Source organism: Artemia franciscana, chromosome 20 (genome assembly GCF_032884065.1).
Source record: "Artemia franciscana chromosome 20, ASM3288406v1, whole genome shotgun sequence".
Lineage (NCBI taxonomy): Eukaryota > Metazoa > Arthropoda > Branchiopoda > Anostraca > Artemiidae > Artemia > Artemia franciscana.
In genome coordinates this window covers 28,380,411-28,441,358 of record NC_088882.1, presented here as the reverse complement: position 1 = coordinate 28,441,358, position 60,948 = coordinate 28,380,411, and the positions used below count along the sequence as shown (strand labels likewise).

Below are 60,948 nucleotides of genomic sequence, written 5' to 3'. Positions count from 1 at the left end.
TACATAAAGTGCGTGTGGAGAGTGGCAGGTTGATCGTTCAATTCTGATTATCTTTGCTGGGAATAATTTGACTGGAGGTCGATCTATTTCTTACAAGTTGTCTTATATTATCACTCTAATGATTATGTTTAAGAGCTCAGGTCTCACGGGGTACCTTACGAATTCTAAATAATTGGGTTTTGACAAATAGGCAATATAGAAGGTTAAAAAATGTGACAACTGAAATACGGGGAATAACTGATAAAATTTTGACAATAATTTATTCAGAGAAATACAATTAATAAACAAATATGTAAATAATGAAAAAAAAACGAAATAAACACATTTAAAATCTGACACCCAGTCATAAACTGAAACAAAATAAACAGCAACTCAAGTATTTTGGTGCATTTACAATGAGAGCAATCCTAGGTCAGGCTAAGTCCCCTAAGTGGGTCCATAGAAAGACTATGTTGTTGTTGAATAAGTACATAAAGAGTTGTAATCTGCATAACATTCTCTGATTTTTTTTATCTATTTTTTATTTTATTTTATTTTTTTTTAAGTTATAATGTTATGACTTTTATATTCATTGTATTGACCTTTCTATTTCGTATTTATGTTTCCTTTTATAGGTGCTTTAATTGTAGTAACTGCATTAACTTCTATTTTTATTGTATTGACCTTTTTATCTATTTATTTCTTCTTGCATTCTAGCCTTATTTAAATCTGAGTATATTTCTTTTTACAGATATTTTAAGCAATATTAGCAGAATAGAGGTGTGATGTACATACTAGTGCCATTGATTTAAGCAAGAACACTCTGTACAACCTCTTAGTAATTTCCCAAGATATCTTAAGTGTTGATGTGGACTGTGCCAATTTTTATTTTTTTTTTTCAAAGTGTCGTGGCTTCATAAGCCGAAGTTTTAAAAGAGGATCGCACGTATACGAGCGGTTGATTCGCTCAAAAGTCAACTAAACAACAACAACAACAACAGCAACTCTGTAGTTGCAGAGGGTAACAGTTACGTTTTGTTCTGGACAAATTTCAAACAAAGATATATACACAAAAAAATAATATAGACAAATCTATCGATAAACACAAAATTTCTTAAAGATTAAAAAATAATTTTTTATTATATAATCTATATGGTAAAAGTGGGATTTAGCATATATTTAATAATTTAAAAGACCGTACTTTACAAAAAATAAATTTTTACACAAGTCTGGTCACTCAAAAGAGCAAATCTGTACAGGATTATTTTAAACGAGGATTTCGCATATACTTCATAATTCAAAAGACAGTATTTAACAAAAATAAATTTTACGCAAACATAGTCACCCAAAAGAGAAATCTGGGGAAGCACCACAAACATATCGGTTTTTCCCATAGACCGACGGTTTTGGGGTTAGGAATTTTTTCCTGTTTCTCTTTGGTATCAATCGTTCTTTCTGTGTGTTGTCAAGTAAAAATGAGCAAGCATTTTTGAAAGTGAAACGCATGTCAATTATTAAGCACGCCAAAATTTGAGGTTCGGTCGTTTTTATCCAGGACCTTCAGTTTTTATCCAACACAAGCAATGCTTTTTATAAAACTAAGACAAAGGACGAAGATTCTTTGTAAGAATATATTTGGCACGAACAAATGTAAAAAATTTTGCACCTATCGTTTGAACACTTTTCCCCTCGTAACAAACGGTTTTTCTCATCGGTTTTTCCATGCGTCTAAATGGACCGTGAATCTGTAAAGCGGATCCTCAAAAAACTAGATTTACATACAGCAACAGTAAAAATTTCATAGGAGAGTAAAACCCTGAAAAACGTATTTTGGTGTTTCGACTACTATTGGAAGGCAGTGTTGCGTAAGAACAATATTCTGTTTAGGATACTGAAATAAAAACTTGATCCCAGGTTTTATTGTGATGTTCAATAAGATTTAACATTGAATTCAAGGTTAAAAAGGCACTCCAGCCTAACCAAAAATTCCGAACCTAATCTTTTTTTGAAAAAAGCAAAATTAGGAGGATATTTCAAACTCCAACACTCCTTTTTTTTCAGTGCACCTTTTCTAGAAATAATGTTTGAATCAATCAGTTAAAAACATCAGCTATATTCTTTAATGGTTTGTTTTATTGATAAATGGAAATTGGCATTGATGATAGCAAAGTAAATATATGCATAAGAAGGATACTATAAGTGATCCAATTTATTTACATATTTTACTATCATCTCTGCTTTTTTAACCAATTCAATACGGTTTGTTCCTGCATTGATTTTATCTTGAGCTGATGGTATCAAAAATTTCAAAGAAGAATGGATTCTAGTCGAAACTCTTGGGCGAGGGAGGGAAGGGGGCGGGTTGGACTGCATGTTAAGAGCACCAAACGTTAGATGGCGCTGGTGGTTCTTTTGCTTACACTAGCGCGAGTTTCCACTCTTATAAGTTACTTTATTCTTTTTCTGTTGTAAACATAGAAACTAGTTATCATGCTTTGCAGGATAACTAGTTTTGAGTATAATAACTAGTTTGGATAACTAGTTTGAGCAGAACTAGTTTGTAACTAGGATAACTAGTTCGAGCAGAATTTTATCTAGTTTTGAGTATGTGTTTGAAATTTTTCTAACAGTTTTCTCAAAGAATGATTTGATTTGCTAGAGAAGTTCTCTAAAAATATTCAAAACAATCGAACTTTTTAACAGTTTTTGCTCGGACTGTGGAAAAAACCGCTGTAATCTTAAAAAGGCAGGTAGCGTGAGTAGTTTCTACCATTAGCAGAGTGCAGATGGCGTTTTAAATAAAAGACAGAGTGGAGAATAGCGACGGGCATGAGGGACTTTTAAAGTGGACACTGGTGTCAATGCCAATAAGAAACGATTACCAACATAAGAAGCATTTGGAGACTATGACTGACCCAAAACTGCCAATAATTTATCTTTTTAGGCAAACTAAAATTCAGGGGAGGCTAGAGAAATAGAGAAATTCAGAGGAGACTAAAGAGAAAATCTGCAGCCTTAGCACACAGAATTCCCGTTGAGACTCATAACCACACTGCTCTTCCAGATGAAAAACGATTAAAATCCCTTTTCAGATTCTGGAGTGTAAAATCAAGGATATTCACCTTTAAAAAAGAGACCTCCCACTATTTGTATCAATGAAAATTTTCAACTGCTATAGCAGCATAACTCCAAGATTCTCATCAAGAACTTGCGCTAATTTTAAGTCAATTTCTGTATCTATGTCAATGCTCAGCTCTTCCGGAACAATGACCATTTCTGCCCTAGAAATAAGAAAACTAACCTTAAAGGAAATAAACAGCCACAAGGTCATTACAGCTACCTCCCAATTTAACTCGAATTACCTATTTGAAGATCTTGTTCCTGCACTTGCAAGGTTAAATACTTGGTCATTAGAAGCGGAAAATAAAAGCTTAGGACAGAATTGTCTTTCCCCTCTAATGTGTCCTAGGGCTAGAGTTTACTTTCCCCAATCCCCTCTCGAATTTTAGTAACAAAAATTCCCAGAGTTAAAATTCTATTAGTAATATATTTGAGCTGGTAAATTGTGTTCGAAAAAGGCTGATTTTTTTAGTCTTAGAATCTTCAGAAAAACATTTTGAGTGTCTTTGTATTACGTAGCCCTTTTCCTGGGAAAAAAGAGACTTTTTTTAACAGCAAAAAAGTGAAAGAAATGAACATTGAAGGGAAATTAGAAAAAAAGTGTAAGAATCAGTTAGAATACTGCAATTTAGAGACCGAGTGCTTGCTGCACTGTCTGAATTTCTCATTGATTCTCATTAAAACGATTTTAGAAAGCCCAAAGCAGAGTCTGGCCTGGATATCCACCATTGTATATGTGCTTGCACCAGGACCTGGCGTTTTCGTGCCTCAGCTGGTATTTGAAATTCAAATTTTATATGCGAATTTGTCTATCCACAAGCTCCACACAATCAGAGCAGCTGAACTTAGGGAGTCAAATCTCCCATCCAAAGTGAAATGAATGACACCGGGATTCGAACCCCCGTCTCGAATGAAATAGAATTCCCGGTCAAGTGTACCAATCACTTGGCTAAGACTGCTTGGCTTAAAACAAAAAAGGGGCAAATACTTTGCTTTTATTTCAATGGTTTAAAATTTACTTTATTTATGTCATTTGTCTCAGAAACGGAAACCATTACTAGTATTCTGTGTTTTCGTCTTCAATTGGATACCTTCCATGTCAGGGAAAATTGCAAATTAATTTTAGGAGATACAATTGGTCAAGACGTAGGGCCTACGAATTCTGTATATCTTTTGCAGAACCTCCAAAAGTTCATTCATTTTGTTCAAACCTTCATCTAGGATGTTTGAATCATTAGCATAATCTAAGTCAAGAAAGGTTTTTCCTCTGAATTTTCCTCTGAGTCCATAATTCCATGGTTCTGATTCCATGTTCTCCTATTGCCTTTCCTGTCCTTCTTAGGACAAAGTCCATCAAAAGAGTTATATATATGAAGATGACTTAATACGAAACCAGGTACTAACCTCATTTCCAACCTTAATCGCAGCATTGCTATCATCGCATATAGCACTAACCAATTTGATATATTTGTCTGTTATACCATATAAGGAAAGACCCTTGCTAATGCTCTTCAATCAGCTGGATCGAGCACTTACTCATGATTAACTGGGAACTAAGGGTGTTTAATAGCTCAGGCACTTCTCAACTATTAACCTAAGAGTAAAATCTAAGGTCGATACATCCCCTACCCTTCTATAACCGTACTTTTCTTCTTTTGAAACTTTGTCTACAGCATTTCTAAGTCTAAAAAGTATCATCATACTAAGTAATTTGCTACCTAGATAAACCAGGCTAATGTCTCTATAATTACCACACTCGCTCTTGTCATTCTTCTTATACAAGGGCTTAACTAGGTTTCCCTAAAATCACTAGGTACTTCCCCTTTTTCAAAAATCATATTCATAATCTTCATTAACTTATTTCTAACCTCATAGGCACAACATTTAACCAACTTGTTAAATAACGTTTTTTAAATGAAAATAAGGAGCGACATTAAAACTTAAAACGAACAGAAATTACTACGTACATGAAAAGGTCTTTTCCTCCTCAACGCCCCGCTCTTTACGCTAAAGTTTGACTCTTTCTCTTAACTCTACTTCTTAAAACAGTAGAAAACTTTAGCGGAAAGAGCGGGGCGTTGAGGAGGAAAAGCCCCTTTCATATACGGAGTAATTCCTGTTGTTTTAAGTTTTAATTTCGCTCCTTACTTTAATTTAAAAAACTTGTTTTTTTTATTTAATTTCTGGACGTTTTTTAATTAATGCATGTTTTGATCTTGACTCTCCGCACATAAATAATTAAAACGAAATTTGCACATTAATTTTTTTGTTGGCTAAAGGGCTTTCTCATAGTCGGAAGATTTTGAGAAAAAAGGAGAGAGGGAGGAAGCCTAGTTGCCCTCCAATTTTTTGATTACTTAAAAAGGCAACAAGAACTTTTAATTTTTTTACGAACATTTTCATTAGTAAAAAATATACGTAATTTACGAATTAACTTACGTAACGAACTTCCATATTCGTATGTTTTTATTGCGTATATGAGGGAGTTCACCCCTCGTCCATACCTCGCTATTTACACTAAAGCTTCAATTCTGTCCCAATTCCTTAAGAATGACCCTTGAATCGTAAAGGCCGTAGAATAAATAGTTGAAATTACTAAAAATACTTTAGCGTAAAGAGCGAGGTATTACGAGGAGGTAAACCTCTCATATGCGCAATAATTTTTGCTCGTTTTAAGTTTTAATGCTGCTCCTCACTTTCAGTAGAAAAAACTTTTCATATTTATTTTTTCATTGTTTTTTTAAATAATGCTAAAAACTCCTGCGCCCCCTTCATTGAAATTCTCTTCCCCCATGAGAAGTTTTTCCATGGAAAGATCCTCCCACGTAACCCCCCACCTCAACTCTCCCTCCCAAACCAAAAAAATCCCTCTGAAAACGTCTGTACACTTCCCAGTAACCATTACTATATGTAAACCAGGTCAAAGTTTGTAACTTGCAACCCCTCCCACGGGGACTGCGAGGGAGTAAGTAGTCCCCAAAGACATAGCTATTAGGTTTTTCGACTATGATGAATAAATGGCTATCTCAGAATTTTGATCCGATAACTTTGGGGAAAAAATGAGAGTGGGAGGGGGCCTAGGTGCCCTCCAATTTTTTGGTCACTTAAATAGGACACTAGAACTTTTATTTTCCGTTAGAATTAGCCCTCTCACGACATTCTAGGACCACTGGGTCGATCCGATCACCCCTGAAAAAAAAAACAAAAAACAAATGAACACGCATCCGTGATTTGTCTTCTGGCGAAAAATGCGGAATTCCACATTTTTGTAGATAGGAGCTTGAAACTTCAACAATAAGGTTCTCTGATATGCTAAATCTGATGGTGCGATTTTTGTTAAGATTGTATGGCTTTTAGGGGGTGTTTTCCCCTATTTTCCAAAATGAGGCAAATTTTCTCAGGCTCGTAACTTTTGATAGGTAAGACTAATCTTGATGAAAGTTATATATTTAAAATCAGCATTAAAATGCGATTTTTTGATGTAACTATTGGTATCAAAATTCCATTTTTTAGAGTTTCGGTTACTATTGAGCCGGGTCACTCCTTACTACAGTTCGTTACCTCGAACTGTTTGATACATTGAACCTTGCTCCGAAAAAAGATAAAGATAGCCGGCAATGTTGTTCATATAGACCTATAACAGTTTCTTCTATTCTATGTAAATTAATGGAGTTATTTGTGATTAAAGAAGTAAATAAGACTAGTTCAACTGCGGACAACCAGTTTGAATTTAAGGAAGGCTATAGTCGGGAACACGTGCATTATATACTTGCCAACGTTCTCATAGATATAGAGAATAGTGGCGAGTTGCTCATCCTTGCGGATCATGATCTCGTACTTTCGATTCTAGTGTGCATTCCCGTTTGCTGTATAGTGCGAAACAGTCAGGTCTCGATCGTTCAGTTGTGCGGGTATTTAAAAACCTGCATGCAAGATTATGTGTTGTCATGAAAGTACCTACTCGTCATGGTTAAGTAATGAGTAAAGCCGTAATTCGGGTTTAAAAGGAATCCGCTAGGGTGGGGTAACTTCGCCACCATTGTATAATAATAGTGTGGTTGCACACCAGAAAAAGGTTAGAGTTATTTTTGTTTTTATAGGTTTGGAACTTTCCATACTCGATTGCGCTGACAACATCCTGAATTTAAGTAGAACTGTATCGTCTGTGGAGGAAAATTTCTCTATGCTTAGTAGGGATTATGCCGAAATTGGTATCAATTTTGATGCTTCGAAGAGCAAGGTCCTTTGCTTTCAGCACATCTGTCGGTGATGTTGGATGCACACAGTTAGCTGATTGTCAGCTGATTCTGGAATCAGAATCTGGAATATTTATTATCATTTTTAGTCTTAATAGTAGATATTAACTAAAAAAAAGTTTGTGGGAATTTTGAAAGATAGTCTAAAACTCAAAAAACATAGCCTCGAATCGAAACAAAAAGTACACCATCAGGTGTACTTCAAAAGCAGCCTTTGCTCTTTACAGTACCTCACTACTCTTAGCGACTAGCTATAAGTGACTCTTAGAATCCTCTCTTCTAGAAAATTCTTTAAATCATCACTTGAAAATAATTATAAGAGAATATCCATTTTTTTTTTACTTTATTCTAAACAAAATTGAAATATGTGCTTCTTCGCAATGACGGTGATTTCGAAGACGTCTTATTATTTTGAAAAAAAAGTACTAGGATGGTCAAAAACCCAGGAAACTTATATTCCCCTGTCTTGAACACACACAAAAATCAGTTTTTGTGCGTGTACATACTGATGTGCCTCTTTTTTCTCCTTTTTCCCTCCACTGCTACCGGGGCACAGGTACTTCTTAGAGAGCTATTTAAGGGCTCATAGAAAAGTAAATTGTTATTTCCTGTTACTACGCCCATTTTACTCACAATAGTTTGCTGTGCAGTTCACTGCTAGGAATATTATCTTTTGTCAAGTATCTTGTTGAAAATCCTATTTTTTTTTTATATATTTCGGTTACTATGGGTTTTAATTCGTTCTTCACTATAAGTGTTTTAGGTAAACTTTAATTAAACACCTCTATAAGAAAAAAAAGGCAGACTTATTAGTATCAATAAAATACTCAATAGCTGGATCCAGCATGATCATACACATGTAAAAATACATATGTTTAATGCTCAACATAAAAAATCTAGCCTATGTACAGGATACGGTTTATTCTGGCTTTAAAACATAGATTAACATGACGCATGAGAACATGATCCCAAATCTGCAACTTTTATTGAAATCATTGTCAAATACAAATCATAGAATAATTAGTAAAAATAAAATTAGCATAGATTATTCGTACCATACATAAAGGGAGTTTTATCAGATAAGAAAAAAAATAAAGCAAAACAACAACAGCAATATATATATATATATATATATATATATATATATATATATATATATATATATATATATATATATATATATATATATATATATATATTGTACCGAAAAATATTTATAAATTTAAACATATTCTGCATTTTTTTTTATTTACTTATTTCTTTGGTTGTTTTTATCTGTACAAAACGAGCTTGTCTCTCTACCAGATATTTTTATATTTAGTATATTATGCATAAATGATTGTAAAATAAATGAACCTGAACCTATTATATTATACAAAATTTGGTATTATATCATATTAATTTTTTATCTATATTATATACGTTTTATGTATATATGTAATCCTAATATGAATAAATATATGACTCTTATTATATTAATTTATTAATCTAATTTATCTAGTAGATATTGATTTAGTGTAATAATATGAGACCTAAAACATACAAATATATTTATAAATAGAACTTCAATACCTCGGTCCTTGAAGCAGATTTCTTTCAGTCAGATAAGTTCGAAAAAAGTAAAATCCTCCCGTTTCGACAAACTCTGCCTCCATATCTTGGCTCCGTGGTCTTTGAGCTGGATTGAAATTAACAGGCTGACTTATACCTTAAAAACACTAATGTTCTGTAATACCTTCAGAAAACAAAAATAATAATTCACAGTTTATTGATGACTAACTATATGACAAAAGAGGTGGAGCAAAAAAAAGCAGTTAAAAGGAAAAACAAGTAAACGCAAATCAAAACAAACCATACGAGGATGAAAAGAACATAGCCACAGGAAAGCCTCTTCACTTAACTTCGAGTCAGAGGCACCAACTGGGAAGGGGATGGGGACGACCCCAGTCCCCTCTTTTTTGTATCTTCATAAAAAAAACAAGCATTTCCACCCTTACAGATTTCGTGAACTTACGCACCTACTTTCAATAAGAGTTCTTGTATAGTAAGGATGTCAATATACCTGTCGCACTAATCTTTCAAAATTTTTTAAAGTTCCTGTCATGGTTGTGACCAGGTGAAAAACACTGAATTTTAGTGATTTTATGGTTGATTTACCGGTTTTCTTCAATACTCTAGTGATTTACATGCTATAGTGATAAGTTACTAGGGGTGGCAACTCCGCTTCCTATATCAACCAGACACAGACACAAACTATTTAAGCTATCACCTGATTTACATTACCGTGCTAAGTCTTCGAAGATAATTTCTTAAACCAAATTGACCTGCCATAATATAAAGAACAAACAATCAAATACGAGGTTCATTTAGCAGTATCCTTCGAGAATAGTCCAAAGATAATCGTGGATATTGGGAGTCATTCGCCTTTGGTTGTTAGGTATTAGGTTTTAATTCCTCTAATTTTAACTTTTATTTAATTTTATTCACCATTTAATTTTGCTTTTTTACTATTTTTTTTTTCAAGTTGACTCTCTGCATTATTTTGTTTATCTTTGTCTTTTCACATTTTTGTGGCTTTCTCCTACATCGTGGCTGCTGAAAAAGAGAGGCGGTTGTCCTCCCGAAACATTCGCTTTTTTCAGTATTTTCGTTTGGCCCTAAAAAACCCAATTTTTGATCGTTTTTCTTTATATTTTTGCTAAAACCTCAACAGCTTACCAAACGGTTTGCGGCACTTATCTCATAAGTGTAAAAATGACAAAAACGATCTTTAAAAGTGTCAGCTATGGTGAGATTGAACAAAAAGACATTCTTACAGAAGCATTACATTTTTTTTAAATAACAAAAAGTTTTTAGCTTCAGCGTGTTTTCAGTCTTACATGTGAGAGAGCTGGTGCTGGGACTATGCCTTCCCCCTCACAAGAATAAAACAAAATACTCCTTTTGTGTCCTGCTCAATTTTTTAATGGAAGGGGGGAAGGCATTCTTACAGAGGCGTCATATGGTTTTTCAAATAATAAGAGGTCTGTAGCTCAGGTGTGTTTTCGTTTTTACAAGTGAAATGGCTGATTCTGGGTTTATGTCTTCCCCCTCGTAAGAATGGAAGGGGATGATAATGCAAGATAGAATGATGCAAGAAAGTACACAGTAGCGGAATGTGGCTCACTGGTTTTGAAAAACAACTTTAAATTTTGGCCGACTGACAAAAACATAAAAAAATGAAAAAAAAATTAAAGTTTTTTTCTGTACCCTCTCCCCGAACAAAAATCCGGGATTTGCCCCTTCCACTGCAATATTCAATAAACGCAGATAACTGTAACTTTTACAGCGTCAGCTACTTACTTTTTAGTCCATACAAAAATAACTGTGAATAAAAAGACACTAATACTTAACAATTGCTTCGGTATCAATAATCATATCAGAAGTACGGCATTTTTTACAATATATCCCAGGAATTTCAACACTTAAATGCTAACTCTTCACTGTTCAATGGTTGGCTTTTGCTTCAGAGACGCAGATTAAACTTTTGAGAATGTGTTCATTCAAGTGACACAATCAGTGGCGGTTCTGTCCTCTCTTACGCCACGAACAAAACATCGATTGGCGAGCCATTCCTCCACCCCCCTGCCTCTTATGATTTTTTTGAACAAGTTTTAACAAAATTTTCATCTATCAACATAAGGAACACAAAATATCGCAAAAAAAACGGTAAAACTAACTAAATTCGGCAACTTACTTATATTTTCATGATTTGGTGATGAAGATATGGGTAAAAATGAAAATTTTCTGAGTTAAGTTGCTTATATTCACTGCCAACTGAGCCCTCTACCTCACTTTAATAAAGATAAAATTTCAAAAATTACAAAATGATTATAACAGTCAGATTATTTATTTGAAATTTACATACCTGGAATGTCTGCACCCGGGACAAGGACCCGTCTGTTGCCCCCCTCCCCTAAAACGGCCTCTGTATACAATGGAAACTAGAAGTAGAAATTCTGGAAGTCAAAATTCTGATTGTATATAATAATATACAATGATTATATATAATGATATATAGAGTTTATACAACCATCCCTTCCACAAAAACCTATTATACACTGGGGACATAACTAACAACACTTGCCCCCGTGTTCTGGGGGGCTGTGTTATTCTATGGTCATCAATTATGATTTTTGGTCTATTTAAAAAAAATGGCTATATAAAAAGTTTTATGATTTCTTAGACCACACTGCTTCTCCATTTGTGAAAAATTAAGCAAAAGAAAACGGGTTTTAATTTCAACAAAGCAGTTAACAAAAAATAAAAACAAAACTTAATTAAAAATATTCCGAATATTTCGGCCCCACGTACAGGAGCCTTTCTCAACAGAAAGAAAAGAAAAGAACAATAAAAAGAAAGAAAAAAGTTTTCAAAACATAACACACAAAAAAAAAACCGACAACTAAACACACGATAAAGGAGAAAAAATAATAACAATAAATAAATAAGAACAATTCATATTATAAACAGACTTCCAGCACTGATGTTACAACATATGGAAAAGACCAAAGCGAATGTCTATAGTAAAACAATGGGTCACTCTCCTTTCAACAATCAGTGTATAAATGGGAATCTATCAAAAGTGAAGACTATATTTACTTGAACAAGCAAAAGAAGGTCACCAAACCCCGGGTCCATCTCACCGGTTAATCAACAAATTCATGAATTATAAATTAAATGGATTTTTGTTTGCTAGTTTAGTTGCAGTCCGTTGACATTTCCCAGCTTTTACCTCATTCTGAGTTTTGTTCGCACATATTGGCAGAAAAAATATTTAATTTTCCTCATCATAGTATTTTATTTGATCAGACAAAAATTAAAGATACGTGTATAGGATTTTTGCAAAAGTTCAGAGATACTATAGAAATAAAAAGACTATCTATGGGGTATTAATAGAGATGAAGGGGATTTTAGGCTAAACTCAATTTATAATAGTTTAATTAAGGAGCAGGTAAAAAATTCAACCAGTAGTAATTAATATTGATTTTCCTAAAACAAGTGATAACCTTGCAAACGAAAGACAGAATGAGGTTAAAGCTGGGAAAAGTCAACGGACTGCAGCTAAACTAGAGAAAAAAAATCCATTTAATTTATAATCCATGAATATGTTAATTGGCCAGTGAGATTTAGTTAGAGGTGATGGACCTGGGGCTCGGTGACCTTCTTTTGTTTATTCAAGTAAATGTGGTCTTCACTTTTAATAGATTCCCATTTATACACTGATAGTTGAGAGGATAGTGACCCATGATTTCACTAGAGATATTCGCTTTGGCTTTTTCCTTGTGTTGTAGCATCATTGCTGGAAGTTTGTTTGTAATGTGAGTTGTTCTTATTTGTTTATTGTTATTATTTTGTTCTTTTTCTTCTTCGTGTGGTTAGTTGTCGTGTTTTTTTTTGTGTGTAATGTTAAAAACACTTTTTTCGTTCTCTCCCTTTTTTGTCCGCTGAGAAAGGCTCCAGGACTGGGGCCGAAACATTTGGAATATTTTTTTAATTCAAGTACAGTTTTGTTTTCATTTTTTGTTCACTGTTTTGTTAGAAGACAAAATGGAAATACAATACACTTATTCCCCCTCGAAAGGCTCCATGGCCAGGAACACAAGGGGGATTAAAACCCGTTTTCTCTTGTTTAATGTTCCGTAAAAAGTTTTATTGGACACATAAAAGGAAAAGGGAATGGTGGGGAGGAGGGGGCTAGTGCTATCGGATCACTTTTGACTCTTAAAAATGGAACTAGAACTTTGAATTTCTAATCATCTGAGTCCCAGCTGAAGCGACCATCTCTTCCATAAAATTTCGAATGCCCAGGGACAAAATTACAATCCTTTCCCGCTTTATGGAAGAGGGGATTTTGATCAAAAAGATTTTGTTTTCTGATCATTGGAATATTTCAAAGAAAGTTCCTATCCCAAATTTTTCGGATGTATTTAAGGAAAAGAGGGTGTGTGTGAACGTGGGTGGGATTAGATGCCCTCCGATCACTTTTGACCCTTGAAAATAAAAATGAAAATTTTAATTTCCAATCAAATGAGCTATCTCTGAAGTTTATAATAACATCCCTTACATAAAAACCTTATATGCTCCCGGGGCATAGCATAAAACACTTGCCACTGGGCTCTGGGCTCTGGGGGTTGTGTCGACCCCAGAGTTTTTTGTTATCATACAATCAAACTATTTTCAATAAAATGGCTATATAAAAAAAAATTATCGGGTGGGTTTTGGGAAAAATTATCCAGCATTATCCATTACGCAGCAGTTTGAAAGGCATAATTTGCCCCTGATTCGGATATTTCTGGACTTCATTTCCCCTTTCGATTCAATCACTCGCCAAAAATTTGGAAAATTCTTGAAAATAATAAAATGCCCCTTAAATTTGTAGAACTGCTTAAAGCATACTACAAGGGTTCTTTGAGTCGAGTTCGAGTTTAGGGAAAAGAGACTGAAAAATTTCCGGTTGAATTTAGAGTAAAGCAAGGCTTCAGGCTGGTAGGAGGAGGCTGCTTGCCATCTGGTTACTTTCAAATCTTACAAAGGGAACTAGAACTTTCAATTTCTAACCATTTGAGTCCCCTTAGAAGTTTATACGACTTATTCCTTCCATAAATACCTTATACGCCCCGGGCCATAAGTAACAGCCCTTCCCTTTTTCTTGGGGGAGGGGGTATGCTGACCCCAAAGTTTTTGTCATTTGATCGTTCGACGTTTTCAAACAAAATGGCTATCTCAAAATTTTGATCGGATGTATGTGGGGAAAAGAAGGTCACTTTTGATGACTCTTAAAAAGGTAACTAGAACTTTCAATTGCCTATAAAATGAGCCACTTCCGATGTTTATACAACCATCCCTTACACAAACCTTATCTGCACCTTGGGTATAATTTACAACATTTCCCCCTGGACCTTGGGGATTGTGTCGACCCCTGAGTTTTTTTTTGCTTGATGTTCAAACTATTTTGAATAAAATGGCTATCTCAAAATTTGATGTAATGCATTTGGAGAATAAAGGGCCCTGGAGCGTTAGTTGTCCTCCAATCACTCTTGACCCTAAAAATTAACTCTATAAATTCCAATTTACAATCAAATGAGCCCCTCTGTGGTTTATACGACCATTCCTTTCATAAAAACATTATATGCCCCCGGGGCACAATTTAAAACACTTGCCTCCATAGTTTGGGGGGGGGGATGTGTTATCTCTGGAGTTTCTGTTATACGATCTTTGGTCGATCGTTTTGAGCAAAATGTGTCGATATTTGTGTCTTTCAGTAACAGTAAGGGGACATTCTAGCATGTACCAAGGATTTTTTTTTGCGAAGGGCGTGCTTTGTTTGGTGGAGGAGGGGACAGTCAAAAAGCACATTTAAATTGATTATTTACAAAAAGTGCCTAGGTATTCAAGAAAATTTAGGATTTCATGGGGAGGGGCACTAAGTATATGTAGGTCATTCTTGAATAAAAAAGGTGTGTCACCAAAGGCCTTCTTGACAGTTATACCTACTCCAGCCCAAGGAAGGATTACAGACATACATTCTACAGGTGATTAGAGAAATCAAGAAATTTAATTTGGTTGCCTTAATTGATATTAAGTACCAATTATATCTGCAGTCAAGTGAAGAGGGAATCACAACGCATTGTAACCAAGATTAAGGAACGCTTTAAAAAATGTCTAGTGAGAAACATTTTTCAGCGGTTTGGAATTGGAAATTTTATCCAATATTATCATACGAAATAGAAAACTCATTATGAGAAGAAATTTAAAGAATTCCGAATAAAATCTTGAAACCCCTAAAACATGACTTAAGTAGGGAAACATCCAAGGACTCTAAGATGGAGGTTTACAGTCTCTCGCCTTGAAAAACATGGATATTATATTCTAGCATGGGTCGAACTGGTGTAACCTTGTTTTTTCCTTTCCCAAGAGCGGTGATTTGAAAAGAAGCTAAGATTTCTAGACTATTTTTTTTAATTCATGAAATCAATAAGTCGTCTGAAGCAAATAGAAGACTTATGCAGAAGGTTCTCAATAGTCTTTTACTACCAGTGATAATGGTAGCTTTTAGCGTACAATTATAATTTTCTGAAAAACTCAAGCAAGCTCAGTTTTTTGTAAAGGGCTATTTTTTTCCAATTCTTCAAATAAGGAAAACATCAGGGGCTAGTCCATCTTCATTAAAATTCGCTTATTTTGCCAAAAGTTCAGGGTAGATGAGAATGGGGATTTTCATTCATTCATATTGAAGATTCCCCGCTGCAGCAAGGTTGGGCAACAAGCTTGCTACTTGTCCCTGTAAAAAAAGACCGAGCAACTGAAAAGTCAACGCCCTAAGCGTTGACTTTTGGCGACAGGCTTGCTACTTGTCCCTGTAAAAAAAGACCGAGCAACTGACAAGTCAACACCCTAAGCGTTGACTTTTGGCGACAGGCTTGCTACTTGTCCCTGTAAAAAAAAGACCGTGCAACTGAAAAGTCGACGCCCTATGCACCTGCAATGGCACTTGAGGTTCTTCATCCTTTTTTCCTATTGAAGATATTTGCATGATTTGTGATCTTTTACTGAGCTGAAGTCTAAACCCTACATTACGGTAGTCATTGAATATAGGCGCATCTTATTCCATTATTTAATCAAAGAATCAAAATGGTTTAGCTAAATTGTTAATAGAAAGAATTTATTGAACGAATCTTTTCAGGTTCTGTTTTGTAACAGTTAAAGTGTTTAAACAAATATGTATTTATCAAAACAAGTTTCTATATTAAGATGAAAAATTGAATAATTGCAGAAATATCAATCGAGAAAAGATTTTGTGGGTATTGGGGGGAGGGATGGATGGGTGAAGGGTTGGTTTTCTGTTTTTTTAATTGTGATAATAGAGATAGGGTAGTAAAATAAACTAATAGGTTTTACTTCACCAGCTTCTCTTACCATCTTTTGTCTTCCAACGTAATGCTTTGTCTGTTTTAACCGAGAAAACTGAATCACATGCTGGACAAGACATCTTTAAGCACGCCTCATCCAAGTCGCATATTCTAAGGAAGGGTGATGTACACTGCACGAGAGCGAGTGTAGTGATACCTAAAAATTTAGAATTACAAGCACATATTGTTGTTAGTTCTGTACGCATGCACAAAGAAGCCCTGTTCTTCATAGATATCTCCACCCAAGCAACCAGGGTTGCCACCACGGTCAGTTCCTAAAGTGCTACAATTGCCCAAATTTACGTGCTACACACCGATTTTCTGTGCTAAATTAAAAAATCCCGTTAAAGTGCTAAAATAGCACTTTTGTAATTCCAGTAGCCCTGAGCAGGTGCTACAGTGCTATAAATAATAATAGTGCTAAAATGGTACTTTGGTGCTACAGGTGGCAACCCTGCAAGTGACATAAGTAAGGATTTTTATCAAAACAAATTTTTATCAGAAACTACCCTGTTCCCGATATTGGCTGCAAGTACCCACTGAATGTCAAAACCCTTTTAAATCTTTGACATATATTTTTAAAGGAATATTTCTTTTTTCTTCAGAAATTTATTTTAAAGCGCTTAAAGTATAACTTTCAAATTTTTAGTTCTACATAGTTTTGGCAAAGTACATACTAGGATTATATACTGGTAGCGATCCCTGTTGGACAACTGCCATAAATTTAAGAAACATTCGTAGGTCATACTATTTTGTGAGGACCACAAACAAAATACTTTGCCCCTTACCCCAAAAAATAATCGACGCAATTTTCGATCAATTCGTGCTCGTTGGGAACGAAGATTTTGAGAATTGTATACTAACTTGTCTTAGGCTTCACCTACTTTGCGTATTATACAGACGGTAAATCAGTTATAAACAGGGTCGTATCCAGGATTTGTTTTTTCGAGGGGAGGGAGCTTTACAAAAGGAATTTTTTCGGGGGTGGGGGTGTAAAGAACTTAAAAAAATTGATATTTTTGTTTATATTCATCTTTGTTACGTTTTTACGAATCAGACAAACATTTCAGGGGGGGGGGACTTTTTGCGGCCTTAATTATAAACACATGTAAATCATAAACTACTATATTGTTTATCCTTCTTATATTGCTTTGTATCAAGTAATCCAAGGTACCGAACTGTACATAAGAAGTGACTCGACTCAATAGAAACAAACCCTAAAAAATGGAATTTTTGTATCAATAGACACACCAAAAGAATAATATTTTTAAGCTGATTACAAATATATAGGATTCACATGAAAAAAGCTTAAAACGTGATTTTTTTTTACAATGTATGGCGTCATTAGAATGCAATCATGTATCTTTTTTCTCTTTAACTGCATAATGAGTGAAACATCATTCATATGAATTTTTTTTTTAAATTAAGGCTCTAAAGTATAGTCAGTCGAAGGGTACACGTCCTGCCCCTGATCCACCAGAACATTGCTATGCCCAAACGTTGAGGCCTGAATTGGGAATCATGGTACTAAAGTTTGACTTTTTCTCTCAATTTTTTATGAGCCTGAACCACAAGGATCGTTTAATTAGAACAAGATGCTTTATAAAACTACCGAAAAAAGTTTTACAAGGGAAACAGGGGCGTAATTTCGTTAAAATTCTGGGGGGGGGGACACAGTTAGAGCTAATTTTCCCAAGTTATACGAGAACGTTCCACTCTTGCATAAAGGGAACTATCACTTGGAAGAATCCAAGATTCGACATCTTTTAAAATGAAATTACAATTTAATTGATTTGATACTATTTTCTAATTTCTGTATATTCATATTTGGTTGTACAATCATCAATAATAGAGAAACGATATCTTTTAGAGATTTTACATCATTTAGCTCTATTTGATTATAATCTATCCAATCTTTTCCATATTCAAACACTCTATTTTTAAATAACTCTAGCCGAGGGTTAATCATAATGCTATAAATGGAACGATCACCATCTTTTATATTTTTTATGGACATCCTGAATAATTGAACATTGGCGGTATTTTTAAAGAAACTACCAATCCCGCTACCACACTGTTTTGTATACAATAATTGTTTCTTAGTGATCAAAATTCATTACAAATATATTTTATTAAATAATTTCATTAAACGTTGTTCAAGTCCATAACATATTCAGTATTCTCTCCATTCAAATCATTTAATCTTCCTAATTGATCAGTTATAGTCATTTTTAGCGCGTTGATATATTCGTTTCGGTTGATTGGAATATATTGCCTTTCCATAGGAATCTCACAGAGTAGCGTTCCCGGTTCTGCTTTTGGAGCAAAACTCCATATTATATTAGAGGTTGCATTCCCATTCACAATTGAACTACCCAATAATTAGCAGTGAATATGTATTAAATCAACATTTTTTGTAATATTAGGAACTTTAGTACCTTCATTATATTTACTACTTAGTTCAGCTTCATTTTCAAATCCTAAAATATAACATGAATCACTATTAAACCAAAATATATAATTCTGTTTCAAAATAATAACGAATTTCATTGTTGCTAGATTGGATGATATAATGATTGGGCGTCGACCTAGGGGTGAATTGAAATAACGAGTTAAGAAATAATTTAAACCCTTTTCATCATACAACACATTGAGTATAATAACGTTAACCCATTCATCTTTATTTTTTCCCTGTATTCAAAGGTATTATTTTTAAACTGATCACTAATGTTATATCATGAATACCATAGTGTACATTGAGTTAAAGCTATTACATAATCAGAGTTTCGATCTAACGTGACCGGATTACTTGTATAAAACTGTTTGATTTCACTTTTGTTACCACTAATAATAATCAAAACCATTTATTAGAACAGTAATTGGTAAAATTCTAGTTGATTAACTTTTGGCTATCTCGGAAAGGGGTTAGGTTAGGAAAATGAAACTTTCAGGGGTGAGTCTAAAGTCTAAAGTATGTCCCCCGGGACATACTTTCTCCCTCTAGAGGGCCCTGATCTTTGATAACCTTTAAAAATATTTGTTTTATAAATGTGAAACCTTGCAAAATAGATCTTCTACTTGAATGAAGTACAACAAAATGGTTTTCCGCTTCACAACTTTGCTCAATCCCAATTTATAAGGTTTTAAAAACATGCAAATACATTTCCTAAATTTTGGAAAAACATTGATGTGGCTCAGAATTCTACTCAAATAACAGGAATTGCATTTTTAGAACTAAAGGCAGAGAAAAGGCAACTAGTAACTGAAAATTAAGGTAAAATGTTGTTTTGTCACAATTTCAATAGGTATAGACCTGTCATCTAGGCAAATTTCAGGGTCCTCTAGAGGGAGAAGGAGTGGAGGTGGGTACTTCAAAATACATTCCCGGGACATACTTTAGCCTTTAGACCCATCCCTGAAAGTTTCATTTTCCTAACCTAACCCCTTTCTGAGATAGCCAAAAGTTAATCAACTAGAATTTTACCAAGTATTTTTTTTATAAAATTCAAATTCTGAGATAGTTGTTGTAAATAGTATTATAGTCATTTGTCTTACTAATTTTATTTTTGAATAATGAATCGAGCAGGTCAACAGCTTCATTTCCCACTTCATCAAATGTATTTCCAGCAGCTCTGCTGTCTAGCAAATAATATAATTTAATAATTAAAATTAAATAATTATTAATAACTAATTAATTAAAAATTAATAACTATAATTTAATAATTATAATTTTTCAATCATATAATTAGTATTCATGTAAATGCCAATTCCTTGACTGTTTTCTAATTCACTAAATTTCCCACCTTTCATCTTTTCACCATATCTTTGATTAAGTGTTCCTGATTCATCTACTAATAAATGGAGAAAATCTTAAGCGAAATGAAAATAGAAAATAAATATAATCAAACTATTAGGAAAGAAGATTTAGACATTGGAATTGAACACACGATTATAGAAATGAAATATGTTACAACTAAATATGGAAAGAAAATCTTTTTGACTATAGATTTTAAAGGTGATATGGTCGATCTATTCGCACCTAAGCGTTTTTATTCTAAGGCAGCTGATCTTGAAAAGAAATTTAAAATTAGATAAAGGTATGATTTTAAAGACTATTGAAAGAAAAAATAAAGACAATGCAAATTATTTAGATGTTGATATCTATCAACTAAATATTCAATTATTACATTTTATTGGCAGCATAGGAAAAATTGGATATAATTAAACTCTTATTTCAGAAATTTAATTCTTATTTCACAAGATCTGTTTTGATCCTAAGGCTCATGATGCGAAATTGTAAAAATGTCGGAAGTTTTAATTTAAAATGGCGTGAACTCAATTGAAATGTAAATTAAGGGGTGATCTAGGTGAGGGCCTAGAACCTGTGTTCACCTTGTGAAAAAGTATAAAAATAAGATCAAATTTGATTCACCTGTTTTCATTTTGAATATAGGGATGGAAAACAGTAAAAATGCTGAAAATTTTCGTTTAAAATAGCGCAAATTCGATTGAAAAGGGGTAAATTTAATGATTTGATGAGTGGTCCAGAACATAAATTTACTATTATATACTAAGTTTATATTTACTATAATATACAATAATATAATCTACTATAATTACTATAATATACTATTTACTATAATATACTTACTATATTTATGTTCTGTATAATATACAGAACATAAATTTACTATATATACCAAGAGATGCTGGCCTGAGCCAGCATCTCTTTTGCACTACTTGGGGCATTAAATCCCCTAATTTAAAAACCATGTTTCTGCCTTGGTGTAGTAGAATTTGCCATTATCCAATTTGCTTGAGCCAGCATCTCTTTTGCACTAGCCTGGGCATTAAATCCCCTAATTTTAAAACCATATGTCTACCTTGGTGTAGTAGCCTGGTTTCTATAACAAGCAAATTACTTAGCATGGCGATACCTTTAAGACTTGAAAATCCCAAGATAAAGTTTTAATAGAGGAATTGTGTGTTTTTAGGAAGAGCAGAGAATATGTACACTAAACTTTCACCCCTAGATTAATAACTGAGAGGTGCCAGAGTCATTAATCTCTTAGTTCTCAATTTTATATATTATGAGCAAGCAGTTGATTCAACCAATAGAATAGCTTTAGTGAAGGTCCTATCCTTGTATGGTATACCAGACAGATACATAAGTGATTAGGGCTGTCCACGAAAATTTATTCAGAGAGGAAAGATAGGACGCTTAGGCTGGAAGTAGTACAATGAAGCTGCTAAGTCTTGCTTAGGTTGGAAGGTATTAAAAATAGAATCCTATTTGCTGATTTTATGATTAAATATTTAAAAGCCTTAGTTATAGTAGCATGGGGATTTCGTAACTATCTATGATGTTCCAGTGCTAAGCTAGTAGTGGAGGAGAGAAATGAGGACACGTCAGGACTACCCATTCTAAAAAGTGACTTTTCTTATTGTTCAGGGCAGGGAACTGTAAGTCTAATGTACAAGGTTTTTGGCCATGATAATTTTAATGATGTACTCTTAATTTCGACTCCATGCCATATTTTTAGAAGATTCAGTCTATTTACGGATTAAATGTTAATTAATTATGGTATAGATTGCGAACTAACTATTCCTACCAGAAAGGAGTTTGGCGGAAGGGAAAAATAAGATAGCGATCGCTCCTACTTACACTAATGCATGATGGTTATTTATGAAACTAGGATAGAGCCAGTCGAGTGATGGGCACAAATAGGGGAAACAAATTTAGTCTTTGCTCTCTTTGAGGATCGACAAAAAAAACATTTTGCCCTCATCCTCTGAATATAGAATGATCAGTTCTCTTATTTCTCGTTTAAAAAAAACGTGGAATTTCTAGTTGAATCACCAAGCCGTGATACATAAAAGGGTATGAAATGCATGAGTTCAGACATACAGAAGGCTCCCCCTCCATGATCATCGGAAACTAATTTACACGGCCTCTAAAAGTGCTCCGGAGAAAGTCATACTTCAGATGGCAGCCGTATTACGACAAGTGATTGCTTTCTGAGTAGTCATTGGGAGTTACGGACACTCAATAAATAAAGAAAATGCAATACAAACCACAGCCTGCTTACGGTTTTGGAAACTGAGTAGTTAATTTTTTTACTACATCATTTTATCTAAGGTCTTAACAAGAATATTTACCGGTATGGCTTTCTAAGAATTCCTTGACAGCACACAGAGATGATGCCGAGTCTAAACTGGCATAGCTTGCTCTTCTATGAATCTTAACGCAAGATATTTGTCGCGACTCCTCTTCAATTTCAGGTGAGTCAGTTGACACCCAAACTTCAGAAAATCCTAAAGAACAGGAATATTTGTTAATTACGAAGCCTGCTCAGAATAATGTTATATGATAAAGTAAACTAAAAACCCAAAAGGAAAAAACATTAAATAGTACATACATCTAAGGGGTGTGTTCTTCAAACACAATCTACCGCTTTCTCCGCTTTAATTAAGTTTTAAAACAATGCACCAGTGTATGGCTACCCACTTGAAATATTTGTGGTGGCTACTTGTTTTGATGGGGAGAAACAGAGATTCGGCTAGCAACACCTCTGCGTCTTCCAGTCAGTGCGCATTCAGCAGCCAAAAGAATGACTTCATATGCCGGAAACGGTTGAAATAATGTTTAAAAGATTAATTTTTTCTCAATACAACCCCCCCCCGTTCTGTAAAATGTCGCTTTTATTTGTATACGAACAAAGAGCAGCCATAGAACATCGCTACCATAAATGGATACCTACTAAGTGGGACAATCCCCTCCGCCCAACCTCCAAAAAACCAATACTGTGCCAAACCAACATCCAGGCCAAATAAAGCGATTAAAGTCTCAGGCCGCCAGATGGCACCCTTATCAGACCTTTGGGGAAAACACTATACTTTGTTTGGATTCAAAAATTGTTCAATTTACTATTCTAAAAAAAACATTTTGCAATTGGGTCAGAAAACAATTGCACATCTTAGCATTTTCAACCTGACTTCACTTATCACTTTCTCTAACTATACTGAGATCGGTAGCGAAGAAAAAAAAAGAAAAAAAAAGAAAGACCGATAAAATATTAGCGTTGCTCCTGCTTCACCTTGAACAGCAGTTGGATTATTTCCAAGCCTCTAGGTTTTTAGAGTTATAAATGCATGCATTAGGAAAGCTAATTACCTTGGTATGAGTGTGACGTTTGGCGTCCTTGACTTTCCCCATTACTTCGTTTACAGCCAAGGCTCCTGCACCGACGCTATAAACGTTGCCTCTTTGCCAGCAACCCCAAAAGTTTGTAATGATAATAATAATTATTTGTACATAACCTACAAGGACCGTGACAAACGGAATCAGACACCAAGCAAAAACTGGTATCATTTAATATCTAACGCATAAATGCGTAAATGCAATCCAAAATCCAACAGGATTTTTTTCCAGACTTTTGAACTTGCGCAAAATTATTATCCTCAATACAGCATTTCCCCCAAAATATTCCCTTATCTCTTCCAATTCTTTGTGTTCTCCAAAAAAAAAATTCACCCATAAATGTTTTTCCTATTTTCCCTCATACATTGAGCAAGACTAAGGACCTGATCTTATGATCCCTTCTTTTCCTGAGTGGTAACCCATCCACTCTCATACTTACCAAACAATTCAACTCATCCCTCCCCCAAACAATTCACCCCTAAAATTGATTCTTTTTACCAACACCTCTTGGGCCTTTGCATACAGATCTGGTTACATGATCTTTGCCATTTCTTCGGGTCACATTCGAATCTCCTGTCCCGTAGCCTTTCGTCTATCTCACCGACATCCACGACCACACTCATACCTTCGTCCCATAGCTCACAATCACCCAGTGTTATCTTTACAGCAATTGGTCCCACACCATTTTTATTCTCATGTAGGCTTCTACCACATAATAGATAGGTCGAAGAATTTTACTACCAATGCGTTGTGCATCACCCGAGAACAGCACCAGAAAGGTCGTCATACCCTGTTAAACCCGTCATACCTTGTCCTGGTTCCAATGCACCCTTCGAGGATAAACGAGATTTAAGTAAGCAAGTAAACTGACCTTTCACTCGGGTAACAGTTTGAAGACATCGTAGAATTAAACTTGTCCCATTTATTCGGCAAAGATTTTTGTTCTTTATACGTTTACTGCCTCCACGAGCCAAGATTAAACAAACTATGCTCTCCATTCTGGAAAGAAAACGAGCTGTTTTTAGAAACGATTCTACCATCTTCTAAAATAAAAACCAACTATGGACAGTCATCCAGTTTTGAGTTAAATACAGTGAACAATGTCGTCGAGACAGCTATTTAGATCGGTAGCGTTAGAAAACCAGACAAATCTCTTCTATTCAATTTTCCCTGTTTCAGAGTATAGTGCGACTTCGCAGTTACCGATTGCATGAGTTTCTGTGAAAACTCTTGAGTAATTTAATTAAGGAATACACCATATACTGTTTTTAATGCTACACCTTATTGTCCTCCACCTCCTAGAAATCCTTCAAACTTAGTTAGAAAAATTCCACGAAATGAATAGATCGCACAAATGTCCTTGCGTCTGGACATATTTATAAGTGACACGTTAAATGAATTACGACACATCTTTCTTCTTTTTTTCTAGGTTATTACTGATATATTTGCGGAGAAGTTTTCGTTTTTTTTTGCGTTGGGCTTATTCATGTTAATTACCCAAAGAAAGGTAGAAAAAGAAAATTTCCTTTTTGTGAAAATTCTATATTTGTTTTTAGCCGGGTTTAGGCCTAGTCGCAAATACCCCAACATATCGTGGTGACTGGCAGATCACTCATAAGTCGGTAAGTTTCGATTCAGAGGTTTTAGCCGAAAGTCTAGAGCCTCTTGATTTATTTGGGTTTTATTGAAAACTATAAAAGTCTTGAACAGTCCTTTGAAAGAACTAATAGAATTAAACTATTTATTTGATATATGATGATTACTAATTGCTGAAAACTCAGCAGTTGAAGATTTGATTATACTATAATATTTATTTTATTTTTCCTTCTGTAAGTGCAATAGAAATTATTTGTAAAATAATAGGTTTTCAGTGATATGTAAGTGACATAGTAGGCTTTATACTTTTACTGTTAGGACAGGGAGAACGAGGCAGTTGCCAAACTCTTACTTATTTAATTTCTGTTCATTCAAGGTTTTATTTATTCTTTAATAGTAATTTCTGGCCATTTTGAGCTTGAATTATAATAGGAATTTATTTATCCTTTCCATTAGTTTAATAAAATTCTTCATTTTCTTTGAAAAACTTCTTTTCCTGAAAGTTTTTCAAATTTACCCATTTCAGCATCAAAGTTTTTTTTTTCAACATTTAACATTTAAGTTTCAAAGTTCATCATCCCCCTCAACATTCCCTGAAAGTAGTTACAAATAGATAAAGTAGCAGTTGCAAGCAGTCAGAGTCACAGTTATAAGTTTTCGAAGTCGTAAGTGGTCGCAGTTGCAATCACAACCAGTCTCATTTGTAGCCACAATACCAGCAGTAATAGTAGTAGAGGCCCTGATAGTTTCAAGTTAATGCCCTAACTTGCTCCTAAGATATCTCAGATAGGCCTTTTTGATAACTTGAATATAGTTTTTTTTTAGCTTCACATTACTCTCAATAATTCCCAAATTTTTACCTCAATACTCTAGCCTTTTTAAAAACACCCAGCATCAAACTTTCCCACTCCTTAAATGATAAATCCTGTATGTAAAAAATGGACTAAGTCCATAATTCAAGATTTTCGCCCCCGGGTCTGTGGGGCTATGGCATCCCCAGAGCCACAGCTATTAGCCTTTGTGGCTATTTCACACAAAATAGCTTTTTAAGATCACTCGCTTTTTAAGGATCTAAAAGGGAAAAGGGTGGCTGTCCTTTGTTCCTTTTTCAACATATCTTCAAAGCTAGATACTGCTGCTGTGTTTCTTTGACCACCCTCCTGCATATTGTGTGTTTTGCATCCCCTAAATATTCTATAGAAGTTTTATATTAATGTTCTAAGTTACTTCGAGACTCAGGATGAAACATCCTTTCTGTAGGAAGCAAATTAGTTAGTATATTGTCCTTATCGGCCAACTGTCTAAGGCCAAACGATAACCCGGTGGTCTCCTAATGGCGTGGGAGGATTTCGTAAGGAAAGATATAAAAGAAATAAGAAATTCTTGAGGGGGTGCAGAGAGGCTTTGAATATATTAGTATGGATGAGGAGAGTACATCCATGTGTTGACTTCAGGCGGCTTAGTGCGACAATGAGCTGTTCGTAGTAGCAGTAGAAAGTGTTGAATTTCAAAAATCTTTCTGTCATAAAAATAAAATCTTATAATACAGTTCTACTGCTCAAATGAAGGATAGTAAAGGTCTATTGAGCCTGGAGTTCCAGGAGAAGTTCTAATTTTATAGCAACACCCATCCAAAATAGATGAGTTCATACTTCCATAGCCTTTTTTTACAATCTTTTAATTATTCTGACGTGAATAGACCTAACAACTTTAAATAAAGCAAGCAAAAAAAACAACTTTAAACAACTTAAATAAAGCAAAAAATAAAGCAAGTGAAAATTGTATTTTTAAAGGTGGATCAACAATCCTTGAAGAATTGATAAAAGTATGTCATATCACTTTTATTGAACGAACAAAAATCCATATGATACACCATTCTGTATTTTTTTTTTTTTTTATAAATTGACACATTCAAAGAATGTTTTTTTTCGGATTTGGCAGCTTTTGTTTATTTGCACGGTTAGAAAATTATGCTGCTTAGATTTTCACAAATTCTTCTCTAGCCTGCTATGCATCGAGTATAGATACCTCAAAAAGCTTTTCCTTGCAAAAAAGGATTTGGTGCTTATTTTTTTTGTATATTCTAAATAATGTAAACAAAAAAATTTTAGGTTCGTACGTTTAAAATGAGTAATGTCAACTTTAACATAGACACAAAAACTGGCCTGGGCCATGGAGGGCACAAAGATACCTAACATAGGGATACCGGAAGCTTCTCCAAGGTAGGGAAAGCAACTTTCAAACAAACATTAGGAGGAGGATAGTTAGGCAGGTAGGTGCATAGAATTTTTTTTTGGTTCTACATATGTAACTGGGCCTAAAATATGTCTCAATTTTTGTATGAGACATACTTGAAAAAAGTCACCCATAGCAGAAACGAATTTCAAAATCTCCCTGCGACTTGTGAAACAGTATTATCACAACGAGACATTTCAAAGTTCGTTTCTGCTATGGGCGACATTTTACAAGTTAGGGGGCGAAAAGTCCTTTTACATATTGTGTTTTACGCAAACAATCACAATAATATAGAGTGTAAAGTAAGACGAAAAGTCAAAAGTATAAATTGGGCTAAGAAGTCGTGAAATCTAATTGAAGTTGGGTAGAGTAGTCATAATGCCTAGTATAAGCTGGCTGATAAGTAGCCTTGACATCTAGTGTGAACTAGAGATTTTAAGGGGGAAGGGGGTAACTGCCCCTTGCATACACCTATGTGTGTTGGATGTGTGCGTGCATTTGATTTATGTGTTCGGTGTGCGTGTTTAAATAAATGACTACAATGATTTTTTTTTTGTTTTAATGAAATTTTTTTTCTTCGTCCTATATTTGACCATCTTGATTCACTTGATTTTTCACAAGATAATGTTTAACGGTGCATATTTGCGCATCAGCTATTATGAAGGTGGGGCTGTGGGTCATTGTGTAGACAATGGGGGAGGCCAGATGACTAAAAAAGTGCATTCCAAAGCCTGGTTCCCTGCTTGGCTGCAACAGTTGCAGCTAATCATCCAGTTCTAGATTCTAAAACTCTATATATGATTTCAAATTCTGCCAATCAGGAAGCCTCTCTTGCACTCCATTTATTATCTGCACTTATCAGCGGTGTTCAAATGTATGTCTGGCTGAACTTCCACGATTAAGCCAGGGCATGGCCAGAAATCCATGTCTAAGAATAGAAGTCATGCTTTACGTGCATGCAAATGCTGCTTTCGTGGTTTCTGAAAGGTCCCAGGCAACGCATACATTAGATATTAGTTCTGAGGAGCAATAAACAGTAGTTCAAGCTCATATTGAGCGGTTTTTCAACAAGTTGTGGAATGTGTCTGGCTGAACCAGACGTACATGTCCAGAGAGGAAAATTTTGCTGGGCTTGTAAGTCAACGTTACTTTAGTAGCTTCTGAGCAGTCTCTACTACGTTGGGGTATTGTCTATACCTTGGATTTAATTAATGCTTTAAACTTAAAGAAGAAAAAATCCTCAAAGTTATTTTTTTTTACAGAAATTTACTCTAAGAAACAATTGATACTTGCCAAATAATATATAGGCAAATATTACCTTTACAACTTGGGAGAAATCTCTGGAAGTCAATAAAATAGAGCAACAAGCATTATTTAATTCAAACGATTACAAAACTGCAGCACTTGTTCCTGGGGCAAATGTTTTTACAGTCCGATCTTCAAGCCTAAAATGGTAAGTCCCAAGCAGCTTACTAGAACTGATTTCAATGCTACCACTTAAATCTTCAGACATTCCAGTTTTTAGCCCACGAATATGAAAATTATAATTAGCCCACTTTTTAAGGGCATTATTCAACATCAGAGCATCATCATTCTCAGTTTCGAACCGAAGAGAAACAAAAATACATCCCGTTTGGTAGATCAATGAAAAGGCACTTTGTAAAAACTGAATTACTTCACCCACTGAATACCCTAAGACTAGAAGTGTTTCTAGTTGGTCAATTATAATAACTGGGCTTTTATCTTGATCTTTGGCATACAAGTCACTGTAGCTTTTGTTCAATGCTTCATATAATTTTGATATCTGAGAAAGGTGACCTTCTTTGATGTAGGATTCCAAAAGAAAAGCACCAGCCTCAAACACTGTAGCCTGAAAAGAAGAGGAAACATCAGAACCAATACTGTTCTCCTAAGCTCAAGTGACATATCTTAAATATAACTTCTTTAGCCTTTTTCAATATCATAAATATTAAGGTGCAAAACACAATTTATTGCTCTGTAGAAATCCACATCTTGCTTACAAGCAACTCTAATTTACTAACCAAATTAAATTAGAATTATGGAAACCTTAAATAAATCCTTATCGCTCAAATCTATGGTTCCAGTGCTGTTGGCTTAGAAAAAACAGCCAAGTCATCAATCTTCTTATCTTTCAGTTAGGGGTTTAGAGACCCAAAGTGCCCTACTTATTCCTCTTCATTTTACTTAATCTTGATCAATAGGTGGTTCTAACTTTCTGTTAATTATTGACAGATTAATTTATTAAAACATATATCAATAAAATTGCTGCTGATTTCCAAATTTATTTTTTTCATGAGCATCTACATCTCAATTAAGAATTTATGCGAATTCATATTTAGATGATTAAGGTAGTCACAATTTTCTTCAGTACTTGAATATTGAATTATTCATTAAATCTTCAGCACGTGACTGATACTGGATAGCAAATTTTTAGATTCTCCAACAAAGACCTGAGTTTAACTAATGATGCAGCTTGTTAAATTCTACAAGTAATCTATTAATTCAATAATTTATTAGAATCTATCATTTCTAAAGGATCTTGGCCTTTCCCCAGAAAAAAACTTAGTTATACTGGAAGAGTTGTTATAGGTATTGTCTGTTTTCTCCAATAAACTTGATATTCTGGTTCCAAGTTGTTGTGGATTGTATCATCAAGTCATACAATATGCTGGCTCTAACGGCCCCACATCCAGAAATATTTCCAATGAGCCGATGATGCAGCCCAATTCTTGCCATATTCTCCCTATCCAGGGAGGGGGACAAACAAAGGTATAAAATATTATCATCATCGGTAGCCTCTATGCTGGTGACATGCTAGGTCCAGGCAGGGGCTTTGCTAGCCATATTAGAGAGGTCAGATGCAGTATATTTTACCAGCTTGATTACCTTATTAGCGTAGATTTTTAGCTTATTAGCTGGAAAAAAATTCTTGTGTTGTTTTATCAAAGGAGGCATTTATGCAACTAATTTTTTGAATAGACTTAGGTATTATGACTCAAGAAAGAGGAGTTTGGTGGATTGCATTATCCAGGTCATTTACTACTATGATTCTGCCGCTACAGAGTCTGTTAATATAGAATGATTTTGAGTCAAATCCAGAATGATTGGCTGAGAAGCCATGGTTCTCAGTCAGCTGACTCATCCTAGTGACGCAATTCGCTTTTTATGCACGTATCTCCTGGCTTTTTGCAATTTGACAGAGAAAGAAGAAGTAAACATGCTAAGTGGTAGTCAGGTTTTTGTTTCAAAGAGGAAGAATCATTTTGATACCCTTCCTAGGTGTGTACCCAATCCATTTTTAAGAATCGTCTATTTATTTATAGTACTAGAATATTTCCTTCAGGCATGTCGATTGAAGGACAGAGAGCAAAGCAAGGGAATAAAAATAGAAGTTCATCTAAGAATTATTTTTTTGGTGTTTTCATCAATTTTTTTTTATGTATCCATTGAAAAAACTGCTTCCCTAGATTTAAAAAAATTCCCTCTTTTTAGTATTTTTATTGAAAGATGCCCTTTTTTCAGCAATTTCATTAAAAAATATAAAACAACAAAACTGCCAACGCTTTATTTTGATACATAAATTCCCCCCTTCCATCTCTACATTTTGGAAAACTGACACCCTTGATTTCCTATTTGATATAGTCACAGACAAATAACATCATATTAGCGTCAGAAGGAGCTGAAGACCATATGAGGAAGACATTATTTTGGAGGATGGATCTTTTCTTTTCCAGTATGACAAAGTATGATTCAGTAAAAAAAAAAAAAAAAAAAACAACAAAAAACTATAATTTTGCAATTTGGAGGAAAAAAAATGAATAACAAACAACAAAAACAAGTCAATAATTTGAGCAAAACCGAAGAGCAATATGACACCATAACCATTTGACTGTTATAAACAAAATCTATATACAATTTTCATAATTAATACATAATATTACAGAAAAAGTAAGCAGAAGTTGAATATTAGGTAGAATCACCGTTTGAAATTTGATATCAAATGTAAAAAAACACAAGTTATAGCATTTCAAGAAAATTAAAACAAATAAGGCAATTAGAAGTTTTGAGGAAGTTGAATTGGTTAATAAAAACATAAAGAAGAGACAAACAGAGAAAGTAGTATGAAAACAAGGAATGGAAACTATTGGGATGGGTTTATGAATTTTTCCAGTATTGAAGAGGACAAAAATCTCCAAGTACAACAGTGAATCGGGGATAAAATACTTGTCCGCTGAGAAACAGCATGGAATGGGCATAATCTAGATGGGCAGTGTATTTCAAGAAAATTTTCAGAGCAAAGATTTGGGAAATACAGAGACAAGATATAACTGTCTTGTGTTCGAGCATTTCAAAACTATTTTTTTTTTTTTTAGGAAGACTGAGTAGGGAACTCCACCATTTCTAAAAATTACTTGCAGGGCTCGTTTTTGGGTACACCCAATTCTATCCAGCTCTTCACAGAAAAAGCTATGGTGCCAAGCCGGACAAGCAAATTTAAATGGAGGGACAAATAAAGGGAGTATAAACTTAAAGAATGAAAGAAGAGGACTCCTAAATTTATCAAGCAGTTTAAGGAAGGACATAGAAACACTAGCTTCATAGGTGATGGTTTTAACATGGAAATTCCACTTGAAATTAGAAGAAACTGCAACACTAAGAAATTTCCAGGAGTGTGGAGAAAAATCAGGAAGGATAGAATTAAAAAAATAAGGGATGAGGATTTAGGAAAACTTATTGGAAAAATCTTGGACCTGACTCTAATATCTAGTATCTAGCCCCAAGGCATCACATGCAATGCCAGTGAGGGAACAAAGAGGGTTACTTATTAGGTCCTTATAATACCCCTCCACCCCTAAATGACCCATTAAGTCATGTTTCTATGACTGCTAGATTAGCAAAACTTTCACCTGCTGGAAAATTTCTCAGCAAGGCAGTTAATTATAACAGAAAAAAGCAGGGGACCTATGAGAGTAAATTGCAACACTCCATTCTGGACAAGGTTTGGATAAAAATTCACGTATTTAGTAAAGTCAATATTGAATTCAGCAACAAGTTTATCAGCTAAATTGTGATTGACGAGGTGAAATCCATTTTGGAAACTGGTGGAAATTATATTTAACTATGTATTACGCTTTTTCAGAATTTTTTCAGAGGAGTCTACACGATGAACAAGGTAATGGGAAGTTGAGGTTCCCAAATTGCCTTAGATCAATACGAGGTAGAAATATTCCCTTTAGCCAACCTATAAGGAATTCTTCATATAATTTGGAGAATATACGAGAGTTGGAGATAAGACACACACCTTCAAAACCAGTCTTGCCATATCTCCTTTTTAAAATAGTTTGTAAGATCACATTTCTATATATTTTGAAATTGCCCATGCTTGGTAATATTGTTTAAAAGGATAGACATGGGCTTTGTTTTTTTTATTCATTTTTGATCTCCAAAAGGGAAAAGAAGGGGAAATTCCTTCAACTGGAAACTGGTATTTTGATATTCTTGTTGGGACATTACCCATATTAACTAGCTACAGCAGCACCAAAATTACAACGTTTTTTTTCATTGGTTTAACTTCACTAAAGGCTCTTTTAGATGCAACTCTTTAGAATTTTTACATTCTTCCTATGTAGTCTGCCATTATTTTACACAACAAGAGCAGACGTACTACATACAGATTTACCAACTTTGGGGTTAAGCTTTAGAATGGGATAGAGATCAGAAAGAGAAAAACACCTCTTAGATTTTCTATTCAATCCTCTTTTCAAAAATAACAATTGTTGCTACCAAAATTCCCCCTACCCCACCTAATGAACCATAAATATCTCTGCAAATAGTTTAGGGCAATATCTGGCCATATTGAGGGGGAGGGAATACAATTCTAATGGAATGAAAAATTATATTTGAGAAAAGTATTAAATAGAAAATCTAATACTACATTTTTTTCTTATCCAATTTCCACCCTAAATAAATCTTGACTATAATTCAGGGTAAACCTGAAGCAATTGATCATATTTAAAGCAGTTCCTAAGGAAATTCTGAAAACCACTTTAAACCAATCATAAATACTTATCTATCTCATTCCTAAAGATAAATTACTTCATTTTACCCCCCCCCCTAACCAGCCCATGCTGATGGATAAAACTTATTACACTATAGCAATGATTTCCAATCCATTCTGGGCCATGTCTCACCAAGGCATTTCTAAAATCCTGGTCCCCCCTCATAATATAACAAAATGCCATGTGTATCTTTCATGATTTTCATTAAGATTTCTTGCCTTTAAACTATATATACATACTATATTAAAGTATGACATACTAAACAGGACATGCCTTTGGCTTTTTCCCCTTTTTTGAAAATTAAACAAATTTTCTCAGGCTCGTAGCTTTTCATGGATTACACTAAACTTAACTAATCGTATATATTTGGAATCAGCATAATAAACCAAATATTTTGGTATATCTGTCAATAGCAAAATCCTGTGTTTTCGAGTTTCAGTTTTAGAGCCGTGCCACTCAACAAATCAAACAGTTCGTGATAACAAACTTTAAACACGGTTGTTATCACGAAGTGTTTGATTTATTCATGTTATATTAGTACCTGTTATATAATTGTTTGCTAAGATTGTTTATTTAATTTCTGTTCTTTTTAGGTTTCATTTGTTCCCTAATAGTAATTTCTGGGGTGTAGAATTCTATTTCATTTGATCTTAAGTTGAATATGGCCTTTACTTTTCTTTAGAAAACTCTTTGAATTTGTTTTTCTTTTTAGTTAATTTCTGTTCGATTTTGCTTGCCAAAGTTTCAAGTTTTTCAAAATTCTCTATTTAATTTTTTTTTTTTATTCCAGAATAAATTTACAGTCATAGTTATAACTGATAAAATTAAACTGAATATTTGATAAATAATGATATTAATTGTTGAAAGCTCAACAGCTCAAAATTTTGCTTCACTCAGGGCCAGATTAAGGCTTTGACACTTCTAGGCCCAAGTGTTTTCCCCGCTCCACTTTTGCAAGATTTTCGGGGGAAATCCCCAAAGGTTCGGAAATGATAAACCCTTGTCTTGTTTCATTGCAAGTTTCATTTTATTTTCAATGTTGGAATAAATAAAAATAAAATATTTGTGGTATAATTCGTTCTAACAATGCGCAAAATGTGCAGTTGGCCTTACGCATTTACCTTTAGGAAAACGGGTTGCAGCCAAAGTCTTGTTTGTAGTAAAGAATGTAAGCGTCTTGAACAGTTTTGGAAAGAGCTAATAAAATTAAACTGAATTCTCATGATTTTTGGAACAAAATATCGTTAATAAGTTTGTTTGAAGGGGTGGGGGGTGCCGTGAAAGGAGGGGCAGGGGTCAGCTCCCAATATTTAAGATTGCTCATTTTTTAGGGAAGGAGGGGCAAGGAGCCATGAAGGACCAGGAGTCAGCTCCCATAACTTTCGGAATAAAATAATGATAATGACTTTTTTTGGGGGAGGGAGGTGCTCGGGCCATGGAGAGCCAGGGGTGAGTTTCCATAATTTTTGGAATAAAATACTGTTAACAAATAGAGAGAAGGCCATGGTTCAGCTCCCTTCTGCTTTGGAATCAAATATCGTACGCAAGATTTTGAGTGGCGATGGGGGTTGGGCTTATCTGATCTTTGAACTATTTGCAAAACCCTCGCATAAGAATCTTACATACCCCGCAGGGGATAACATAGAACACTTGTTCCCAGGCTCTGGGGGGATGTGTTGAACCTGGAGTTTCTGTTATCTGATCTTTGGACTTATTTTAACAAAATGGTTATCTTAAAATTTGATCAGATGGATTTGGGATAAAGAGGGTAGGGAAGCTAGTTGACCTCCGGTCCCTTTTGACTCTTAAAAAGCGAACTAGAACTGTCCATTTCCAGTAAAATGAGTCCCTCCGATGTTTATACGATCATTCCTTCCAGAAAAACTTAATATACCTCCGGGATATAATTCCCCAAATTATGCCACGGAGTATACCCTGAAGTGTTATTATATGATCTTTGGTCTATTTTGGACAAAATGAAAATCCCAAAATTCGATTGGACGAAACTTGGGTAAAAAACAGTTGGTGGGAGGGGGGGCTAGATGCCATCAGATTACTTTTGACTCTCAAAAAAAGACATAGAACTTTCAATTTCTAGTCATTTGAGTATCCTCCAAAGTTTAACTCCTCCATAAAAACATTAATTGTCCCGGGCATAAGTTACACTCTTATCCCGGGCTCTTGTGGGGTATGTTGACCTCGGATTTTTGTCATCTGGTCACTAGACTATTTCAAACAATATGACTATCTACAGATTTTGACTGAATCCGTTCGGAAAAAATAGGGTGCCTATGAGGGGTGGGGGTAGATGCCCTCCGTTCACTTTTGAATCTTAAGAAGTTAAATAGAACTTACAATTTTCAATCAAACGAGCCACCTCTGAAGTTTATACTATCACCCCTTATATGAAAACCTTATATACCCCCAGATCTGGGGGGGGGGGTCAACCCTGAAGTTTCTGATATTTTTTGTCTTTAAACTTTTTTGAACAAAATGGGTATCTCAAAATTTCGATCAGATACATTTGGAGAAAAAAGAGCCATGGGGGATTAGTTGTCCTCCGATTACTTTTGACTATTAAAAAGGGCACTGCAACTTCTGATTTGTAGTCGAATGAGTCCTCTCCGAAGTTTATACGACCCTTCCTTCAATATGAAATGCCTCTTTGAAAAAATAAAATATTGGGACCTTTAGGGTTGGTGAACGGAGGCTAGTTGCGATCAGATCACTTTTGACCCTTAAAAGGGGAATTGGGACTTCCAATTTCCAATCATTTGAGTCCCCTCGAAGGTTTGTACGAACACTTCTTCCATAAAAACCTTTTATGCCCCCAGGATATAAGATACAACCCTCCCCCCGGTATGGGGAGGGGGTAATGTTGACTCAAAAGTTTTTTTTATCTGATCGTTGGAATATTTCAAACAAACTGGCAATCTCGAAATTTTGATCGGATGTGTTTGGGAAAAGAGGGTGGTTTTTTTTTGGGGGGGGGGATGGATGCCCTCCAATCCCTTTTGACTCATGAAAAGATAACTAGAAATTTCAATTTCCAGTCAAATGAACGACCGCTGAAGTTTATACGATCACCCCTTACATAAAAACCTTATATACCAACGGGGCATAATTTAAAACACTTGCCCCAGGCTCTGGGGGTTTGTATTGACCCTGGAGTTTTGTTATCTGATGTTTAAACTATTTTTAACGAAGTGGCTATGTAGAAACTTTTATCGGATGGGTCTGGGGGAAAAGGGTGTGGGGGGCTAGTTGCCCTCCACCTTTTTTGAGTCTTAAAAAGTGAACTATAACATTCAATTTCCAATCAAAGCTACAGAACCTAGTGGGCCAATATGAAAATCCTGGTCTGGTTTCACTGCAATTTTCATTTTATTAAGTAAGTGAATTGTTCATCAAACAGTTCGTGGTAACAGACTGTAGTAAGGGGCGATCCGGCTTAATAGTAACCGAAACTCTAAAAAACGGAATTTTCATACCAATAGTTACATCAAAAGAATCGAATTTTAATGCTGATTCTAAATTTATAGGTTTCATCAAGTTTAGTCTTACCCATCAAAAGTTACGAGCCTGAGTAAATTGGCCTTATTTTAAAAAATAGGGGGAAACACCCCCCTAAAAGTCATAGAATCTTAACGGAAATCACACCATGAGATTCAGCGTATGAGAGAACTCTACTGTACAAGTTTCAAGCTCCTATCTACAAAAATGTTACGTAGTAGGATCTTTCCATATAGGGGATGCAGGATTTTCTAGCATTATTAAAAAAAAAACAATGAGAAAATAAATAATTTTTTCAACTGGAAGTAATGAGCAACATTAAACTTAAAACGAACATAAAGTATTATGTATATAAGGGGGTTCGTCTCCTCCACAATACCTTGCTCTTTACGCTAAAGTGTTTTTAGTAACTTTAACTATTTATTCTACGACCTTTGTGATTCAGGGGTCATTCTTAAAGATTTGGGACAAAATTCAAGATTTAGTGTAAAGAGCAAGGTATTGACGAGAGGGCAAACCCCCTCATATACGCTTTAGTATAAAGAGATAGGTGTTGACGAGGGGGCAAACTTCCTCAAAAACGTAATAAAAATACACAAATATAGAAGTTGATAAACAAAGTTGATTGAAAAATATAAATTAATTGATAAACGTTCAGAAATTAAATAAAAATTCAAGTTTTTTTTTTAACTGCAAGTAGGGAGCGACACTAAAACTTCAAACGAACAGAAATTATTCCGTATATGAAAGGGGTTGTCCCCTCCCCAACGCCTCGCTCTTTACGCTAACGGTTTTTTTATTGTTTTAAAAAATAGAGCTGTGACAAAGAGTCAAACTCTAGCGTAAAGAGCGAGGCGCGGAGAGGTACCATTTTTACCTATAAAATACATGTTTTCATGTAGGGCCTACAATGAGCCAAGTTTGAACCTGCATTAGTTGAAAAACATCCAGGAATTAAATTAAAAAAAGTTTTTTTTTTACTGAGAGCAAGGAGCAATACTAAAAGTTAAAATGAACAGAAACTATTCTGTGTATGGAAAGGGGTTGTCCCCTCCTCAACGCCTCACTCTTTACACTAAAGCTTTTATTATTTTAGAAAGTAGAGTTGTTACAAGAGTTAAACTTTAGTGTAAAGAGTGAGGCGTTGAGGAGGGAACAGTACCTTCCATATACAGAATAATTTCCGTTTGTTTCAAGTTTTAGTGTCACTCCTTACTTTGAGTTAAAAAACTTGTTTTTTTTTCATTTAATTCAAAAAATAAAAGCCTATTGCCTATTCAGCATTTGTTATTGGGAAGTAAACAGACATTTTTTGGAGGTAAATTTTTCCTGAGGGACTTTTTAGTGGTGGGATATGGGGGATGCCCCTTCTTGAATACTTGGCTCTTTACACTAAAGTAGGATTTTGTGTCCAAATCCTTTACAAACAAAAGTGAAATACAATGATGTTTAAATTAGAATAATATAACTTCCTGGACATTCTAAATAATGTTAGCGTGAAAAGCGAGGTTTTGTGGAGGGGGTATCCTCCCCATATTATAATAATTTCTATTTGTTCAATTTTTAATGTTGATCCTTACTTTCAGTTGAAAAAATCTGCTCTTTTTGTTTAATTGCTCAAAGCCACAAATAATTCTCAGAGGAAAACATTGAAATGCAGCTGGATTTCATGCTTTGGATGCATGAGGTAATTGTTTATATGTAAATAGATTGCCTTTTTATCACCTTTGTCAACATAGGATTAATCAGCTACGCAAATGTGGAATATGATGTAAATTATGCAAATTAGGTACAAAATTTTCCTGGGGTTCTGACCATAATTGCCTTTTGTGCATTCCAATACACAAAAAGATATATATATATATATATATATATATATATATATATATATATATATATATATATATATATATATATATATATATATATATATATGTCCGAAGTTATATGTACTCATTTCATTTCAATAGCATGACTCTTTTAGTATCAAACAAGTGGCAGGAAGAAAAGACTCACACTATTGAAAGGGAAGCAAAGCCATCCTTAGAAATTACATAAGCAAAGAAACTCATGAGAATAGAACATTAATGAATCATCAGGAAAGTTATTTTGAAGTATCTACTTTTACTCTTCCCCTCTCCATACAACACTGATCTTCAATGACCTTTTATAATCTTTGTGTTATAAAGCTGAAACCCAGAGAAACAGACATACTACTCAAATAAGGCATAAGAAAAGTGTTACTTTTGCTCAATAAGAGTTTATAAAGTGTAAAAAATTTAGAAATCTATTTCTTAAATTTATGAAAAAAAACCTTGATTTGGCTGAAAAATCTACAGAATAAAAATAATTGCATTTTAAAATAATAGAACCAATGGAAAAAGAATCTGAAAACCAAAAATTAGGGTAAAACTTTTTTATTCAGAACTTGAGTAGGGACCTCTCATGTAGGCAATAAAACCTTCCAAATAATAAAAGATAGGAAAGGAATAGAGACAATAGCTTTTTATTCCCTTTCCAGATTATATTTTTGATAATTATGTAGTTTCAAACATAATTTATTGAGGCTGAATGTAAATACATCACATGGTGAGTTTTTTGTATGCATTTCATAATTGAATAGTCTCCAATAGCCTAATTACACTTTGAGGCCTTCCAGGGGTTAAAACCTAACCTAGTTTTAAAAGAACCTAAAACCCCTTGATTTATTACATCATAGCAAAACCACCATCACTGTTTATTGAAAGGTTTCTGGCCTGATTAAAAATTTCTGCAATCATGTTTTTATAACAACATTTTACTATTAAGACTAATGAAAATAATAATTATCATTTCCAAATGAGCTACAAATGGTAATTTTTCTCACAAACCATTGTTTTCAGAAAAAAAAAACTTTTGGTTACTATTGGATGTTTTATGCCCTTTTAGGGCTCAAAATGCAATTTCCCTCAAAAGTGATTAATCAATTACAAAAGAGTATCAAAAGATGTGTAACATTAATGTTAGATGAATTATGTTGAAAACAGTTTGTTGACCATATTTTAGGACCTGGATTCATTCATGAAAGTTTCATTCCTCAAACTCAACTAGTTTCCAAACTAGAAAGAAGCTTCTCAGCTAGAACTTTACATTCTTTTCCCCCTGATTTCTGTCCTATAAATACTAAATAGAAAAGTCCTAGTTTATGTTGCTTCTTGCCAGAAAGAAACACTATAAATTCTGGAAAACAACTTAAAAAAATTATAAACTACTTCCTTATATCCTTCTAAAAACACTTTTCTTTACTACCCCCTCCCCCTTGGCATGAAAATATGTAGCTCTAAATTATATACTCTCTATGTATTTCCCATTTCATTTATGTTACTTCTTTACTCTCAAATCTATTGTTAATCAAATCTATTGTTATTGTCATGCTTCTTCAACACCTTGTCAAGAATGAAGCTATCTTTAACAGGCAGCATGGCTTTCTCCCAGGAAAATATGAGTATACCAGCCTTTTATATAGTTATGAACAGGTTACCCAGTTACTGGATAAAAGCCAACCCATTAGCATGGCATCAGCAGTTGTTATGGTTCTTGAAAGAATAATTAATTCTGCAGTTGTTAAACATCTTGAAGCAAATGATGTCTTGCTAAGCTCAATACATGGCTTTTGTTCAAGGAAATATGTAGATACACCAATTTCTTTGAATCACATGATCACATCACTAAGTTTCTTGACATGGGGGTGCCTGCTGATATGATTCTACTTGACTTATCTAAGGCTTTTGGCAAAGTTTGTCATAAGCAACTTGCAATTAAATTACAGGCAGTCAAACTTGAAGAGAAATCACTGCTCTAGACCCTTGATATCCTTTATTTGCAATTTCAATGTACTCAGTTATTTGATGACTCTGGTGACTGTATTCTTTCTCCCTCTATGTATGCTTTAAGTAGAGTTCCTCAGGAAATGTGATAGGATCCAGGCTAACTGATTACATTGAAAATAATACAATTCTTATAAATACTCAATTTGGTTTTAGAAAAAAATGTCCACAGAAATGGCAACCATTAAACTTGTTGACTGGGTAAATACGTTGTTTGAAGCGGGTCTGATTCCAGCTGCTTTATTCCTGGATTTGAAAAAGGCTTTTGATATGATTGACCATAAACAGTTATTACTTGAGCTGGAAAAAATCGGTGTTACCGGAAAGAGTTTGTCTTGGTTTGAATCTTATTTAAGTGACCAAAAGCAGGTTGTGGTGAATGGGTGTTTTACTTCTGAAGCTAGTAAGATAACTTGCGGAGTACCCCAGGGCTCTATACTAGATCCTCGTTTATTTTTAATATTTATTGATTGGATTAAGTATTATTTGTCAGAGGCTGGTATAATCCTTTTTGCAGACGATACTCTTTTACTTGTAGCTGCTCCATCAGTTGATCTACTTTTTGATAAAATGATAAAGGCAATGACCAAGTTTATTGAGTGGGCAGATTTCAATCTTTTGACATTAAATTATAATAAAACTAACTACATTCTATTTTCTTGGATATCTAGTATTGACACTAATTTAGAATTAATAATAAACGGAAATCAAATAAAAAGAGTAAAGGTAACAAAGTATTTAGGTTTTATGATTGATGAAAATCTATCATGGAAAACACATTCAAATATTATAGCTTCAAAGTTGTCCAGATCTCTGGGTGTGCTTTGCCGAGTTAAAAACCTAGTATCCTATAAAATTCTTTGGTTACTTTATTTTGCTACTTTTTACCTGTATATTTGCTATGGTTGCTCTTTATGGGCTAGTAATTTTGTATCATGTTATAAAAAATCCAAAAAATCCAAAATAAAGCCATTAAACTTTTATCACCTAAAACTTTATTTACTCATAATATTAATGAACTTTATACTAAGAATCAACTTTTTGATATTTCGAAAACAAGAGACTACCAAGTTAGTATTTTCACATATAAATTTATTAATAATATACTTCCCTCTTCTTTCGAAAATGTTTTCTCCATTAATTGTGATCTTCATAGCCCCAATACACAAGGGGCACCAAATCTGGTACACCCATTTAGAAATACGGCTAGAGCTTCTTTCGTGATTAGAAATTTTGCCCCCTCTGTATGGGATATTATTCCAATTGAAATAAGAAATTCGAGTCATTTGGCTTCCTTCAAAGCTGTTGTTAAGAGATTCTTCCTTGCAAAAGAATAGTATGGTAATGATGCAAAAGTATAGTAATAATGCGTGAGTGTCATAAGTAGAATCTTTTTATGTAGTAATATGTAGAGTAGAGATGACTACCACCTGCTGCCAACAAGCCCAAAGGGGCTTTCTTAGCAGGTGCAGCAAAATGTTTTGTATACATGTTTTTGAAATAAATTAATCTAATCTAATCCTACACTATTTAATATCTTCATCAATGAATAATCTTCAATATTATCTTCATCCTTCCTTCACCAGCAGCAAATCTACTCTTTATGCCAACAACCTAAAGCCTTGGACCAACCTTGTTGTGTGAAGATTTTGCCCTTCTACAAAATATTCTTTGACTGCTAAGTCAATGAGCTGAGGCTTGGCTTCTTGAATTCAATATTACCAAGTGCTATATCATCAGCAGTAAATCAACTCTCTATGCAGATGACCTAAAAGCTTAGATTAGCTATGCCCTGTGAAGATTGTGCCCTTCAACAAAATAAACTTCAGCCACTTGGCCAATGGACTGATGATTGGCTTTTTAAATTCAATATTACCAATGTCATGTCATTCACCTTTTGGCAAACAAACTGAATCCTTGTTCTCATATTTTTTCTTAGGCTATCCACTCTCCTCTGTAATAATGAGCAGGATCTTGGTGTCACTCTTGACAATGAACTAAAACTCAATACTTATACTATGAGGTCTGCTACTGGTGCTAGTTCAACTATAGGACTGATTAAGTGTACTCTTTCCACTCAAGCATGTCAAGTCATTAGTCTTCTATATAAGGCACTTGTGTATCCTAAGCTTGAAGTTTGAATGTCTTTTTCCTCCCCATATTTAAAAAAACAACATAAAACTTCTTGAAGATGCACAGAGACATGCCACCAAAATGATACCTGACATGTGGGAGCTTTGCTACCACACAAAACTATCAAAGCTGAATCTCTTTACACTTGTTTACAGGAGAAATAGAGGGGAACCACTATAGCCTATAAGTTAGTGGGGATTATACTCTCCCTGCATTGTTCCCTACTATTGGTCCCAACTCAAAAGCTAGAGGTTATCACCTGAAACTTTTCAAGCAGCCTAAAATATCTACAGTCTGCACTCAATTCTTTTCCTCAAGAATCGTCAACAGCTGGATCAAACTTTCTAAAGAAACAGTTACTGCTGAATCTTTTGATGTTCTTAAACAATGCCTGGATGTTTATTAGTCTTTTTGAGAGTATGAAATCAATTGGGATGCTACTGATCATGCAAGAGCACCTGCTCACTAAAGTACTTTGAAAACAACTCAAGTCTTCATTCTGGAGCTCTACAAGGAAAAATCCTTAGAGTGCTTCTCAATGCAGTTTAAGGTAGGGTGATTTAATTTAAGACAAACACAAGATCACCAAAGAAGCCCATAAGCCTAGAGTTAAGTGCAGAATCAGACAAAAGTTTTTAGCTAGAGGGTCTTTAATGATTAAAACTGTTTTAGTGAGAAAGCTATGTCTTCAACATCAGCCAAAGCTTTCAAAAGGAGAATCAACAAAGAATGGGAACCCAAACCTTCAAGATACAACTGGAGCTGCCTATCATTTGTGTCTTATAAACAGTGATTAATATCCACATACTGTATATAAAGGAGTTGGGCAAAGATGCTGATACACAGGGATGTCATTTAGAGAGAGGACAGTTACCCCTCTCCTCATCCCCAAAAAAGGGAAATTGGAGAAAAAAAAACATGGGATGTAAATAGGCTATGCTCACAGCTCTCTTTCCTTAAATTTTGTCCAAAGAGTTTAAATTGGCCTATTTTCATCTCAACAATGGTACCAATGAGATTCTGCACTGGACATTATTTTTCTCCAAAGTGTAAATAAAGGTAAGGCATAGAAAAATACAAGGAAAATACATGACTTGGGTTAACTTATTGGTAAAATTCTAGTTGAGTGACTTCTTGCTATCTCAGAAAGGGATTAGGCTAGGAAAATGAAACTTTCAGGGATGGGTCTACAGGCTAAAGTATATCCAGGGAAGGTATTTTAAAGTACTCACCTCCACTCCTTCTCCCACTAAAGGGCCCTGACCTTTGATGACCTTCAAAAATATGTGTGTTATAAAAGTGAAATCTTGCAAAATTAATCTTCTGCTTGAATGAAGTACAAAAAAAAATTGTTTTCACCTTCACAACTTTGCTCAATCCCAATTTATAAGGTTTTAAAGATATGCAAATAAACTTCCTAAATTTTGAAAAAAAAATTGATATGGCTCAGAATTCTACTCAAATAAGAGGAATTACATTTTCAGAACTAAAGGTAGAGAAAAAGCAACTGGTAACTGAAAATTAAAATAAATGTTGTTTTGTCAAAATTTTAATGTGTCATGTAGGCAAATTTCAGGGTTTTCTAGAGGGAGAATTAGTGGAGGTGGGTACATTAAAATACCTTCCCTCAATATACTTTAGCCTGTAGATCCATCCCTGAAAATTTCATTTTCCTAGCCTAACCCCTTTCTGAGAGAGGCTAGCAAGAAGTAACTCAACTACAACTTTACCAACTTATCATATTTGCACATTAGGGGATGGGATAAAGTAAAGCCAAGTACTTTCAGGAATGCTATACATAGCCTACAGTGGGACATTTTATGATCTTTACAGTTGCTTCCAGATTGTGTGGTCTTTCCTTCTGAGGAGTAGACCTGATAAAATTCTAGTCAATTGGCTTCTTGCTATCTCAGAAAGGGTTTAGGTTAGGAAAATGAAACTTCCAGCAATAAATCTACAGACTAAAGTATGTCTACCTCCACTCATTCTCCCTCTAGAGGGCCCTGACCTTTGATGACCTTAAAAATATGTGTGTTATATAAGTGAAACCTTGCAAAATAGATCTTCTGCTTAATTAAAGTACAACAAAATTGTTTTCAGCTTCATAACTTTGCTCAATTCTATTTTATAAGGTTTTAAAGATATGCAAATACATTTCCTAAATTTTGAAGAAAAAAACACTGATATGGCACAAATTCTACTCAAATAACAGGAATTGCATTTTCAGAACTACAGGCAGAGAAAAAGCAACTAGTAACTGAAAATTAAGGTAAAATGTTGTTTCATCAAAATTTCAACAGGTGACCTGTCATATAGACAAATTTCAGGGCCCTCTAGAAGGAGAAGGAGTGGAGGTGGGTACTTTAAAATACCTTCCTGGGACATACTTTAGCCTGTAGACCCATCCCTGAAAGTTTCATTTCCCTAACCTAAACCCTTTCCAAGATAGCAAGAAGTCAATTAACTAGAATTTTACTGTAGACCTTACTGTAAAATTAGGACCAAAAGGGTCAGCCAGATGAGAGTTACCCTTTGAAGAATTTTGCTATTAGCCTATAGTGTTTAATTCAAAGGGGGTGAACCCTATTGTTACAAAGTTCAATGAAATAATGAATGTCCTAAAAAGAGCAATTTTTCTATGCCATAAAATGCCTACTCAGCCGTTGACTTACTCTTTTTCCGAGCCTCAGATTTGTCAAGTTGACATTGAATTTTGCAAAAACCTGATTATAATGTGAGAAATAATCTTGAAATGAAACAAGGAGCAGCTTCTTATTAGCTTTCAAAGATTTGCATGCAATCATTGGGCCAAGAAAAGGATTTCCATTATCAGTTGTTGATATGTAGTTAAACCCTCCTTGAAGGTATGAATCATCAATCCCTAATTCCTGCATTCTTACTTTTTAAAAATACTCCTCTATTTCTTTGCTAGAAGTTGTTTTATTTGTTTGTTTGCTTGGTCCGTCACGGAAACCCACTCCGTGTTCTTACTTGTCCGATTACTTACCTGACTAATCCAAGCGTTTTATGATACGCACATGACGTCAGAGGTTACTCGGATTACCCTTACGAACGTTCAGAGTTGCGTTCGAATCACATTCCAAGTTGACTGAAACCAGCATTCTGACGTTTTATTTGTGATTCCGAGTTAACTTTAGCGTTCGATTTGTAAAAGTTGACTGAAAGTTAATGAAAAGTTGACTTTTAACAACTTTTACATTTTGTACGTTCGTCTCAAGTTAACTCGGAAAGAGGGCAAAAGTTTCAATTATAGGTAGTCATGGAGTATGTGTTCAGATGGATCCAGGATGAAGGCACCACTTTTGTGTACCAGTGTGGTGAGTTATTGAGCCAGATTTTTTGTTGTTGGGTAGGTTGCACTAAAATAGACTTAGAAACTATGTTATTATCCTTGTTAAAACTGGCTTTTTTCTTGTGTGGGTGGGTGGGTTTTATCTTTTACTGGGTGGGGGGATAGGTAGATAATAAAATGGTTAAGAAAAAACTTATAAAGTTATTGCAATATTAGTTAAAGTTACTGCAAAGCTACTTGAGCAATTATTTCAGAGCTGGGTATCCTAATACAATTTGTGTGGCCAGAAGTTTAATTGTTAGATTGCAAATTGTGATTTTCATTTGTCTTCTTTTAGTCTTCCATTCAAGATGCCTTGGATATTTTTTTTTTTTTTATTGTGATGGATTGTCTTAATGCTCTGGAAAGGTAAAATATTTCAATTGCATAGGATAGGTAAATTCCAGTAGGCTAATCAATTTAAAGTCCTAAATTAGCAAGGGAAGCGTTTAGTTCACTAAAAAATCACTTATATACAGTGATTTTTTTTAAAATCACTGTATAATTGGAGTTCTTTGAACTCCAATTATACAGCCCTGTTTTTGGCCCCCTTTAGCCTGTATCCAGTTCCTGATTGCCATTTAGTCCAAATTGAATTTTTTCTGTTACTCATTTCTTGTCAATATTGCTAAGGGGTCATACTTAAGCACTAGAGAAGTATGCAGCTCTGCTTTACTTTAGCACCAACCCTCCTAATATGGAAATCTAAGGCTGAAATTGCATATTTCCTATTGATTCTGCCAATCTATACCTCAACCATAGTACCTGATAATTGAAGCAACTGTGGCAAAACAAGAACTGGAAAAATAAGTAGGCTAAAAGGTGGCAAAATACATTTAAAATTTATAATTTGGGCTATATATTAGCAAATTAGGCAGGTCGGGAGTAAATTTTTTGTTTTTTTCATATTTTGACTTAAAAATAAAGTGAATATACTACTTGATGCCTTTTTGTATGTTCTTTAATGATATAATTGCTATAAAAGATATAATTGATATAATTGCTTATGTATATATATATAATATAATAATATAATATAAGATATATAATTGATATAATATACAGATATAATTGCTTATGGGTGTGTTCCAGCTGATGGTTTTTCAGTAACTGCAGTTACTGCGTGGTAACTGCCCATTTTTAACTGCAGTAGAGCCAGTGGGAACAGCACAGTAACCTGACTAGCAGTAGCATCATTTTCAAATTAAATACACGTGTTCAAATTTAAGGGACAGTTTAATGCTGATTAGTATAATTTTTTTTTTTAATTCCTGCTGTTTCAGAGCATTTAGAGAGGTTCTAAGCCAACCATGGGCATTTGGCTGTCACAAATGAGTTGGTGAAAAATAAATAGAAAATATAAATTTTCTCTTTTTTTTATTATTTCAAGACTAGAATATCACAAAGCTGAGCATTCACATAGCTTGATTGTATTTTAAGCAAATACAATACCTGATGGAGTTTTGTTGATACCTGTCTTAAATTGATTTGTCTAAATAAAATGGGCATATAGCATTTATAGGACAGTAGTGGGACAACTATAGCAATTTTTTTTTCAAATAATTATTGTTCTCTGGTCAAATTTGTGTTCCTTGCTAAGTGGTAGGCGCTTTGGGTCAGAATGCTTTGTCCAAGGTGTATAGGTTTAATTCCTGGCATTGCCAGTTTATTTGGTTTTGGATAGGGGTTGGGGATATGACTAACTTCAGCTAGAATTGGCCCAACTTTAAATGAGTACAGATGGAAATCTAGGGACAGTAAGGAGGAAGGGCATGCAAGAGAATAGGCTGGCTGGTCCTTAGCTTCCTATTGCACTACCTGGCTAAAGGACCACCAGGTCCTTTACTGGCCTACTGACTTAGCCATAGAAACTTTCTTTCAAACCCATTAAATATAAGTAGAAATGAAGAATACCAATGTGATGGTCCTTCCATTTCCCTGAAATGTGGATGTATGGACAAATTTGTGGGTCATGAGAGATAGCTTGTGAATGTAATGGGGGTGAATGTTCTGTAAGATTTAAAAATTTATGACAGTTGCTCAGGTTGGCAACTGAACACAGAAGTATAATTTTGTTATTTGTTTTTCTTTGTGGCTATTATGCTTATTTAATGTCAAGTATTTTAAAGTTAATCTCCTTTATTTTGTTTTTAATTGCCATGGCCCTAGGGCTTAAATACAATAAAACCTACTTATATCCATTGATTTTCTTTAAATAGATAGGAGTTCTGTGTGTCCTAGCTTCAGTAAGTTTAAATGTAATTGTGAGACCAGGGATTACAAAGTAGGTGAAAACTTGCAAATGGACCTCTGGTATCAATAAAAATTTGTAAGAAATGGATATCAATTTAAAGATTAAAAAAAAAAACTGTTTGAAAACAAGGAAGACTAATGAATAAACAAAAGTATCCCTTTACAACCATTTAATGAATTGTCACAAATATTGGTCACCCTTAAGATTGAAATGAACAAAGCTTCAATTATGAATCCATTTTCCTTTAAACAGACTGAAGGGGCAAACCTCCAAGCTTTGGCAAATTCAATCTCACTTTTGGGCAATCTCACCTTTCCTTTTCAAAGGAAACTTTCTTTGGATGTTTCCAATCCAACTAAAAACAACAGGGACAGCATCAGGTACAAGTGATCTTCTACTTAGCCTACATACCAAAGGGAAAAACATGCATCTTTATACTATAATTTACCTCCAACCTGCCTAAGGTGTAAATATATAGCCAAAATTATGTAGTTCCAATGTATTCTGTCACCTGTTACCTTTTCCGCCATTCTTGCTTTGTTGCAATTGCTTCAATTAACAGGGAGTTAAAGGTTGAGGGATAGATTGGCAGAATCAACAGGTAACATGTAACTTCAGCTATATATTTCTATATTAGGAGGGTTGGGGGTAAAGTAGAGCAGGACTGCATGTAAAATTATGTAAGCTATAATTATTGTGCAATTATAAAAATCGGTTTTCTTAACATATTTTTCTCTAGGCCTACAGGTCCTTTCTTTGGTTTATGCCACATCAAACATTGTATTCCCAGAGAAAAATAAGTAGCAACAAGCTATATATATACAAGCACATATTATTTATCAATGAGGACTCTAGTGCTTATCTGTGACCCCTCAGTAATATTGATAAGAAATGAGCAACAGACAAAATGAAATTTAAATGGCTATCAGAAACTGGATACAGGCTTAAGGGGGGTAAAAAAAAAACAGGGCTGTATAATTGAAGTTCAAAAATAGGTGGTGAGTTTTTAGTGGAATAAATATTTCCCTAGCAAATTTCAACTATAGGTCATGAAAGGAGATTAATGTGAAGCTTGATCATTTTTAAACAATAATATGCACATAAAGAAAGAGAGTATAGCCTAGAGGGTTGTATACTCAACCATGCAGCTTGCCAAGACAATTTTAAGCTCCCATTATAAACTATGCACTCATAGCAGCAAATAGCAGCTACATCAGGCTAAAGGACCAATTACTACAACTTATCTTGAGGTTTTTGTGCAAGTCAACATGGGATTTGTGTTTTATTTTGGTGAGAATAGAAAAAGCATAAAAGGCGATTCTGACATATTTCTGTTGAACTTCTGAAGATTAAAGATATTCATACATTACACCTCTCTTTCATTGCGTTTCAGTATTTCCGTGGAGACCTTCCATCAAGTTTTTCCGGGCTTTTTGAAATTGTTCGAAATGTCAGTCCTTATGAAACTAGAAACAAGGATGATGTGCTAGTGCCATCCACCCCTGCAGTGCGCTCGGACTTTGGTCTGATAGTTGCTGTCGGACGTGCCTGGAATTCCATTCCTGTTGGGATTCGATGGTCCTGTACCACAGGATCCTTCAAGAAACGGTTGAAGAATTTTTTAATAAAAAAAAATAAATTAAATTATAATATTGATCAGTTATTTATATTGTTTAGTTATCAAGATTTAATTTATTTATTTAATTATTTAGATTGAATTTATTTATTTAGATTTGGGTGGTGTGAGTGTTGGAAACGGGCCATTGAACCCTTTGGGATATTTTTTGTTTATAAATGGATGGATATTGGTAATAAAAGGAACTTGAACTTGAACTTAAATTCCATACTTTACTCATTGTCAGACCTTTTGCCACTGTTGAAGAAGCAGCAAGCAAATTCAAGTGTTTTGACTCCCTAGGTAGGCTAGTTTGCTTTATACAGGCATTTTAGCTAATATCTTACCTCATAATGGCAATTTTAAAAAGCAATTTTTTTGCCCCTGTATAATTAGAGCATATCTAAAATTTGAAGGATGTTTTTTACCAGACAGATAAAAGGTAAAATTCTAGTTGAGTTACTTCTTGCTATCTCAGAAAGAAGTTAGGTTAGGAAAATGAAACTTTCAGGGATGGGTCTATAGGCTAAAGTATATCCTGGGAAGGTATTTTAAAGTACCCACCTCCACTTCTTCTCCCTCTAGAGAGCCCTAAAATTTGACTCCATGACAGGTCTATACCTATTGAAATTTTGACAAAAAAACATTTTACCTTAATTTTCAGGTACCATTTGCTTTTTCTCTGCCTTTAGTTCTGAAAATTCAATTCCTTTTATTTGAGTAGAATTCTGAGCCATATCAACATTTTTTTTTCTTTTTCAAAATTTAGGAAATGTTTTTTCATATCTTTAAAACCTTATAAATTGGGATTGAGCAAAGTTGTTAAGCTGAGAACAACTTTGTTGTACTTCATTTCAGCAGAAGATCTATTTTGTAAGGTTTCACTTTTATAACACAGATAGCCTATTTTTGAAGGTCATCAAGGGTCAGGGCCCACTAGAGCAAGAATGAGTAGAGATATGTACTTTGAAATACCTTCCCAGGACATACTTTAGCCTGTAGACCCATCCCTTAAAGTTTCATTTTCCTAACCTATCCCCTTTCAGTGATATTTCAGAGAAAATTTCAGTGATATTTATATCACTCATATATTTCTCATATTTTATATCACTTTATATTTCAGTGATATTTTTCAGAGAAAAATAATTCAAATTTTTTCTCAAAAGAAGCTTGATTTTTAAAAATATATGTATGTTTAACAGAAAGCAACTGACATCATATGAAATCCAATAAAAAAAAAAATCATGGAGAATAAATAATATCTGCCAAATATTTAACCTATAGTGAGGTGGCATAAAAGATTATTTCTAAATTTAGAAAACCCAGTGTTATGGCAACAACAGTATGGCAAATCAACAGGAATTGTCTTTTCAGAACTAAAGCCAGAGAAAAAGAAACTGATAACCCAAAATTTCAGGACCATTTAGAGGGAAAAGAAATGGAGGTAGGTACTTCAAAATACTTTCCTGGGACATACTTCAGCCTGCAGACACATCCCTGAAAGTTTCATTTTCCTAACCTAACCTCTTTCAAAGATAGTCAAAAGTAGCCAAAGTAAAATTTTGCCCCTACTTTATGTTAAAAATCTAGTTTAAACAGCAATCTCAATGAATACAGACTATATAACTAGGGAAAAGGGTAAAATTGGTGCAAACAGTATTACTGGCTTTCATATAAAGTGAATATACCACTTGATGCCTGTTTTAATGCTGTTTACATATATAATAATCGTTTTTACTGCAAATTCAGATTTAAACATTTTTTGGCCTCTTAAAAATGACCTAAATATGGGGTATAAAAAATCTGTAATAGATTAGAAACAAATTTGGGCTATATATTTGCACATCAGGGGGGGGTGGGGGTAAGCATAGCATATATTAAATAAGTAAACTAATCTTTGCCATATTTTTTTTTTATGTGTTTGTGCACATTGAATTTTAATGAGAAGAGAAATCACCAGTGCAACAGCACAAACATAAAAAAAAAATACACCAATGGTTAGTTTACGTATTTAATATATGCTATGCTTTACCCCCCACCCCCTGATGTACAAATATATAGACCAAATTTGTTCCTAAGCTATTACAGATTTGTAATGACCCCACATATAGGTCATTTTTAAGAGGTCAAAAAGTGCTTAAATCTGAATTTGTGGTAGAAGCAATTATTATATTTATAAAGAGGATAAAAAAGGGCATGGAGTGGTATATCCACTTTATTTGAAAGCCAGTAATACTGTTTGCACCAATTTTACTGGGAAAAGAAGCCAATAATTTTTAGTTTTTAACTAACCTATAATATAAAGTTACAAACCAACCTATAATTTTTAATTTTTTCAACTAAAAATTATAGGTTGGTTTAGAAACTAAGCTTGTTAGATTTGGTAATATTAGAATAACTCACCAATGTGATAGCTGCCTTCCTGAGAATCAACGTTTTTAACAACATAAAATTTTTCTTTTCATTCCTTATTAAGCTTGGCCTATGCAAGATAGGCCTAGAACACCAAAAACCCTTTAAATCCTAATGAATATGCATAAGATTACTTACAGGTCACTGAAAAAGCTAAGATTATTTCCACTAGGCCTATTAACAATTTCCTTGTCTTTTCTTTAGACTAAACAATTTCATATTTCTAAATTTTTTGCCATTGAAGCGTTCGATTCGCAATTCTGTGTTGACTTTCTAGGTCAACTTTTTACTAAATAAAACGGCAGAAGAGAAAAAAGTCAACTTTTAAGTTGACTTTTTCGAGTCGATTCGAACGCAACTATGATGCGCACATGACGTCAGAGGTTACTCGGATTACCCTTACGAACGCTCAGGATTACTTGTCCGTGGGCTTGCACTTTCTAACCCTGAAAAAAAAGATTATTGAGGACAAGTGACGTCAATGTTACATATTTTCTAAATGGATAAACATGTGAAATAGTTAAGTCTAGAGAAAAGACAAGGAAACTTTAAATAGTGGAAATAATCTTAGCTTTTCAGTGACCTGTAAGTAATATTATGCATATTCCTTAGATTCTAAAGGGTTATTGGTGTGCTAGGTCCTGTCTTGCATAGGCTAAGCTTCATAAGGAGTCAGAATAAAAGTTTTTTGGTTACTAAAAAGGTTGGTTCTTAGGAAGGCAGCTATCACATTGGTGAATTAGTCAAATATTAATATATCAAACAGGCCTAGTTTCTAAACCATCCTATAATTTTTAGTTGAAAACAATTTAGAATGATTAGGCCAATACCTATAGCCTTTTATATAGTCTATATTTGTTGAGATTGCAATTTTAAACTGGATTTTTAAGGTGAATTAGGGGTAAAATTTTACTTTAGCTACTTTTGGCTATCTTTGAAAGAGGTTAGGCTAGGAAAATGAAACTTTCAGGGATGTGTCTATGGGCTAAAGTATGTCCCAGGAAGGTATTTTGAAGTACCTACTTCTAGCCTACTTCTCTTCCCTCTAGAGGGTCCTGCAATTTTTGGGTGCCTTAGTTTTTGGGTAGGCCTATCAGTTTCTTTTTCTCTGGCCTTAGTTCTGAAAAGATAATCCCTGTTGACTGTGCAGAACTTTAAACCATAACATGTTTTTTTTCTAATTTTAGATATAATTTTTTATGCTACCTTATTATAGGTTAAATGTATGGCTTATATTATTTGTTCTCCATGAATTTTTGTTTTATTTGATTTCATTGATGTCAGTTGCTTTCTGTTAAAAATACATTTATTTTTTTTACATCCAGCTTCTTCTTTTGTAAAAAAAAAATGAACCGTTTTTCTTTTTACATGTTGTATAAAATGTAAAGGAATACCTGGCCCTTCATTTCATAGATTCAACTAAAAGTCTTTGAGGCATCTTATATCAAAATACATCTGACACTTTTTAATGTTTTTTTTTTAGATGACATAGGACACCATTAAAGTTTTGCATTTTCTTTGCTAAAAATTGTCTTATTCCTGATCAGTATAATTGTTTTAAAATTGCTTCTGTTTAAAGCATTTTAGAGAGATTCTGAGCCAACCATGGGTATATTGTTGTCATAAATGATTTTTCTCAAATGGGCTGGTGGAAAACAAATAGAACATATAATTTCTCTTTTTTTATTATTTCAAGACTAGAATATCAATAAAACTAAGCATTCATATTGCTGAATGTATCTTAAGTAAATACAATCCCTGATGGAGTTTGTTGATACCTGTCTTAAAATTTATTTGTCTAGATAAAATACATATTGTTTGTGGGACAGCTGTGAAAAATGGGAGCAACTATGACTTGAGTTATATTTTTCAATATTTTCTTTTTCCAAATAATTTTTGTTCTCCAGTGACATTTTTGTTCTCCAGTGACATTTTTGTTCCTTCCTAAGTGGCTGGCACTCTAGGTTGAGAATCCTTTATCCAAAGGGCACAGGTTTAATTCCTGGCATTAGCAGTTTATTTGGTTTGGGACAAAGGTCAGTGATGTGACTCTGTAAGTTCAGCCAGAATTGGCCCAAACTTAACAGGCTACCTAGAGAAATCTGGGGTCAGTAAGCAGGAAGGGCATGCAAAAGCATAGGATGACTGGCCCCTAGCTTCCTATTGCACTTCCTGGCTAAAGGACCAACTGGTCCTTTACTTGGCTTCTGACTTAGCCACAGAATCTTTCTTTTAAACCCATTAAATAGAAGTATAAAGGAAGCAATGCCAGTAAGGTGGTCCTTCCTTTTCAATGAATTGTTGATGTACAGACAAGTATGTAGGTCATAAGAGGTGACTGGTGAATGTTTTGCAAGGTTTAAAAATTTAGGGTAATTGCTCAGGTTGGCAGCTGAGCACAAAAGTAAAATTTTGTGAATGGTTTTTCTTTGTGAATGTTATATTTATGTAATGTCAAGCATTTTAAAGTTAATTTTCATTGTTCTGTTTTAATTACCATGGCCCTAGGACTGCAGTGTATTAGAACCTACTTATGTCTATCCATTTTCTTTTAAACAAAGAGGAGTTCTATGTTTCCTAGCTTCAATAAATTTAAATGTAATTTTAAGACCTGGGTTACAAAGTAGGTCAAAACTTGCAAATGGAACTGTGGTATGACTAATTAATTTGTAAGAAATGTATATCAGTTTAAAGATTAAAAAAATCATGTAGAAAATAAATAAGACAAATAAATAAAAGTATCCCTTTACAACCATTTAATGAAGTGTAACAAATGTAGATCATCCCAAGATTGAAATGAATGAATCTGTTTTCTTTAAACAGACTGAAGGGGCAAACCTCCAAGCTATGACAAATTCAATCTTACTTTTGGTCTCTTTCCTTTTCAATGGGAACTTTCTTAGGATTTTTTTCAACCAAGTAAAAACAGTAGGGACAGGATCAGGTATAAGTGACCTTCCACTTAGCCTACATATCCAGGGGAAAATCATGCAGCTATACTAATAATTGGTAAATTTTTTGTTGTTCATATTTTTGATTTAAAGTGAACATACCGCTTGATGCCTTTTTTATGTTCTTTACAAACATAATAAGTGCTTCAATTGCAAGTTTTGAGCTCTTGAAAATGACCAAAATAGTTTTTGGGTATAAAAAGCTTAAAATATTGGTATCAAAATTACTGTTTCATTATTAATCCATTTTTTAAATGTTGCATAATCTATGAGCACTGATTTTCCACAATTAAGTTGGATTAATAAATTTTACAATATTATGCTGTTTTTCTTCTTCTTTGATGCCAAATTTTCAATTAAAGTATGTGTTTTTGGTCATTTTTGACAAAATAATGTATGTTTTTCACTGCCAAAATTTGTTAGGTTAAGTAAGGTCAAAAAGAGCTTAAACTTGAACTAGCAATATAAGCAATTATAATATTTGTAAAGAACATACAAAAAGGCATCAAGTGGTATATTCACTTTATTTGTAGATCAAAATATGAACAACAAAAAATTTACCTCTAACATGCCTAATTTGCAAATATATAGCCAAAATTATATATTTCCAATGTTTTCTGCCACCTTTTACTTGTTTTTCCAGTTCTTGTTTTGCCACAGTTGCTCCAATTAACAGGTACTAGGGTTAAGGGATAGATTGGCAGAATCAATAGAAAATATGTAATTGCAGCTATAGATTTCCATATTAGGAGGGCTGGGGCTAAAGTAGAGTAGGGCTGCATGTAGAATGTGTTAGCTCTAATTATTATGTAAATTACAAAGAATCATCTTCTTTTAACAGGTTCTCTTCTATAGGTCTACAGGTCCTTCTCTTGGCTTATACCACATCAAGCATTATATAACCAGGAAAGAATAAGTAGCAAAGAGCTATATATACATAAGCACATGTTATTTAACAATGACTTCTCTAGTGCTTAACTATGACCCCTTAGTAATATTGACAAGAAATGAGTAAACGAAAAAATGAAATTTAGTGTAAATGAGAATCAGGAACTGGATACCAGCTCAAGGGGGCCAAAAACAGGGCTATATAATTGGAGTTCAAAGAAGGTAGTGATTTTTTAGTGAAAAAAAAAAACACTTCCCTGGCTAATTTAGGACTTTAAATTGATCAGCCTACTGAAATTTTCCTATCCTATACAATTGAAATATTTTTCCCTTTTCAGAGCATTAAGACAATTTATCACAATAAAAAATTTCCAAAGCATCTTGAATGGAATGACTAAAAAAGGCAAATGACAACCACAATTTCCAATCTTACAATTAAACTTTTGGCAACACAAATTGTTTTAGACTACCCAGCTCTGAAATAATTGCTGAAGGTGTATTTGCCTGTAAAATTAGAAACAGGCCTGAGGCCCAGCCTCTTCCTTGTCAGAACTTCACATAGCATTGAAGCAATAATGAGCGTGTCCGAAAGCTCAAGTATGCAGAATTAATTTCGCATCCATCTGGAATTCTTTGAAGAATTCTCAGTCTGGACTAGAATTTCATCTGTAATTATTGCAGGGTTATGACGTCAAAAAACCCTAGAAAGATTCTACGAAATTGCAGCATTTATCTGAGGTTTTTCTGAAGAAACTAGAGAAAGATAGTGGTGATCCATATCCAAAGCATAAGGAAGAAAGATCTGTTTCCAGAGAGATTTCAAATTCCAGAAATGTGTGATAAAAAAACTTCCAATGTAAGTGGCTAAGAATATCTCAGTTAAAAAATAATCATTAGTGATCAGCAGCTTTTAGATTATTATCATTAAGAATGTAGATCTTCACCTTGCTTATTGATCATAGAGCTTTAATTTTATGATAACTGCTAAATACAATGATCATTGACTTCTTGTTTTGTTATTCTAAGCAAAAAAATTAAGCTGTTTTAAACAAAGAGAAAACATAAAATTTCTCATGCCCTGCTAAAGGTTATCTCTAAGCAGAGTGATAGCTTATCAGCAGTTGTTGATAGTTGTTTAATAAAGTGATTGTTAATATTCTAGTTGAGTGACTCCTTGTTATCTCACAGAGGGGTAAGGTTAGGAAAATGAAACTTTCAGGGGTGGGTCTACGGGCTAAAGTATATCCTGGGAAGGAACTTTAGAGTACCCACATCCACTCCTCCCTCTAGAGAGCCCTGAAATTCGCCTACATGACAGGTTTAACAGTTTTAACAGGTTTGTCAAAATTGAAATTTTGACAAAACAACATTTTATCTTAATTTTTAGTTACCAGTTGCTTTTTCTCTGCCTTTAGTTCTGAAAATGCAATTCCTGTTATGAGTAAAATTCTGAGCCATATCAATGTTTTTTTTTTCAAAATTTAGGAAATGTATTGGCATATCTTTAAAACCTTATAAATTTGGATTGAGCAAAGTTGATAAGCTGAAAACAATTTTGTTGTACTTCATTCAAGCAGAAGATCTATTTTGCAGTATTCCACTTTTATAACACATATTTTGAAGGTCATCAAAGGTCAGGGCCCTCTAGAGAGAGAAGGACTAGAGGTAGGCACTTCAAAATACTTTGCCAGGACATACTTTAGCCTGTAGATGCATCCCTGGAAGTTTCATTTTCCTAAAATAACCCCTTTTTGAGATAGCAAGAAGTCAATCAACTAGAATTTTACCAAGTGATTTTCTTTCAAGTAAAATTGATCTGCCCTAAATAGGGTGATAATCCTGTGATCAAGCAATCATCACATTAAAGCTACAAACCCATTGTTAACATCACAATGCAAATAAGCTGAAATAGCAGTATAATTCACTAAGTATCAGTGCAGTATAGTATTTTAACCATGGTCTAGCTCCTTTAGAATTGTGTTTGAGTAACCTGATGTGAGCTACCTCTTCTAATTAGGACAGGGCTTTAAACTAATTTCCCAGGGATGAAAAATGTGGTTGCTTTTTCTTTAACTACATATATTTAACTATATTGTGTATAGACACAAATTTATTTTTAAGCTTTTTGGTCTAAAGGATTTTTTTTTTTTTAACTTGGTCAAATATCAGAGACAGCACCTTACCTATGCTTGAAATTATACTAAACAAATCTGATAAATTCTAGTAGGATCCAATTTGGTGATATTTTGCTATGTACATTTATTCCATCTTTCATTTAAATTTGATACTCCTTTCACTAACTTCAGCAAATCAACAAAAAATTCTACTTTTTGCTTATAGAACCCCCTCCTCTTTCCCTGTTTGACCTAAGGTCAATGAAAAAAACTTTAAAAGCCTTAGACTTTTTGACTTAGGGTCATAGTCTCAGAATCTCAATCAAACAGATGGATGGACAAATAGATATTGCAATGTCTGTGTTATCTATAGCTAACACATTTGATCCCAGAAAAGATTTAACAAATCTTATCATTGACAAATCAAATTTAGGATGCTGATGAACCTGATATTTGCCTTGTAGTGTCCTTTTCAAATAATATTATCAAAAATAAAAAAAAGTCTTTTATTTTTGCTGTTTAAGATGTTTATGATTTTACAGAATGTTATATTTGAGTGTGGGTGTGTGCTAGGATTAACAATGCTTATGACAGCAAAGGTCCTTCCATGTGTGGCACCACAGAGTGTTGAATCCGTGACCCTGAACTCCTGAGTCAACTGTCATATTTGACATATGTGAAAAAATGTATTTAATTTTTTTTGGCTACTAAAGGTGTGATTGAAAATAGTCAGAGCTTTGGGGTGCGAATCCCCTTATTTGGCCTGTTGGAAGGAGGCTAGTACTGTACTTGCAATTTTCATAGTTTCTTGTTAATCTTATAATCTCAGTTTTTGCAGTTTTCTTGTTTTTTTACCACTTCAATGGTATTCTATGAACCTGTTCTTGTTCTTTGTAATATGCCTTTACTGTATTTGGGATATACCTGTAGACTTCTCTTTGATACTCTGCAATAGCATTCTTATTTAGATCAGGTTGCATGTAGCTTTTTCTAAATGTTGTCAAGTCTCTTAAGTCACTTATGTCTGATGCTTTCCCCACTGTTTTTAGTTGGTAAAAAATCCAAAGAAAGTTTCCATTGAAAAGAGCCCAAAAGTAAGATTGAATTTGTCAAAGCTCGAAGGTTTGCCCCTTCAGTCTGTAAAAAAAACAAAACAGATTCATAATTGAAGCTTTGTTCATTTCAATCTTAAGAGTGACCTACATTTGTGACAATTCATTAAATTGTTATAAAGGGATACTTTTATAAAAAGGCGCATTGCTTTTACATTCATTTTCCAACCTAAAAAGATTTGGTACACCAACTGAGGTCTTAAGGTCTGTATATTGCAGTTATGTTAGACCTTCTCTTGAGTATGCATGTCCTGCTTGGCATCCGGGATTGACAAAAGATCAAACAGATAGACTTGAGACGATACAAAAAAGAGCTGTAAAAATTATGCTTGGAAAAAACTACTCAACTTACAAGGATGCACTGAAACAACTCAATTTGGAATCACTTGATAGTCGTAGACATGGCTTAACATATAGATTTGGACTAAATTGTTTGAATTCCCCAACTCATTGTCGTCTACTACCCAACCTTGAGAGCCCCCCAACTGAAGGACCAGTTACTAGACTCCGACAAATAAAAAAGAATTGTCCACAGTTACTGTGGACAGTAACAGTTGACAGTAACATTGTGGACAGTAACATGTTTGAAGCCTATAGTACTGGGAGATATCGCAAATCATTTGTTCCATATTTTACCCGTCATTTTAATAATAGTGACACGACTAATTGCTAATGTTTGATTAATATGTGTTTGATTAATATAATGTTTGTTTAAATTTTCCTGTGAGTGTTTTTGAAGGTATAAATTATTTTTGTCATGACATGCTAATGCTAGCTCCGGCTACTGTAGTGAATAAATTAGTCTATTCTATTCTATGAAAATTCTCTTCCCCCATGACAAATTCCACCGTGGAAAGATCCTTCCATATACCCGCTACTCCTCAACCGCCCCCCCAAAAAAACAAAACAAATTCCCCTGAAAACGTCTGAATGCTTTCCAATAACCATTACTATGTGTAAACACTGGTAAAATTTTGTAACTTGCAACCACTCCCCTGGGGACTGTGAGGGAGTAAGTCGTCCCCAAAGAAAAATTTATTAGATTTATAAACTATGTTGAACAAAAAGGTTATCTCAAAATTTTGATCCTTTGACTTTGGGAAAAAATGACCGTGGGAGGGGGCATAGATGCCCTCTAATGTTTTGGTCATTTAAAAGGGGCACTAGAACTTTTTAATTTCCGCTAGAATGAGCCCTCTCGCGACATTCTAGGACCATTGGGTCGGTACGATCACCCCTGAAAAAAAAATCACAAATAAACACGTACCCGTGATCTGTTTTCTGGCAAAAAATGCGAAATTCCACATTTATGCAGATAAG

The 60,948-nt window shown here is 34.2% G+C and overlaps 2 protein-coding genes and 1 long non-coding RNA gene across 3 annotated transcripts in view; 1 reads left to right on the top strand and 2 right to left on the bottom strand.

Moving 5' to 3' along the window:
* Positions 1 to 241: 241 nt before the first annotated feature.
* Positions 242 to 24,505, bottom strand: LOC136040085 (N-acylneuraminate cytidylyltransferase-like). The gene is made up of 5 exons (XM_065724158.1): positions 24,379 to 24,505; positions 22,466 to 22,621; positions 16,314 to 16,463; positions 8,928 to 9,063; positions 242 to 3,260 (listed from the first exon to the last, which is right to left on the bottom strand). Exons 1-5 carry the CDS (start codon positions 24,503 to 24,505, stop codon positions 3,152 to 3,154), a joined length of 678 nt encoding a protein of 225 aa, XP_065580230.1. The 3' UTR covers positions 242 to 3,151.
* A 4,189-nt stretch (positions 24,506 to 28,694) lies between these two features.
* Positions 28,695 to 45,841, bottom strand: LOC136040084 (uncharacterized). Its single transcript, XM_065724157.1, has 2 exons — positions 45,603 to 45,841; positions 28,695 to 29,208 (listed from the first exon to the last, which is right to left on the bottom strand). The coding sequence occupies exons 1-2, from the start codon at positions 45,822 to 45,824 to the stop codon at positions 28,726 to 28,728; spliced, it is 705 nt and encodes a 234-aa protein (XP_065580229.1). The 5' UTR covers positions 45,825 to 45,841; the 3' UTR covers positions 28,695 to 28,725.
* A 7,186-nt stretch (positions 45,842 to 53,027) lies between these two features.
* Positions 53,028 to 60,948, top strand: part of LOC136040083 (uncharacterized) — a 10,576-nt gene continuing 2,655 nt past the window's right edge. The window contains exon 1 of the long non-coding RNA XR_010620616.1: positions 53,028 to 53,148. This is a non-coding gene — a long non-coding RNA (uncharacterized LOC136040083). The remainder of the gene's footprint in view (positions 53,149 to 60,948) is intronic.

Bases quoted from the DNA above. Each gene is read 5' to 3' on its own strand.
- LOC136040085 (XM_065724158.1), bottom strand. From the start codon at position 24,505: ATGGAGAGCATAGTTTGTTTAATCTTGGCTCGTGGAGGCAGTAAACGT. The intron at 22,622-24,378 runs GTCAGTTTACTT...CCTGTTCTTTAG, and splicing joins AACTGTTACCCGAGTGAAAG to GATTTTCTGAAGTTTGGGTG. The intron at 3,261-8,927 runs GTATTGAAGTTC...TCTTATTTCTAG, and splicing joins AATCTGCTTCAAGGACCGAG to GGCAGAAATGGTCATTGTTC.
- LOC136040084 (XM_065724157.1), bottom strand. From the start codon at position 45,824: ATGCAGGAATTAGGGATTGATGATTCATACCTTCAAGGAGGGTTTAAC. The intron at 29,209-45,602 runs GTAAGTCAACGG...TCTTCTTTTCAG, and splicing joins ATCTGAGGCTCGGAAAAAGA to GCTACAGTGTTTGAGGCTGG.